Here is a 72,089-nt window from a genome sequence, read left to right as displayed (position 1 = left end):
TCGAGTTCCTTTGCGTCAGCTGGAAACGCTGTAGTTGTTAGAATTTTGTTCAAAAAATGTGAAATAGCGATAATTCGTAAAATGGGTAAGAAGAAGAAAGTGGATGTTGCTGTTCAAAAGTATTTTGAGCTGCAAAAACTCGGTTTTTAAATAATGTACGATACCAGGGATAGATTTATTTTTTTAAGACGGAATGAACAACGTTTGGCCTTTACTTCAGTCCGACTCATAGCCGAGTATATAGCCCCTTCCTTCAACACGTAACCAAAAAATTAAATTATCTTATTGGCTCACTAAAACGCTTTGGTCCCATTGAACCGAATTCCCATTCGACAGAAGGGGGTTTTTTTGGGGTCCCATTCGATCGAACGTAGCCAAAGGTGCGATTTTATTATAGTCCCATTGGACCGAAATTCTATTGAACTGGAAGAAGACATACTGTGTGGTTTTGCATTAAATATATTTTTAATTTCAAAACTTATTATTGTTAAAATAAATGTGAGTTGAAAATGTATTACTGCACTCCTCACCTCACCTACCCTAGCCTAACCTAACCTAACCTAACCTAACCAAACGTAACCTAACCTAACCTTACCTAACCCAACCCAACCTTGTTTGGAGGTAAAAAGATTATTTATATGAGTATTAAAACAATTTATTAGCAATAATAGAAATATTTTGGAAAAGATGTCAGATAATTAATTGGAGAATATTTTGGAAAAGGTGGCAGCTAATTAATAGGAGAATATTTTGGAAAAGGTGGCAGCTAATTAATAGGAAAATCTTTTGGAAAAGGTGGCAGCTAATTAATAGGAGAATATTTTAGAAAAGGTGGTAGCTAATTAAAAGGAGAATATTTTGGAAAATGTGGCAGCTAATTAGTAGGAGAATGTTTTGGAAAAGGTTGCAGCTAATTAATAGGAGAATGTTTTGGAAAAGGTGGTAGCTAATTAATTGGAGAATATTTTGAAAAAGGTGGGAGCTATTTAATAGGAAAATCTTTTGGAAAAGGTGGCAGCTAATTAATAAGAGAATGTTTTGGAAAAGGTGGTAGCTATTTAATGGGAGAATATTTTGCAAAACGTGGTAGCTAATTAAAAGGAGCATATTTTGGAAAAGGTGTCAACGTTTTATTGGAACCAAACCTAACCTAAGCTAACCTAACCTAAGCTAAGCTAACCTAACCTAACCTAACCTAACCTAACCTAACCTAACCTAAGCTAACCTAACCTAAGCTAACCAAACCTAAGCTAACCTAACCTAACCTAACCTTAACTAACCTAAGCTAAGCCAAGCTAACCTATCCTAACCTAACCTAAGCTAAGCTAAGCTAAGCTAACCTAACCTAACCTAACCTAACCCACCCGAAACCAAAATATTAAAATTTTAATTTAAAATTTAAAGACATTGATGGAACTACCATTAAGACTGCACTTCATTTTAAGCACAATTTGTTTATTAATTCTATATATCTCTTGCCTTGAAAGGAATAAAAGTGAGCGTTTTAATTAGTATCACGAAACATTTACTTTTAATATTATTAACATACCTTTCGGAGATTCGAACCAACAACCTATTGCTTCGCAGTCCAACTTCGTATCCACTACACCACCGAATCGCTGACGGCTACAGTGTTTCAAGTTATATTCATGTATTTTTTAGGGGCATATTCGGACGATTGGGATTTCGGTCCATCGGGAATATAGCCATTGGGCTGGAAATCTAAAATCATTGCGGGATATTCGGTCGAATGGGATTTCGGTCCATTGGGAATTGGGTTGAAAGGAACGATACCCACTAAAACTACGTATTGGTGACGTTGCTGACAAGGAGGGCCAAAAATACGTAATTCCTGTTTACCTCTGTCGCTATGACTACGACCCCTCTTGCGTTGTACCATAGCCCACTCGATCACGCGCGTCACGACCCAAGCAGCGCAGCGTCCGGGAGCGCGGATCGAGTGGGCTATGGTTGTACAGATAAGCGTCTTCACAGGGGTTCAAAATGGAGCCGTCTAAAAGCGAGATCCGGAAATTATTCGGGAATTGTTTTTAATAGCAATTAAGAAGGTAGTAAGTGAATTTGGTGCCGGTGTTTTGGATTTGGAGTACATCTGTAAGGGTGAAAAGTGTTCGCTAATTCTTTCTTAAGCCAATCATGTCTACTATCCTCATGATTTTGTAAACGAATTTGATGAGTTAACCAAGGCTTAGTGAATGACCAGGAGTTTTGTGAGCTTAGTGTTTGGTTAAAACCTGTTCGTGTTGTAATATCTATGAAGACTTTTACTCAATTCTAACTCACTTTTAATTTTCTTGGGTCTTCCCCGATTTTTTTTAGTTGCAAGCCCTATGTCTTGTGTAACTTCCATTTTTAAACAATGTTCTTTCAAAAATTACAATCCGAGCCCATTCCAACTTTATTTGACCCGGATATACATACAACGCCATAACGAAAATAAGACCCGCCTCTTCTTTCATATCCCTCCGTCACGGGTAAGGGGGTCGTGGACTTGGACGCGCACCCGAATAACCCTGTTACCCATTCCGTCTTAAAAAAATAAATCTATCCCTGACGATACTATGCTATAAAAAGTATAGCTATGTTCAAGAGGTATTTTTCATTATTTAGCTTATAAACGATCAATATAACTTACTTCTGATATTACGTAAATTACCATGAACGGTAATTTACGGCGAAATTTACCATTTTTCCAAAATTACCGTAATTATCGAACCCTATACAAAACCAACCTTTCAATAACAGTGTCAAGTAGATTTCATGGTTTTACATGAGTCTAGAGGCTCGTTTAAGTACACCTTTCATTGTTTTTCTTTTTCGAAATTTAAGTGTTTATGTTGAATAATTAAAACAGTATGATATTGATCGAAACTTTGAATGCGCTTTCGGCTCGGAGATTTGGTGCATTTCGTGTTCGTCAAACGTGTTATAAAGATGCGAGATTAACCAAACTGTTGCTAGCCTAAAAGTACTCTCAAAGAGTTAGGGCGTTGTCCAATAAAATTGCAGAGTTTTGTTTAGGGATTTCATAGTTAAACCTTTAGTTTTTAGGGGTTTTTTTTGGTTAGTTTATGGATAGCTTTGAAATTCGTTCTATAAAAAACTACGGGATTGGTTGAATTTTCACAGGCTGAGAGAGGTAAGGGTAAGTGGTTCGTTTTAACCCATGGCGGATAATCCAGTAGTAATATCAGCTACTTAAATCTTAAAAGGGCTACGTTTCAAATAGCATCATAGCTCCGAAACCAACTATGATTCAGAAAAATAGGAAATTTATACAGCCATGAGTAGTTCTAATATGTATGCTAATTTGCGCCTATTAATTGTTGAATAAAATTACACGCAATCTAGTTGAATCAAACCACGAGAAGCCAGAACATTCGTTGAAATTCTGATCACAAATTATTATCTGGAGATGAAGTATTACCTTGAAGAGTTTGAATATATTGTCGATTATATAAGAACTAGGTAATGAGCCTTTAAAGGTGAAAACTTTTTACATATTAATCTGTTTAAAAAAAAAACTATATTTGCAATTAGGAACTTCATTTGTTTATGCGGGTGCTACCTCAATGCTTCTGTCTATAAATTCGTTGTAAGTATTTTTACCTCTCTGAGTGACGATGACGTCACGGAGACGTATTACACTGGACTTTTCTGTGTGTGTATGCCACCGCGTTTGCAGTTGGCAAATTCTAGCAAACGTGTTCGCAATTTCCGGACCGCGTAGAATTTCGGAAAATTGTACTTCCTTACACTATCTAGATAAACCATGCACTTATCTTTCGCATATACCTCATACACGTCTATCTGTACTTATTGGCTTCAAAAACCACCATCTACCGGTCCTTCGTCTATACCATGTTCACACCAATCTGAACTTATTGGCTTCTAACAACACCCTCATACACTGGCCTTCTGTCTATACCGCACAGACACCAATCTGCAGCATTGGCTTCTACTCCATTACATAACTGTCCGCGCTCACCTCATTTCAGTGAGGTGAGCGCGAATTGAGCGGGGCTCTTCAAAATAATTGATAAGCTCACAAGCCCGAACCAAGCATGAAAGATTATTAGAAAGATTTCTGAGCTTGAGCCCGGGCTCACAATACGTCACAAAGAAAGTGAGCCTTGAGTTGAGCCTGGAATTAATTGAAAAAATTATTGAAAGCTTACGCTAAGCGCTTTTACAAATCTTTTGGCTTTCTTGAGCTCGAGCGAGGCCAATTCAGAAGTATGAGATCGCTCATTTTGAAAGGGCGCTCACTGTTTTGAAACTGCGCTTAGATTGGCTCAGCGCCCAATTTAGTGCCAACAGAAACTAGTGTAACTCATTCTTGGTAGAAGTTTTTTTTTACAAAAGTAGTACAAGTCATTTGGATAGTAAATATACTGTATATTGTAGTTTTGCATTTATCGCGTAAAAATAGCTTCAAAATGTTTTATTTCAACATCTACACTTTCGGCCTGAAAAGAATATCGCATTGTTACTACTTTGTCCGCATTCCCTATCCCCCTCCATAACCCCCAAAAACAAGAGTTTGGAGAAAATATCTTGATTTTAAACCCATTCAACAAGTCGGCTTCGATACAGCAGTCCATCAAATTAACCTAATCTTGATGGTTGCCGCAATCTAACCTGGTGAATTATTTGACGATGACGATGTTGTTTCTTTGGCAATACTTCCCAGAGCCGTTATAAACAAGGGCCCCGATAAACTTTCACCATGCTTTCGCAATTCTTTCCCATTACGAGCTCCGAGTTGCTAGTAGATTTTGCCTAATTCGGTTTCTATCCACTGTTTTTTTTCGCGTACCCGGGGCTACAAACACACACAGACACACACACACACGTCCAGTGTAATACCTCTCCGTGACGTCATCGTCACTCTGAGAGGTAAAAATGAAATTTCATCATAGATAGGGCTCAATTAGACAAATAATTAAGGCGAAAATTCAAAAAGCAATCACTGTCTTGCCACTTTATAATTATAAATATTTGAAGGTTAGGATGATTTTTATCACAAGTAAATTCACCATTTTCATTTTCAAGTGTAGGTAGCTATGTACAAACATGCTTGCAAAATACAAAGTTACACAAATATAATTGATACTGTCGTCAGATGATCTATTCGATTGACACCTATAATCATGATTGGGATCATTATCTATCCCTAACACAAACTTTATTAAGTAGGCTTTTTAGGCCATTGATTGCCAACTACGCACATGATGTTACTTAAATAGAAGTTGGGAAACCAAAATATTATCTCTCCGAGGCAAGTCGAGGTCTAACCGCAAACGTCTCTGCCTATACAGGAAGTTCCTGAAAAGTCTATCAGATATTAGGGGTGATGTTCTTCGATCCATTTATTTCTATGGCATTTTGCCATCCGAGCCACTGTTATCAAGTTAGAATTTGAATGCTTTATGGATGACTCCTTAATTAAATTAGCATTGTCTTTTAATTTCATAAATAAGTTTAAGGAGTCATCCGTAAATAACTCCAATCTTAACTTTGAAAACCGTGAATAACACAGTAAAAACTAATGGTCTTGCAACGGTTTCGCCCTCCGACCCCGTTGCAGACGACAGTGGACGAAAGCTTAAAATTTCAAACCTCTGGCTTATGCTCAGTCCACTGCCGTCAAGTAACTACCGCGACCCCACACATCTAGTTCTTTCCGGTTGCCACCCTTCCCCCCTTTGCAGAAAGGAGTTAGCATCCCACTGGGAAGGAATAAAATGAGAAAATTTTCTATTGTATAACGCATTCGCATTGACACCCGGGTACAATGTAGTCGTCACCATTTTTGCTGAACCTCATGGTTCAAGTCTCGTCTTTATGATTTACATTTAATTTATGTTTAATAAAAGTCAAAGAGTTTTTGATTCATCAATATGTCTTCTAATTTAAATTAAGTTAAAAGTTAGTCTCCAACCAAGGACGATCCGAAAGCGGCACAACCAAGAAAGAACCTGGGTAATATGTTTTTAACACTTAGCGTTGTGACTACGGTCCTCCTTTATAAGGATTGACTGAACGCCTTGTCAACGGAATGGGACGAAACTTTTTTCCGTTGCAATTGGTGCCGTGTACCCAGTGAAACGAACCCCGTGTTACAAATAATGCCGTGCCCCTCGTTTTTAACCCTCGGTTATTGTTTTTCCCGTCCCGTCGCTTTTCTTCGCCGGCGGGGTGGTCGGGCCCGATTCGCGAGCTAGTTACAGTTTAGTTCTAGTTTGAGTTAGATCGCCGCCATTTTTGGGTACCCGTCTTCTAGAACATTCGAGGGCGTGTTTCCACATTTTTGATTATAAATCGATTTGAATCATCGCAATTATTTATTATAGTATTTATTTAAGTTAGAACTATTTATTTTTCATATAAAATCTCGTGATAAATTAAATTATTTTTCGGATAGATAAAATTTTTGAATTTAATTATTTTTGAAATTTTAATGAGTCATCCCGAATCGTGCCCGAGTTTAAAATTATATCGCGAAAGCCAAAAGTCGGAAAATTCTTCGGTCTCATCCCGTGAGTCGGACATTTCGGAATACACGTAGCCGGTAGCTAAGCCTAACCTCGTGGTGCAAGGCGAGATACGCCGATATGGCCCTCAGAGATTGTTAGTCTCCGGATTGGAACATTCACATTCGACTTAAACTTAATAAATCTTATCGAACTTTTCACTCAACTCAATCAAGAGACTTTATAACATTTTACTCGGAATTAACGAACTTTACAAACATTCGCAACCAAACGATGTCGGACTAAGTGACAGTGCCTCACATAGCTTGTTAATACCCATAGTCTTGCGTAATTTACGGATCACTTCCCTACCCAGACTTAACGTATCATAACAAGACGGCCCCCAAACATTAACTTCCGGCGTAATAGTGCTACGCGTAATAAACTATATTTCCCCACCATACCAAATCGCACGCCTGCGGATGTATCAATCACCGGCAAAGAAGTGCAACAACTGACCAAGAAACCCCGATGGAAATCTCCGCCGCTGATCCGATAGATCCCGGAACGGAATTCCATACCAACAAGAGACCCCCAATTGGACATCTCCACCGCTGATCAGACAGATCCCGGAACGGAAATCCACACCAACTAGAGACCCCCGATGGACATCACCACCGCAGATCAGACGATCCCGGAAAGGAAATCCACCCGAACCCTCCTCACGATATATGACGAAACCCAAATCCGACACCGACGAACTCTCCGAACAACCGTACCGCCATCGGACAACCGCACCACCATCTCCCACGGAAGCATCCATCCTCAACACATGAAGACGCCCCAGGAAGACTAACTTACAAAACCTTAATTTAATTTGATTTTATAACAATGTATAAAATTTTTCTTTGGGGGGTAGAATGCAACGGTTTCGCCCTCCGACCCCGTTGCAGACGACAGTGGACGAAAGCTTAAAATTTCAAACCTCTGGCTTATGCTCAGTCCACTGCCGTCAAGTAACTACCGCGACCCCACACATCTAGTTCTTTCCGGTTGCCACCCTTCCCCCCTTTGCAGAAAGGAGTTAGCATCCCACTGGGAAGGAATAAAATGAGAAAATTTTCTATTGTATAACGCATTCGCATTGACACCCGGGTACAATGTAGTCGTCACCATTTTTGCTGAACCTCATGGTTCAAGTCTCGTCTTTATGATTTACATTTAATTTATGTTTAATAAAAGTCAAAGAGTTTTTGATTCATCAATATGTCTTCTAATTTAAATTAAGTTAAAAGTTAGTCTCCAACCAAGGACGATCCGAAAGCGGCACAACCAAGAAAGAACCTGGGTAATATGTTTTTAACACTTAGCGTTGTGACTACGGTCCTCCTTTATAAGGATTGACTGAACGCCTTGTCAACGGAATGGGACGAAACTTTTTTCCGTTGCAGTCTTAGATTAAACCCTTCAGGGTTTTTGCACTTTTGTCAGAAAACCAGTACCAAAGTGGTTTGTTTGGAAACCATAATGCGATTTTCCCTATCCAAATAACACTATTGTTCAAACCATTTTACATCTCTAATTGTTATTTATTTCTACCGTTTTTAAACCCTTGCAGGTGGTATATTCGACCTAATTTGGTACATTTCTTTTCCATTAGTGGTTAGCTTCTCAACCTTTCTCAAACCACTTACGGCGTTATTCTAAACCATTTTTTGATTTTAGAACAGCCATGTTTAAAACCGAAATGGTCGTATATTCTACCATTAAGTGTTGTTTAAAGAACCTTTTTTAAACCTAGAAAACTGTTGGAAAAAAAGGTTTCACTTGAAATCTTTTGAGGACACTTCAAAATTTCCCCGTTTGAAAACTCCGCTAAACCCCACGACTCCTTTTTCTAACCCCCGCGAGTTCTTATTCTAACCCCCCCCCCGTGTTCTTATTTTAACCCTCGCTAGTTCTTGTGCTAACCCCGCTTGTTTTTATTCTAACCCCCCGCTTGTTTCTATTCTAACCCCCCTCTCTTTCGTATTCTAACCCCCCGCTTGTTCGTATTCTAACCCCCCCCCGCTTGTTCGTATTCTAACCCCCCCCGCTTGTTCGTATTCTAACCCCCCGCGTGTTCTTATTCCAACCACCGCGTGACCTTATTCAGACCTCGCGGGTTTTTAATCAAACCACGCTCTAAATTGGACTCATATCCAGCCTTCAGTGTTAACATTCCGGCGTACTCCGAACAGATATATCACGCCATTGAGTAATACTTTCTTATTTACTTTGAACTGCAAAAATTAGCGTTTTGGATATATATAAATGTAGTATGGTTTAACTAAAATGTAAACACCCATTTCAAAGATTAATATCAAAAGATGTTCCTGGAATATCGTAATGAAAAGGAGCTTTAGTGCTACAAAACTAGTAAAGGCATCGCATTTTCGAAAAATATTTCCCAAATTTTCGTTTTATATTGTGAAAAAAGGTAATTATAATTTTGTTGTATTTCTTCACACACGAACACAAGGGAAACTGCTAAAGTTGTGCACTAATGTAACAACGGACGTTTACAGACACACAGATGGACGACTTTATTACTCTTTCTGTATTAAAATTGAGCTTAGAATTAATAATATCTTAAAATATCAAAATAAATTTAATTAATATTATCAGGGATAAATAACGAAAGGAGTTAGAGACGCTAGCTTCCATAGTGCAGAATACAGTGGGACTTTCAAACGTAGACACAGAAAACAGAAAACGACTCGGTCGCGCCGTCTATAATTCAAAATAAGTATGATATTTTCCAACCAATAGCGTGGCAGCAAAGTTTCGAAAGTCATGATGGTATATCGATTTTCTCCTGTCTGCTAGTGTTCGTCTGCTTACGACTGAGTGACAATTAGGCTTAGAGTAAAGTTTATTCATTAAGGTGCACTTGAATTAGAAACAAGCAACTTTAAAGTTGGTAAATGAAATGGAATTGAATGTCGTTTTAGTTGTTTTAATTTCTTTAGTCACAGATACAGTCGATGATCCTGATCCCACAGTTCCCACTGGCACTGACTCGGAAAAGTCACTAAGCCTTTGCTCACTGGGCCGACTCTGTAACCGCGCACTTACGGCAAAACAAGTTTGAACACATTTTGAGGATTTTCCGGCTTCAAATTGCAAATTGTTGTATTATCTTTCTTCTTTAAATCGCTGTTTACTCGCGATTGAATATTATAATTATATTGGGTTGATTTATGAGACGACTTCACAACATCGACACCCGCCATTTTACTTTACCTTGCGGCGCGGGATTTTAAGGCAAAACTTTAAGGTTCTGGTCTTATTTACAATTCAGTTCCAAAGATGGCACTACATTAGTTAAAAATCCTATGACGTTTCAAGGTCCCACTGTATTCTACACTACGGAAGCTAGCGTCTCTAACTCCTTTCGTTATATATAAAAATTTTAGTAGTTTCGTTATTTAACCCTGTCAGAACTTAATCGCAATGATTTCCACCTTGATAGACCATACGTTCCTGCGTCCCTTAAACGTGCTGTCTAATGGGGGCAATGAAAAGGACTTGAACAACTCGCGTTCTATTCGCTAGTGAAACGGGAATAGAGGGCGCCGCAATCACTACCCCTGAAGCTTGGGTTTCCTGCGTATAGTTATGATCAAACAAACCAAAACATATGGGCTATGGCAGCTTTATCGCTAGAGGCGGAAGAAATTGTCCTGTTCTATTTTGTAATAATACTGCGCTCAAAAATACTGAAACAAAAAATAATAATGAACAAAAGTCGGAGTTATCATTTCACACATTACGTAGTCGTTTTAGTTAGAGACCCTTTCTGGTTCACCCTGAACATTCTTTCCCCTTCTTCTTATGCTCCTGGCTTGTCTCCAATGTACTTTAGAATTTCAAACATGGTGAGATTCACAATTACGAAAAAAAAAATTGAAACACTATTTAGTAATTATTAATAGTACAAAGCAAGGGTGATTTTTTATCGATTCTTCTACTAATTATAAGATGAATCTGCATAGTGAAACATCCAAGATATAAAACAGAGTGATTTTAAAATTCAAATTTGGTTCAGATTTTATGGATAATTTAGTTAAGAACCTCCGACTAATATGAGCGGCTAAATGTGCGCATGTTTTTGTTATTATCAAGGTTTATCAACTGACTAAATTTCCCCCTTTTCCAAAATATTACTAATTTTGCATGTTTTTACCTCAAAATATTGGTACTTATCCAAATTATTGCCTTTTCCACAATATTTTTATTTCACGTTAAAAGGAAGGCAGTGAGTTATGGGATTGGTCAGACGTACTTATTTAAAATTATCCATGAAATCTTTTCATTAATTTGAAATTATAAACCATACTGAAGTATTTCACTTGGCAGATAGGTCTTATAATTAGTTGAATAACCGATGAAAAATGACTTGGTTTTCCTTTCTACCCTCCCTTTAATGACGGCAAAGCTATTTGAGATTCCATAGTTTTAGTCCATTTATAACGCGGAAAGCCGGCAATGGCGAATTAGAGGCAACTAGTTTATTCTGATCAACAGTATAGCGTCTACGTAGTTTTCGCTAGCAAATAATGATTTTTTTCAATCGTCAATTTTCTAATCAGTCGGATTAGAAAACAGTTTCAACCTTGCAAAACCCAATGCGGGTTCGTAACTACACAGGGAACGCATGTTAACTTCTCTTTGATAAACGGGGCCATGCAAAAGACCAAACTGAAATCCATGGACTACGCAATCTTATCTCTAGATGTCTTTTACAATATAAACCACGAGCATATTGAGGTTCCGCTGACTCTCCTGCCAGTGTTTTGGACCTTGTGCTTGGGCCTTCGACGTCACTTATCTGGCCCCCTGGGCTATAGCGACCACGATACGCTGCTCTTCCAAATCACTTTCCCACCTCGTCCGCCACGCAGCCGCAAAGACCGTTACGTGACTTCTCCAAAGGTGACTATGTGGCGTTCAACGCCTCTTTCGAAGACTTTGGGAAAATCTCTCTTTATGAGTGCTTGGATGCTTTCTTCCCCGTGATCAAAATGGGCAATGACTGTTTTGTTCCGTTTTGAGACATTCATCCTGTTCATCCGTCTGTAACCGATTCGCTGTAAAAGCTAGGTTCCAGAGTGAAAAAATGAGCTCGAGGAAATTAAAATATGTTTGAACTATTTATTAAGGTTCTTGGATTAGTAGGGTTACATATTATAATGAAAAAATAAATAAATGATAATGGCTATTTACAATGCATGTGATAGGATGGGAAGTGAGAGCGCCAGACTAGAGGTGTGCCTTTCGGAGGTACCTAAAATAAGCAACACTTACTAGGGTTGAAGTAGAGCCATTTGTGTCCCAAAGTAGGTCTACTGAAGTGATGGCACGAACTGAGAGAGTTAACGCGCGAAGACTAGTCATTGCGGACTTAATCACTGGATTGCCTCGTAGAAGGTCAATCTACCCTACATCTAAACAGGTCTTAGCTTAGAAGGTGAATACGGCCTAGGGGCCTACCGCACTAGCTAACTATCTCTCAACTAACACCAACAACTATCCATGATAAACTGCCACTCTATCAGGATACTATCATGATGACTAATGAGAGAGACTGCCGAACAGACAGCAAGAAGATGAGACTTTACACTGACTCTAATACACAGCTGACCTGACTTTATATAGCCCTAGCAATAGGTATAGCTCAATATAGGGGGAACTCACCAAAGCTGCAATATGAGACGCCACCTATCCCACTCATGTTCAACTAATCTATTATGAGGCTAAAAAAGTCTTAATATAAAAAACTTAAGATTGGAGAGCAAAGGGAGCCGGATGTAAGCTTAGCTATGTGTGACTATGAAGGCTCAGTAGCGCATCCGCTACACGTCTAAAAGTCTGTTTTATCTCAAAAGTCCTTTTATAGCATAGCCGCTACGTATAAACGGTACTTCCGCCTCAAACGTTGCCAAGCTAGTGACTTGTTTGTCCAACAAGCCCATTAGTCCAACCTGACTATATCGGAACGCCCGCTCTGCTCTCACCAAGGCACAACGAATATGTAAGCGAAAATGGAACGCCAGTGGGAGTATTTGATAGAGACCAATGAGAAAGCCCTCTTTTCCCATGTGAACCGCAAGAGAAAGACCAAATTTATTATCACGGAACTGGAGTGTGCCTTACTTCCCACCTAGCGCTAATCGCTAACATCTCAACAGTTATTTCACTAGTGTTGCCTGAAACTCGCTGCCTTCTGCCATGTCCGGTACTGCACTGGCACGGTTAGCCTTAACGGAACTGGAGGTGCCCCGAAAACTCGCCAAACTGCAACCTTCCAAATCAGCTGGCGCCGATGGCCTTCACCTCTACCTACTTCGCGCTCACGCCCCAACACTGTGCGGGCCACTACCAACTTTTTTCAACGCTAGATTCTCTCTAGTCAGAGTTCCGCAAGCCTAGCATCTAGCCCGCGTTACTCCAATTTTTAAGAAGGGTGGTCGCTCCAAGGCCACCAATTACCGTCAAATTAGCCTTACTATCGTGGCATGTAAGTTCTGTGAGCGTATTACCAAAAACATTATAAATGCCCACCTTTCCGCAAAGGACTTCGTGCACCCCTCCCAACACAGTTTTCGTGCCCGTCGCTCTTGCTTAAGGCCTCTCACTTGTGGATCACATGGCTAGACTATAGTGGGCTATTAGATGTCATCTACCTAGATTTGTCCAAAAAGGTTTGATACCATCTCCACTCTGAGCATTTCCGAGGGTCTCGTAAGTGCTGGTATCTCCAGTTTGGCACTCGCTTGGCCGTCGTTTGTGACTGGCCGCTTGCAAAGTCTTGTCTTTAAGGGTCATATATCCCCGCCTTCGCTTCTTCACATTGGGGTTCCCCAAGGCCTGTCTTGCGGCCGCTCCTCTTCGGAGTGTACCTTAACTTGCTTCCGGCTTTAGTCAAAGATTAGGGTTGGCATGTATGCCAAAAGGGGGTTTGAGGCGAAGTTCTTTGGACCTAAGCCTGCAGTTCCCATCCCCCCTTATGGCATCATTCATGAAAGGATTCACTGCCGGATGTCTGCACTCCAACTGCAGCTCTGGCTCGACATGGATGGCAGGGACAAACCAAGGAGTATGCCCCAGGTTCATCCAACACTTGGGCAAGAGAATTGCTTGCCCTCACCAAAAACCAAATCAAATGGGCTACCATTTCCTTCACTGGACACCGTCGGCTTTATAAAAACCTGCATTTAATGGGCATCGTTGATGACCCGTTCTGCAGGTTCTGCAGGGAGGCAGAGGAAACCTCCTCGCATATCCTCTGTACCTGTGACTACCTCGCAGCCTTGAGGTTTGAGCACTTTGATAGGCATTCCATGGAACCTGACAACTTCTCCTCTGTCTCGGCTAATTGGGAAACGATAAGACTGTGTGTAGGCTGCCGATGAACAAATACATCCTCTGGCGGTAGTGGCAAAACGATTTGGAGAGTGACGTATCGCTCTCTTGTTTTGCAGAAAAGCGCCTTAAGACCCTCAATAGTATTAGTTTTACCAATTTACTTTAAAAATTTGGTTTTGGGTTTAACCAAAGGGATTTTTAGAAATTATAAATTATGCTTCAGGCATAAAACTTATATATAAAAATATATTTTGTATAACCATTCCTTTAATGAGAGATTGCACGTTGAGAAAGTATAAGCTCAGCCTCATTTTACGAAGCATGATATTTCGACTATTACTTTTAAATTTATAATATTTGATTTTTAAATCACGACGTTTATATTGATTACAGAATTTTGTGATATGTTGAAAGAAGTCAACGCACAAGGAAGACAATCAAATCTAGATATCATACGAATAAGGTATTGATGAAGAGAAAGAACCAAGCAGTGTTTTCTACAATGCTTTTGGAAACACTTAAACCTATTTGGGTTTAACCAAAGGGATTTTTAGAAATTATAAATTATGCTTCAGGCATAAAACTTATATATAAAAATATATTTTGTATAACCATTCCTTTAATGAGAGATTGCACGTTGAGAAAGTATAAGCTCAGCCTCATTTTACGAAGCATGATATTTCGACTATTACTTTTAAATTTATAATATTTGATTTTTAAATCACGACGTTTATATTGATTACAGAATTTTGTGATATGTTGAAACAAGTCAACGCACAAGGAAGACAATCAAATCTAGATATCATACGAATAAGGTATTGATGAAGAGAAAGAACCAAGCAGTGTTTTCTACAATGCTTTTGGAAACACTTAAACCTATTTTCAAAATATACCTTTATGGCCATTTATTGGCAATTGGTGCACTGGTCATTGAACTTTCTTTCGGATTTTACTTTAGACTGTTCTAGTAAGTTTTAAAGTATAAACCTCCATTAACGCCATCGTGATTAGTTTGAGGGCTGGCTTTTATCATGTTCTCCTTATTTTTATGAACTTCGATTCCTTGGTAGAAAAATATAAAATGGTTATTGTCAAAAACGGATTAATGTCACAACAAGCATCTGTCCATACTTCATTGAGAAACTTCATCTTCTTATATTTTGGCTCCACCCACAAAATTTGTATATAGCGATTTCTAGTGGTCCAAAATTTTATTCTTATCCCTATTATCCAGGTTAAATACCTAGTTAGGAAATTGTGCCAGTTGTTAAAGATCAAAGCGGACAACAATGCGATATAACTACTGATTTAGTGGAATTAAGTGTAAAAGTTACGAATATATTTAATTGATGTTTCTTACGATTGACATTACAGTATCTTTAAATTATTATAAAAATGGCACTTAGCTGAATGGGTTGTTGGTATGTTAAAAGTAATTGAAGACAAATTATTTATTTTCGTTACTATTTTTCCGTAGTACTACTTATTTAGAAGGATTTTTAATAATGGTTCTTCTTTACCTTAAGTATGTGCTTTTTCTTGCTTTGTACTAAATTAAAAAATAAGTAATAATTGTACTAAAATTATTATTGCACGACCTAATAAATTACTTTTTCTCCTTCAGATGATTTTTTTAATATAACTCGTCTAACGATTAAAAGATTCAATGCCAAAAAAGAAATGGACCGCATATCTAATTTTCCGTGAAAAACAAAATCAAAATAGCAGTCATATCAAGAAGGAATTTGCTTTAAGAAGACCTATGTAGGGAGATTTTACGCTTCTAGTCTTACGTTGGTGTTAGTGGACAAGCCCCACCCCTTCCATGTCCGTCATTGCTCTGCGCTTTCCTATTGGATCCCGTGGGGATAGGTCATACAGACGCGGATGACGTATTCCGACTAGAGAAAAAAACTCGAGCAAAGAAAACAGAAAATGGAGGCTGAAAGAGGTGTTGAAACTGTTCGCGAATGGTTTTTAATTGCCATTAACAAGTTAGTTAAAGATTTTGAACCTAACTTGATGGATTTTGAATACGTGTCTCTACGTGAAAATCGTTCGTTCTATAATTGTTTCTAAATCGAATCAAGTGTACTACACATATGATTTTGTGATTTCCAAAAACCAAACCAAGGCTTAACGAAAAGGTAAAAGAGATAAATGGTGGAAAACATAGAGTAAGATAAAATATTAAGTCCCGCCTTGGTTTCCAGCCTCCCCCCACCCATGAGGGGGGATTTATCGTCTATCACGCGCGCACCGGACGCCTTTTTAGGTCTTCTTATAGTAAATTCCTTCTTGGTAATACAAGATATGACAGGGTATACATTATACTACTTCATATTACTTAAATACTAGAAATACTAGAAATACTATTTCGTACTACAATCTAAAGCGTACACCTAATACACGCAGTGGTTTCCCCCTCTCTTTTTGAGCGAGTTATCGCAAGTGATATTTATCATCTAAAGGGTTGTTAACTTGTTATTAACCTCGTGCGTTCTATGAGAGCGAGATGTCTAAATAGGTTATTAGTCTTAGGTGTCATCAAACCTTGAATGAAAATCGGCGAATGTCTCGCGAATTCCCCTCGTGCTAATAAAAAACAAGGTGGGAAAATTAAATTTTACCGTTTTTAATTTTAGCAAGAGCTATTACTTATCGAAAGGGTTAAGGTGTTTGATAAATTATTACAGGCTTTATAATTAAAGACGGTAAAATTTTAACCGTGCCAATGAAGGGATATCCACACTAAGCCTGTGACTTGGTTCCAATTGGTTCCCTTTAAAATGCATATAGGGGTGTGGCTAGCCCCTATGCCTCAGCGAACCGACAGCGCCCTAGACTAACTATTACCGTTAACCTCTGCAAGTTTTCATGGAAAGGAGAAACCGGGTTAGACCGCGGAGGAAAACTCCTTTTAGCAAGTGGGGAGAGAACTTTCAAACTCTACGCAGAAGGATTTGTTCCTAGATTTTCAACCGGTTCCCCAGCCCGGCATCAAACTCGGAATCCTCTTGCTGCGAGGCGAAAGCGCTAACCGCTACGCCTCCCCACTTACGTTTGTGCCCCTTAAATATGACTTTTATACTACACAGTGGCTAAGCTTGATATTGGCTAGTTTAGCCAAAGTCAGGAACCAATCAAACTTAACGCACTAGGTCTAATTGCTTCCTGCCTTTGGCAAATTAAAATTCGTGCGTAGAAAGTTAGCTAGAATGATGGGGGTAATAATGGATCCGCCTGTTGCATTAATACTGCTCAAATTACGCTAAGATGTAATAGCAAAAGTATATAAACTGCGTTTCTGATAGGTATGTAATACACTAAATGGTGCGCTCTTCTGGTCTGACTGAGTGAAAAGTGTCAATAAACACGGGTCTAAATCACTTAGTCTTAGAGGTACGGGGAACTAAATCAAGGAAATTGGCACACGTGTGGTGAAAGACATATTAATCTGCCTATCTTATTTAGTCCAATCTTAGAACGTTTAAGAGCCTTTATCTTACAAAAATGTACGTTTAAAGTGTGCTAAGGCTGGTTATGTGAAAATTATTCAAAGTGAATTACACGAAGGTAATTTACTGGTAATTTAGGCAGTATTGGTAAATTACCGGCAATTTACGAACCTTAAATTATAGACACATCTCTAGGTCAATCTATCGAAATAACAACTAGGAGTGTTTTAATTAACGATTTTTTGAACACATCAATGTCAAAACTATGGTTTTGTCTTAATTTTAAAACAATATTAATTATACGATATTAGAATTTATATAATTTAAGTAACCAACATCATATGTTTAAATTAATTGAATCCATATTAGAATAATTTTAAGAATATTTAACTTTACATAATTAAAAACTAAATGTACATAACTAATTATTTGTGATTTTATCTATTGCAAACTCCTATTTGAAGTTCGTCATCACTTTTACGAAAATAGTCTCGTGAAGTGTGTAATTAGCTATTTTTACGCGCAATAAACAACCTTGTCATTTCATCGTTACTATTGGAATAATTATGAACTTTGTAGGTCTAATATTGAGGTTTAAGGCCGTAATTCTATTACGCCAGAGGTGTAACCGTTCATTTAATTTAAATTATATTCTTAGTCTTTCGCAAAAATCAAAACGTGCGCAAATGGTTTTAAGTTAAATCTGTCTTAATGGAAGCAAATTTCGTGATGCGAATATACTTCGATATACAGGGAAATCACGCATATGACATGTCAAGTTCAAGATGGCGCGGCTATATAAAATAAATATTTTACCGGAATTAAAATTCCGTTCAAAGCTAAAAAAACCCCCGGCTCTTAATTGCCAATGACAGATAAATCTACATAAAGAGTCGCGATTCTCGCCTCCAGGATACCCAAACCATCTCCGTCGTAGTTTTCAACAGATGTTTCATCAAGCCAGTTCCGTCGTACTTTTAACATAAGTTTCATCAAGCCAGTTACCAATTGACAAACATCCATGGCGCTTATACATGTTGGAGCTTACGTTTTTCGATCAGTTTCTCAAATTCTTTAATACAACTCAAACGCTTTCGGATCGGCTTTCGACGTCTGTTTATTGCTTTTCGCACCTCAGTGACGAAACCTTTAGACTGACCGCATTCCGAACATCTCTGACTGTGGACGCTTTCCTTTGCGATGTCCTCGGGGATACTGCGGCAATACGCCTCAAGTTCAATTCCTCTGAGACTTTTCTCAACGCTCGTGTTCTTCGAAGAGCACCAGATTTCAGCGAACGAAATCAAAATGGCCATCATGGTCGAAGCCGCGAATACCAGAAACATGACGCTGACATCGTGGAAGGAAGTCTTTGAAAATTCCACCAGTCGTTTTTGATTCAGATATTTCGAACACGCTTTCTTGTTAAAGAGGTCATTTGCTAGGATTTTATGTCCAGTCTCCCAAAAATTCATAAGCCTAAGAAAAACCTTAATCTTGAACTTAAACCATTTTTTACAAACCGCGTCTTTATATTTTTAGGGGCCTGCCAACCTTTCTATAGTGATGCTGGGGGGAAATCGATGGCGATTTTCTCAGACCTGAACAACCAGTAAGTTGTGTAATGTAATTTACGCTCGTGTAAACATAGAGGATATATACAATAGAGGAGTAGACAGTTGTTGTATTCAGTTCTCGTAAAATATTTGGGAGCTACTTCCGGCACTAGGTGTCTTGGTTGACACTTGGTTACCTGTGTCTAAATATCACTTTTCACCTCCATAGAGGATATACAGTAAAGTTTATTTTTCAATAAAAAATAATGTTTTACACAGAAGGTAATCACACTGCAGAAAACCAGAAATTAATAGTAAAGATTTGGCGAGATATCCCTTATGTTTTGGTAAAGGATAAAGTGTCAACTCTTCTACTGTATATCCTCTGTGGTGTAAAAACCTTGCGCGGCCCTAACCTCTTTCCAAAACATAAAACTGAAGAAATTTGCCTATTTGATTTTTACCTTATCTGCCCCCTTGGTTGGCACACCCCGGGTTGCCACTTTACGTCAAGCAAACGAGATACTACAAAACCCCTCTTTTATAACGGTATTTTAAGTGCGAAATATCGGCTAAGCAGCGGAATACTTTACCTTATGTTTATAACGTTTTTGATGAAATTTGTGGAGTTGATTGAGAGCTGAAACGAATTAAAGGATGTGAAGAAATTGTTCTTCCCGTAATGCAAAGCGTTTTTCGAGGTGTAACCACGATTACAAAAATATTCCAAATGACTAAGGCTCCCTATGTATACCGCGTTTCCTTTATTGAAGACCTTATCCCCGTCTTCTCCCTCCTTTTTCTTAAGCTTCTTCAATCTTCTCGCGTATTCTTTAATGACATCTGGACGGGTGGCCTGTTCAACAAAACTTTAAATTGAATTAGAGAAATATTAATGACAAAATATAAGCTAGATTGAATCGGAGTATTTTTCATGGTTTCATCGGGGAGGAGTAAAATAGGAGTCGCATAGTGTAGTGAGCACCGCGAGTCTAGATTACCATAATGGGGTAAGGGTTCATTCTTGTTGCATTGGTTACTGTTTCTACTGTATGTTGAGCTGCTTTTTGGCACCCTCTCTCCAAGACAAAATTTTCTATTTTTAAAAAGTCTCGTATGATTTTGAACTACAGTAAATGAACGCTTTTTGGGTAACGAAGTCAAAGAATAAACAATAAACTAAACTTTAAAGCTAGATTTCACCTGAACAAAATCAAAGCAGTCTTTTTTGTTCTGGATAACAATGCTCATCTTGGGGTATTTGAAGATATCATCAAAGTAATTTATATTTCGATCAACATCCACTGTTAATTTAGTCGACAAGTGGGCTTTGAAGACTTCCGCCAAAATAAAACAACCGGCGAAATAGGTGGCCAAAATAACCTTCTTGCCAGTTTCGTATTTGTCCGTCAAGTTATTATTGTACGCTCCGAGGGAAAACCGCCGTAGTCTTATCAAGAATTGAAGGGTATTTCCCAAGATGCGACACCAAGGCTTCAAATTGAACAAGGCAAGAAAGAGGGCGATAATTATCCACACCTATAAATTAAGAAAATGTTCGGTTTAGCCCGTTCAGGAAAAATTCGATGAAGTATGATTGAGTGGAAATGGTGACGGGCAACCTGCGGCGATAAAAGCCTACAGTGTACCTCGCACACACCCCCAATCTCGTTTGTTGATTGTTATGTGCTGCCGCGTAGCCTCATCGTAATTGCATGAGAACTAGCTTCTATGTTTATGAAAGAGGGGTCGTTCTTTACGATTCCGTGCCGTACCTCATAACCTTAACACCGATTACCTGTGACGTTGCTTCGGTACCGTTGGTGGGGGTACAGAAGCAACGTCAAAGGTATGCAAGTAAAATATGGTTGAGAGGCATGCCTGAGGATGAAAGACTTGTAGGAAGGCGGTCAACGATACGTGGTACTCGGCTTCGCGGAAATAAGATAGCATGTTGTGTTCAAAGTTAAAAACTGGGTGGGTGTAAGCTCGATGATAGCGTCCCATGTTGACCAGAGTTGAAAAACGAACAGGCGAGTAAACAGTGTATAGATCGCCGGTCTGAAACGAAATACAAAGAGTTTTACATTTCTATTAGCGATTGATGAAGAAAAAGACATGCATACCCCTTGTTCAGCATCGGCAACAGGAACGTACGTTATATTTACTCTGAAAATTAACCAAAATAATTTAACCTTTTGTGATAAAATTATTTACGCTAGAAAATTTACCGGCCTGTCGGATAAATAAGAAATTCATAGTAAAGTTTATCTCCGGAATGGTACCACTTCAAATTAATTGTTTGAGTAACAATGTCGTATTGTTTCTAGAAGAAACAATATGACTGAGAAAATTAAATTTGTACACTATTGTAAAATTTAGCACATTGATGCACGGTTGTTAGGCGCAAATATACCTAGTTATCAACAAATTAAATAAAATTCATACAATGAAAACTTGTCAAGTACTTACGTTTAGTATTACGACTTTCATTAAAGTTTCAGAATCCATAATTGAACTCGGAATTTTAAAGAAGACGCGAGTAACAACGAGTAATACTGAAGAAAATCGTACTTTATTTGCAGGATTTTGTTTTAAAATTTTTACCAAGTTTAGCGGAGAGGTAATGAAAACTAAATCAGTATTTTAGTTCAGATTAAAGCCTTTAAAGCAACATTTCTCTCGCGTGTCTAATCTGAAATTAGAAAACACTTCGCATTAACGTTCGTTTTCCTAAATAGCAGCTCTTTATTTGAACTTTCAATAAATCCAACTATTATCTTTTTAGCGTATGTAACAACGGTACACTTTGTTTTCGTAATTCGTAAATCCGAACATGACGTTTTCAGAAGTTGGATTTGTTTGCTTCGAACCAATAAAGCGAAAATTTTAACCTCTTAACTAGACTTAAGTGAAGGAATTACGTATGTCGTTTAGTGAAGGAATTACGTCTGTCGTTTAGTGAAGGAATTACGTCTGTCGTTTAATAAAGGAATTAAGTGTATCGTTCAGTGTAGGAATTTCGTCTACCTTAAATGTAATTTACTCGACAGAGGTCGAAACTGAAACGGTGCTAATTGACCAACATGATTAATTATATCTATGCTTCTATGGTCAGTCTATCGAAATAACTTTTCAATAACGGCACGTCGGAACGTAAGGCGAGTCGAAGGTTTTGACGGCGATTGACCCTTGCTTTTTGTCGTAACAGACAGGAATAATTCTTAATAACGGAAATGTACAATTTCCAACAATTTGGTTTTCTACATTTTCGCTGCATAGAACAATTCGTTAGGAAGTGGAAATTTAGACCGGCTCGATATTTTCTAGAACCTTGAACATGCTTTTTATCCACAAACTCTAAAATATTATGGAGCGCGACTCATCAGGCAACGAAATATTCCCTTATCAACCCTTTCTTCCAGGGCTTGGCTAAAATAATTTCCATTTTTCGTGCGTGCTTTTCGTTCTCGTCTTATTTTAGAACATTACGCAAAAAATTAGTGTAAATTATTTCGAACAAGGCAACTTTCCATTCCGTTTAAACTAAGAGTACGTTCAGTAACGAAAATCTCAAGGAAATCGCTGTTTTCTTGATGTTTGGTTGATGGGCTAGAGACGTTACAGTGACGTAGAAGGTTGTTGAACGGTAAAGTGACATTTTGAAGTTAGCGTTGTTTTCGAAATTGGACTTGGGGAAACGTATTACCCGCAAAGCGCAAATGGCTCGTCTCAATTATTAACAGGCTCGCAAATAATGAATTTTTTTAAGAAAATTATGTCTATTTGAATGGTAGAAGCAGTTTTGTCAAGAAAACTAATACAATTACTGTAGGAATAGCATCATTGGAATTTAAATTTTAAATCCCGCGCCAAATTTTCGTCTGTCATCAAAAAAACCATATCGATTACATGGTTTTTTTGATGGATAAGCGCTGAGCATCATGACGTCAAAACCGGAAACGCGAAAAAGCGTACAGTAGGGAAAATCTGACATCGCTTAGTAAGCGCTGTCATCAAAGAGGGTTACTGAACGTACCCTAAGAGGAGTAGGTAATTTGGTAATATAAGATAAAATTTTTTAGACGGGAAATAATCCAAAGACGAGTCGCTAGGTAAAGTTAAATAAAATTCAGATAACGAAATAGTACAATTTCCCTCGACGTTTCCTCTTTTTAGTGATGTATTAAATCTTGAACGTGTGATGTACCGAACACTTAATGAGTTGGGGACCATAAAAGAACCCTTTTATATCTGGGAGCACGGCAGTGCTCCCAGCCAAGTCGAGCACTGACATCCTTTTCTCGAAGCAACTCTTGGCACTTTTAAGCCCACTGTAACTTCGTGATGGGTACAGGTAAAAGTCTGAAATTTTGCTTGCCGCGAGGACTGTCAATCCTAGCTATAGTTTCCAAATTTCAAGTTCCTACCCTATATACTTTTCGAAATATCGCAGGTGAAATTTACCTTATTTTGTCACTCACTCACTCACTCACCGATCATCAAAATTCTAAGGTACTTCTAGGGGAGATAGAAACTTAAAATTCAGGATTTGGTTTTCATTTATTTTATAAAGCACAGAAAAATTAAAACATCCCGAAATTTTTATAAAATTGTTCTTTAGTTCTTTATTTTAAAACTAGATGGCGCTGCCGTCTTTTCAACAGAAATAGTTTGTTCTTGATGAAAGGACGTAATGGTCCATAGTTAACCGAAAGCTAAATATATTTTAAAGCTAATAAGAGTAGTAGTTTAAAAGAAATGTGTGGTAACTGATGCTACATTCTTATATTACGATATCGCGTACAATCTTTACTTCCTTATTCTCTGTGGGTCGAAAGGGGTAATTCAGCTTAAATAAGGACAAACGTTAGCGATTATATTGGCAAACGAAGTACCACGAGAGGGTCTTGTTTTAATATAACTACCGAAGTATAACGAGAGGGTCTACAAAAAGAAGTGAGATCCTATGAAAAACATTAACATGTACAAAAATGGGCCAAGCCTCGCCTCGTGCCCTTTCCGCCGTAAAACGTTCTGAGATCCCATGTAGAGCCAAGTCTGCCTTTTGTTCTCATTCAATCGCCAATTGAACAATTATGTTATAAATTAAGTCCTTTTCCTAATTAATAACCAATATTCTTTGACTCTATCATAATTATACATCTTTGTTCGTATCAAAAATATCGTGACTTGGCAAGCGCAGGTCATCCCCTTCGATTATTTTAAAATCGGCAGCGATTTAGTGAATATCCCTTCGATTATTTTAAAATCAGCAACGATTTAGTGAATATCCCCTCGACTTCCTTTTAATATTACTTACCTGCGATTGCCAAGTCACGATATTTTTGATACGAACAAAGATGTATAATTATGATAGAGTCAAAGAATATTGGTTATTAATTAGGAAAAGGACTTAATTTATAACATAATTGTTCAATTGGCGATTGAATGAGAACAAAAGGCAGACTTGGCTCTACATGGGATCTCAGAACGTTTTACGGCGGAAAGGGCACGAGGCGAGGCTTGGCCCATTTTTGTACATGTTAATGTTTTTCATAGGATTCCTTTTTTCCATAATATAAAGTGAAAATGTGGAAGTATTTTTCGTAATTACGATGCATTTAGTACTTTTGTAGCTTTAAAGCTCTGTTTCATTTTGATATTCCAAAGATTTTTTTTAATATTGTTATTTGAAATGGCTGTTTATATATTACTTAAGCTATACTACATCTGTATATAGAATAATCCTTGGTTTAGTGACTTCCTGAAGAAAACTAAAACCTAGAGTCCGGCGGGTATAACAAGTCTTATCCGCAATAGGCTTAGTGAAACAAAGAGTAAATAATTGGGGCCCGAGGTGAAATAAATTTTTGGCTCTGATTTTCGTGTCTGAAATGAAGAGACATTAACGGTTCAGAGTGAACCGAAAGTTAAACACACTCTTAAATAATCAGGTTAAGATTTTATAATAGAAGAAAAGATCATGATGGCAATTAGATTAGTAAAAGGGCTAATGGTAAACGGGTAGTAGCTACAGACTTATTATTCTCTTTATGGTGCGCATTGACTATTAGTGCGTCTAGCTACAATTTAGCTTTGGTGTTATTTAACGTAAACATTCATGTTGGCAAACTAGGAGTATTGTTGAGGTGAGACGAGACGATAGTGTTTACACTGCAAACCAGTTGTGAATGTAGCTATCAGAATATACGGTAAACAGCTGAAGCGTAGACTTCATTTCCTGTTCTTTTCTGACTGATCTCCATGTGTCCAGGATTTATCCATATTGGATGTAAAATGTCGTCTGCTTTACTGTACATTCGCTATGTTTGGAATACTGCTTCAATATTTCATAAATTTTTACTTCAAAAAAGTGAAATAATTCCTTATCTAGGTAAATAAGTTTGTAGTAGTAGACCTCTTGACTCGGAGAGGTAATATTTTGGTTTTCCCAACTTGTTTTTTATTTTCTTGGTTGTAAGAATTCCATTTTGGGTATTTAAGTCATAAAAAGCATATGCGGGGGGAAGTTAAATTTAAACGGGTTAATGGGGGTCAGGGCAGGTGGGTAGGAAATAGGCTTCACAACAGTTTGACTCCCCCCGTTGGAGTCAAACAGAGTAAGGAAAATAAATTTCAGTCACTTTAGTCTTGTTTAGGGATCATTTTGGTATTGGGCGCCATTGCTGACTTTTGCTGTTCGTGATTTGGGGCGGCTTGTGTTCGCGCTCTTTTAATTACTAACGGAAATCGTAATTTAAGTCCGCGTCAGTTAATCACGGTCGGTTGTATAAATAGTAAAAGAGATTGTACATAGACACACGGTCATCGATTGCGTGCTTTTTACCGCGACACTTTGTTAATTCTAATTAACAAAGGTTAAAAACTTAAGACTGAACAAAGAAGAAATTTGGAAGAGCACAGTAGAATTTCAAGGTGAGATTCTGTTTCAAACCATTTTATTACATAATTTATTTTAATATTACAAAAGTTAAGCTTACACAATAATATTAGTGACCAGCGGTATAGTTTAAAATAGTATTAATTAACACTGGTAACAATACTATTGTGATGAAGCTCCCTCCGCAAAGGCTTAAGCAACATGAGGCCGAAAAACACGAGCGGCATTTTTGCTCTTAGCTATTCCTCCCTGGTACGGGCCGTATTTACTGGAACCCCGTGTCGTATACGGTACAGCACGGGGGCTCCAGCAAAGCATTGAGGCGTTAGGCCCAAAGCAACGTGTTCAAAGTTTTTTTAAACCAAAAGAGGGCGCCAGTAACAAGACGCTTAGTCCCAAACAACGGGATCGGCATTTTTTTGGGTTTTTTAATCAACAAAAGTGTTTTTACTTCATACATAGGGAAATTTACCTTTTGATTTTATTGTAACAAAACTTATGCAATCAACAATCCCTAAAGGGATAAAGTCATAATCAAGGGTTAATGTGACTTGCGACACTCATTAACAAGGAAATGGTAATTATTTTTAAAATATTTTTTTTACTTTCATTTTTGACATTTGATATTAAGAAATTGTCATAAACGGTTACAGTTCCTTCTACTCTAAAGTTTATTTTTTTAATGTTTTTTTAAGTAAGGTTGAATTTCGAAATATAATTTTGTAGCTTTAATTTTTTAAACGAGGGTGAAATGAAAATTTTAGAGTTAGCATAAACTTGATTTAGGCCTAATTAATGTGATTAGTTTTGTTTTGAGATAAATTTATTATTTTGAGGTTAAGCTAAGAATCAATAAAGGAATTTTCTCTGAACCCTTGACTTAAAATAATTTCCGGTTGATCACAGATTCTTTTCTAGTTGCGTTTAGTGACATGTATCAAAGCATCTAAAGGCTATACCAATTACACATAATTATATGGAGCCTCGTTTCTTTGATAAGTGTCTCTTAACGCAGCCAAGGTTTATCAGATGTTTATTTTGGCTTTTGTTCAGAACTAAGAATGTATCAGTGTTCAATATGCGGGACAAAAAGACCATCTTTCAACAAACTACTAGCGCATTATCGCAACCTACACATACATGATCCGAATTTGAAAATAAAATGCAATTTGGGAAACTGCGGTATATCTTACACAAATTACAACTCTTATAAAAGTCACGTTCAGCGTAATCACAAAAATTATTTGAGAGAGTATGAAAATTCTGAAGTTGGTAACGTAAAAGTACCTTTCAATCCTGGAGAAGAACAGGTCGAAGAGTTAGATAATGGTGCAAATCAAATGGAAGCGCCAAATTCTGATGATTATTTAGTAAACTTGAGGAAGAATTTGGCGTTGACACTTTCAAAAATTAGAGAAAAGTATTTACTCCCACGATCCATAGCCAGTAATATTGCAAATGATATTGGTGACATAGTTGAGAACGTTGAAGACCTTTGTAGAAATGCTAATGCAAATCAAATACCTGCCACCGAGGCTCTGACTGATATCACGAGAAGTGAACATAAATTAAATTTGTTTTGCGCGCAACAACTAGATTTGCTTCTACCCACAGAGTATACTTTGGGGGAACATGAACGAAATGGTAGAACATTTAATGACACGTTTCAGTATGTCAATATCTTGGAATTACCAGGAGCAGATGACAAAGGAGTCTCGGACGCTAGCTTCCATAATGTAGAGGGCAATGGGATCCGCGAACGTCACGGTTATTAACCAAAATCATTACGCCAGTGCCACCTCTCGTAGGAAATTTGAGCTTTATTTTCCAACCAATAGCGTGGCTGCAAAGTCTCGAAAGGAGGTCTGGGAAATCGCGTCTGGAGCCTCTCTTTAAAAATACGTATCGTCTGCTTATAATTAGCCAAGGCTTAACGAGTATTAGAGTTAAAAATTGGATTTCAACGGCTTTTTAATCTTTTTTTTAGGCTAAAATTGATAATGAAAAGCCCAGCTAGTACCGTATGTACACTATTAAAAAACTAAAATGTGTTTCAGTTAATTTTTTCTAAATTTCTTCTTGAATTAAATGATAGCTACAAGAGGTTGGGAAAAGAAATCACTCACGATCTTTTAAAGCTCAAAAAGTAAGAGACAGTGATTTCGTTTCCAACCTCTTGTAGCCAAAATACGGAATATTTTGGCCCTAAAACACATATATAACATTGTGTTTCGGCATCTTTTAAAACCTTGCTTTTATCTTTTGAAAACCCGACCCCAATCATTCCAGTGGGCACAAATTGTTAATTAAGCCTTGGCTTACCTGGGGTTCTCTGCTAGTTTGGACTTAATTTGACCCTATTTAGTAGGTTTAAAGTCACAAAATGTAGTCTTATCTTAATACCAACGGTTACAGCTGTTTGAATAAAGTAATTATATTTTGTATATTTATGTCGCGATCGGATGGGACGAACCTCAGTAGCCACCGTTAGTCCGTTATTACAAAAAAAAATTCCCAGCAGACTTTGCTGCCAGATATAATCCACCAAAAGCATCGTCTGCTATAATGTCTGATAGCGCCTCTATGGCAAACGATACCGCTACAGCTGTGACGTACGCGGGTCCCATTGCCCTCTATATTGTGGAAGCTAGCGTCCGAGACTCCTTTGTCATCTGCTCCTGATATCGTGAATACGTGTAACGAGCACCTCTACTTGAACAAAATATTCTCCTATTAATTAGCTGCCACCTTTTCAAAACATTATCCTACTAATTAGTTGCCACCTTTTCCTAAATACTCTCCTATTAATTAGGTGCCACCTTTTCCAAAACATTCTCCTACTAATTAGCTGCCACCTTTTCCAAAATATTCTCCTATTAAATAGCTGCCACCTTTTCCAAAACATTCTGCTACTAATTAGCTGCCACCTTTTCCAAAATATTCTCCTATTAATTAGCTGCCACCTTTTCCAAAATATTATTCTATTAATAAGCTGCCACCTTTTCCAAAATATTATCCTATTAATTAGCTGCCAACTTTTCCAAAACATTCTCCTATTAATTAGCTGCCACCTTTTCCAAAACATTCTCCTACTAATTAGCTGCCACCTTTTCCAAAATATTCTCCTATTAATTAGCTGCCACCTTTTCCAAAATATTCTATTAATTAGCTGCCACCTTTTCCAAAATATTCTCCTATTAATTTCTGAAACCTTTTCCAGATATTTCTATTATTCCTAATAAATTGTTCGTGGTAAGAGGCGGGCTTTTTATACTCGTATTAATAATCATCTTACCTCCAAACAAGGTTGAGTTGGATTAGGTCCCGAGACCCATTTGTCCCGAGACCCAATTATCTCGAGACCCATTTGTCCCGAGACCCATTTGTCCCGAGACCCATTTGTCCCGAGACCCATTTGTCCCGAGACCCATTTGTCCCGAGACCCAACTGTCCCGAGACCCAACTGTCCCGAGACCCAATTGTCCCGAGACCCAATTGTCCCGAGACCCAATTGTCCCGAGACCCAATTGTCCCGAGACCCATTTGTCACGAGACCCATTTGTCCCGAGACCAAATCGGCGAGACCAAATTGTCACGGACCGATTCCATGTCCATCCTTGTCTCCTTAGAGTAATAATTTCGACTATGTCCTTCCGTGATGCGAAATTTATTATTTCAATTCATTTATAGAAAATAAATCCATTACCAGTAAAATCAGGAGATTGAATTAAATTCTAAAGAGTAGTAAAATAAGGATTGTCTTTAAAATTATATAGAAAAATAAAATATCCGCGCTTCAATCAACTGGAAAAACTCTTATCGTTTTGTTTTTTAGGCTTGGGCAAACCAAGTCCTTTTTATATTATACAAAAACGTCTTTGTTTGGACCAAGACCGAAAAAATCAACGATACGAGTGAGGTTTATCAATTGACTGAAGTTCAGATATTGAAATTTTTCTTTAAGTGTTTTTAGTAGTTTAATCCTTAATCACTATTTAATTCAATCAACTGATTTTACTCTTAATCGATCTATTCCCTCTAAATTTATTCAAAAAATTGCATATCTCCGCTTTTTCAAGAACAATTCCATTTTCCGAAAACATTTTATCATGAAATTAATTATTTTGAAGGGAGTACGTTTAGAGGGATCAATAATTAATATTTGAAATATTCTACTGAATTTCTAAGAAGAGCACCCATACACTGCAAGCACGGATGATTGCAAAATTTTATATCATAACTCGTTTAGAGTGAAGTGATTTATGTATTAATTCCGCTGAAAAGAATATAAAATGACATTGAACAGTACTGAGAAATTTTTCTTTTTATGGAATCTTTACACTAACATTTGGTTGTTTCTTTTCTTACATAATATTTTTCCAGTCCATGAAAGGAGAGCTACCTACTAAAAGCAACCACATGGGACAAAAGTTGTTCCTTTTCCTTTGATAAACGACATTATTTTATTAGTCCGAGCAAAATAAATTACTCTTAATCATATTTTATCGAATATCAGTCTTCTCCACAAATTGCAACCATTGAAAAAACATTTTTTGGTGCAAACTTTAAAATTTCTCAAGCCACTAACATTTAAACCAATGTCCGTCAAGGTGCTTACAAGCTAAGGAACATCGATACGAAATCCCTTCAAAATAATTAATTTCATGATAAAATGTTTTCGTAAAATGGAATTGTTCTTGAAAAAGCGGAGATATGCAATTTTTTGAATAAATTTAGAGGGAATAGATCGATTAAGAGTAAAATCAGTTAATTGAATTAAATAGTGATTAAGGATTAAACTACTAAAAATACTTAAAGAAAAATTTCAATATCTGAACTTCAGTCAATTGATAAACCTCACTCATATCGTTGATTTTTTCGGTCTTGGTCCAAACAAAGACGTTTTTGTATAATATCTGTCACTTCAGTCTTATGGCAGTAGTCAACTCTTAACAGGCTGAAAATGTCATTTCCCGTCCCTATTATCTAAGGAACCAAAAATGCTATTAGTTAGCGGTTTTGAATAAAATATGAATCGAAATCATCTTTGGTTTGTCATACATTATTGATAATGATGGCACGAGATATTAGTGAGTACTAAATAAAATTAATAGCCTTTTCAAAATCGTAAAGTTAATTTCGTAGAACTGTTTACTTCTTAAATAAGTGCATTGATTATGGCTAAAAAAGCGCCTCTTTTTAGGGTAGAAAGAAGCTAAAATACCATTTTTTTTAGAAAATTTGTGGCAATAAACAAGATAATTAGCAATAATCAGGGGTAAAAACAAATCCAATTTAGTAAAATTTTGAAACAGGGGAAATATATTCAGTTGATAAAACTTGATAATTCCAAAAACAGGTGAACATTTAGCCGCTCATAACAACCTAGCCAAACATAAGCTTAACCCTGTATCTAAACCTAACATGATCTATTACATCATAAATCAAATGGGTCTTAGGTTGCCTATTTATACCCTTGATGATCTATAAATATTCTTGATTATAATAATAATTTGCCCTAAAATGTTAAACTTACAATTTTGGAGACTTGGGAGACCACAAAAATCCGAAATTGCGTTCTAACATATGAATGCTCTCTGAGAATAGCCAAAGTAAAATTAATATATAATTAAAAAATAATGAAAAGCCTGTATACCTCATATGGAAGTGTTGAATTAACTGCGCTTACGTAAACACCACCGTCTTAACTGCCAAGCGAAAACACTTTTTGTCATCTTTTCAGTAGTATTTTAAAGTGTAAAACGTAGGGTTAGGAACTTAGGATAGGTTTCTAGCATGAAACGAAGCAGACTATATCAAATTCCAAAACAAAGCTGGAAATCAGCTTTTTTTATAATCTTAAAGGACGAAAAAAGACGCTATAAAGAGTATATTACACAGACTTACCAAAATTCAACTTAAGCCTTGGCCAAAACGAACGTCGAAAAATTACTTCAAACGAGGTTAAAACCTCTATTAACTGTAATTATTTACCTGAATTACTTTTTTAGACGAAAATTGGACCTGATAAAAATAATTTTGGTTTTAAAGGGCGTTATACTTCATTATATATCCAAATAAAGGTGTTAAAGCTCGGATGAAATATCAAAAAAATAATTAGCGTTGCCTTACTGTCGTCTGCTATCATAGCCCACTCGATCACGCGCGTCACGACGCAAGCTGCTCGCGCTCGAGCAGCGCAGCGTCCGGGAGCGCGGATCGAGTGGGCTATGCTGCAATGAAATAAACGTTCTTACTGTCGTCTGCTATGAAATAGGGAATTCGAGGCATAAGTAATTAGTTAAATTACAAAAATTAGACTTCAATTATTTAAAAACTAAGCAGGTAAGTTTCTCATTTAGTAAGTGCTTGTTAATTTGAAAGTATTCCGAAAACTAACTTCGCTGTAGTTTTTCCGTATCGCCTATGACAATTTCCCCAAAAAACCGGGTAAAATGTAATGCTTTTTCTATGGGACGCTAACCCTAAAAAGGTGATTTTTTCGTTTAGCATTACAAACGGGTATCAAGTCATATCTACAAGGGCCTTCCGGCCCTGTAGAATACAACTAGTTAAATTATAGGCCTATGAGTTTAGCATGTTTCAGTGTCATACAGTCCCGTTGGTCTAGGGGTATGATACCCGCTTTGGGTGCGAGTGGTCCCGGGTTCAAATCCCGGACGGACCCGAGTTTCGCAGAAGTGATTTAATGACTATTTAAATGCAACTAGTAAAATTGTACCTTACGAGTTGAGCATGTTACAGTTACATACATGGCCCGATGGTCTAGGGGTATGATACTCGCTTCGGGTGTGAGTGGTCCCGGGTTCAAATCCCGGACAGCCCCGAGTTTTTGAAAAATAATTTAGAGACTATTTAAATGCAACTATTGACAGGGTAGTCCTATGAATCGAGCATGTTTCAGCTACATACATGATCGAGGGGTATGATTCTCGCTTTAAGTGCGAGTGGTCCCGGGTTCAAATCCCGGACGGACCCGATTTTTGCAGAAGGAATTTAGTGACTATTTAATTGCAACTATTGACAGGGTAGTCCTATGAGTTGAGCATGTTTCAGTTACATACATGGTCCGTTGCTCTAGGGGTATGATACTCGCTTCGGGTGTGAGTGGTCCCGGGTTCAAATCCCGGACGGACCCGATTTTTGCAGAAGGAATTTAGTGACTATTTAATTGCAACTATTGACAGGGTAGTCCTATGAGTTGAGCATGATTCAGTTACATGCATGGTCCGTTGGTCTAGGGGTATGATACTCGCTTCGGGTGTTAGTGGTCACGGGTTCAAATCCCGGACGGACCCGAGTTTTTGCAGAAGTAATTGACTATTTAAACACAAATAGTAAAATTGTACGCCTATGAGTTTAGCATGTTTCAGTGTCATACAGTCCCGTTGTTCTAGGGGTATGATACTCGCTTCGGGTGTGAGTAATCCCGGGTTCAAATCCCGGACAGCCCCGAGTTTTCGAAAAATAATTTAGAGACTATTTAAATGCAACTATTGACAGGGTAGTCCTATGAGTTGAGCATGATTCAGTTACACTCATGGTCCGTTGGTCTAGGGGTATGATACTCGCTTCGGGTGTGAGTGGTCACGGGTTCATATCCCGGACGGACCCGAGTTTTGCAGAAGTAATTTAGTGACTATTTAAATGCAACTAGTTAAATTGTACCCTACGAGTTGAGCATGTTATACTTTCATACTTGGTCCGTTGGTCTAGGGGTTTGATTCTCGCTTCGGGTGTGAGTGGTCCCGCGTTCAAATCCCGGACGGACCCTAGTCTTTGTAGAAGGAATTGAGTGACTATTTAATCGCAACTATTGACAGGGTAGTCCTACGAGTTGAGCATGTTTCAGGTTCATACATGGTCCGTTGGTCTAGGGGTATGATACTCGCTTTGGGTGCGAGTGGTCCCGGGTTCAAATCCCGGACGGACCCGATTTTTGCAGAAGAAATTTAGTGACTATTTAAATGCAACTATTGACATGGTAGTCTTTGAGTCGAGCATGTTTCAGTTTCATACAAGGCCCGATGGTCTAGGGGTATGATACTCGCTTTGGGTGCGAGTAGTCCTGGGTTCATATCCCGGACGGACCCGAGTTTTGCAGAAGTAATTTAGTGACTATTTAAATGCAACTAGTTAAATTGTACCCTACGAGTTGAGCATGTTTCAGTTACATACATGGCCCGTTGGTCTAGGGGTATGATACTCGCTTTGGGTGCGAGTGGTCCCGGGTTCAAATCCCAGACGGACCCGATTTTTGCAGAAGAAATTTAGTGACTATTTAAATGCAACTATTGACATGGTAGTCTTTGAGTCGAGCATGTTTCAGTTACATACATGGCCCGATGGTCTAGGGGTATGATACTCGCTTTGGGTGCTAGTGGTCCCGGGTTCAAATCCCGGACGGACCCGAGTTTTGCAGAAGTAATTTAGTGACTATTTAAATGCAACTAGTTAAATTGTACCCTACGAGTTGAGCATGTTTCAGTTACATACATGGCCCGATGGTCTAGGGGTATGATACTCGCTTTGGGTGCGAGTGGTCCCGGGTTCAAATCCCGGACGGACCCGAGTTTCGCAGAAGTGATTTAATGACTATTTAAATGCAACTAGTAAAATTGTACCTTACGAGTTGAGCATGTTACAGTTACATACATGGCCCGATGGTCTAGGGGTATGATACTCGCTTCGGGTGTGAGTGGTCCCGGGTTCAAATCCCGGACAGCCCCGAGTTTTTGAAAAATAATTTAGAGACTATTTAAATGCAACTATTGACAGGGTAGTCCTATGAATCGAGCATGTTTCAGCTACATACATGATCGAGGGGTATGATTCTCGCTTTAAGTGCGAGTGGTCCCGGGTTCAAATCCCGGACGGACCCGATTTTTGCAGAAGGAATTTAGTGACTATTTAATTGCAACTATTGACAGGGTAGTCCTATGAGTTGAGCATGTTTCAGTTACATACATGGTCCGTTGCTCTAGGGGCATGATACTCGCTTCGGGTGTGAGTGGTCCCGGGTTCAAATCCCGGACGGACCCGATTTTTGCAGAAGGAATTTAGTGACTATTTAATTGCAACTATTGACATGGTAGTCTTTGAGTCGAGCATGTTTCAGTTACATACATGGCCCGATGGTCTAGGGGTATGATACTCGCTTTGGGTGCTAGTGGTCCCGGGTTCAAATCCCGGACGGACCCGAGTTTTGCAGAAGTAATTTAGTGACTATTTAAATGCAACTAGTTAAATTGTACCCTACGAGTTGAGCATGTTTCAGTTACATACATGGCCCGATGGTCTAGGGGTATGATACTCGCTTTGGGTGCGAGTGGTCCCGGGTTCAAATCCCGGACGGACCCGAGTTTCGCAGAAGTGATTTAATGACTATTTAAATGCAACTAGTAAAATTATACCTTACGAGTTGAGCATGTTACAGTTACATACATGGCCCGATGGTCTAGGGGTATGATACTCGCTTCGGGTGTGAGTGGTCCCGGGTTCAAATCCCGGACAGCCCCGAGTTTTTGAAAAATAATTTAGAGACTATTTAAATGCAACTATTGACAGGGTAGTCCTATGAATCGAGCATGTTTCAGCTACATACATGATCGAGGGGTATGATTCTCGCTTTAAGTGCGAGTGGTCCCGGGTTCAAATCCCGGACGGACCCGATTTTTGCAGAAGGAATTTAGTGACTATTTAATTGCAACTATTGACAGGGTAGTCCTATGAGTTGAGCATGTTTCAGTTACATACATGGTCCGTTGCTCTAGGGGCATGATACTCGCTTCGGGTGTGAGTGGTCCCGGGTTCAAATCCCGGACGGACCCGATTTTTGCAGAAGGAATTTAGTGACTATTTAATTGCAACTATTGACAGGGTAGTCCTATGAGTTGAGCATGATTCAGTTACATGCATGGTCCGTTGGTCTAGGGGTATGATACTCGCTTTGGGTGCTAGTGGTCCCGGGTTCAAATCCCGGACGGACCCGAGTTTTGCAGAAGTAATTTAGTGACTATTTAAATGCAACTAGTTAAATTGTACCCTACGAGTTGAGCATGTTTCAGTTACATACATGGCCCGATGGTCTAGGGGTATGATACTCGCTTTGGGTGCGAGTGGTCCCGGGTTCAAATCCCGGACGGACCCGAGTTTCGCAGAAGTGATTTAATGACTATTTAAATGCAACTAGTAAAATTGTACCTTACGAGTTGAGCATGTTACAGTTACATACATGGCCCGATGGTCTAGGGGTATGATACTCGCTTCGGGTGTGAGTGGTCCCGGGTTCAAATCCCGGACAGCCCCGAGTTTTTGAAAAATAATTTAGAGACTATTTAAATGCAACTATTGACAGGGTAGTCCTATGAATCGAGCATGTTTCAGCTACATACATGATCGAGGGGTATGATTCTCGCTTTAAGTGCGAGTGGTCCCGGGTTCAAATCCCGGACGGACCCGATTTTTGCAGAAGGAATTTAGTGACTATTTAATTGCAACTATTGACAGGGTAGTCCTATGAGTTGAGCATGTTTCAGTTACATACATGGTCCGTTGCTCTAGGGGCATGATACTCGCTTCGGGTGTGAGTGGTCCCGGGTTCAAATCCCGGACGGACCCGATTTTTGCAGAAGGAATTTAGTGACTATTTAATTGCAACTATTGACAGGGTAGTCCTATGAGTTGAGCATGATTCAGTTACATGCATGGTCCGTTGGTCTAGGGGTATGATACTCGCTTCGGGTGTGAGTGGTCACGGGTTCAAATCCCGGACGGAACCGAGTTTTTGCAGAAGTAATTGACTATTTAAACACAAATAGTAAAATTGTACGCCTATGAGTTTAGCATGTTTCAGTGTCATACAGTCCCGTTGTTCTAGGGGTATGATACTCGCTTCGGGTGTGAGTAATCCCGGGTTCAAATCCCGGACAGCCCCGAGTTTTCGAAAAATAATTTAGAGACTATTTAAATGCAACTATTGACAGGGTAGTCCTATGAGTTGAGCATGATTAAGTTACACTCATGGTCCGTTGGTCTAGGGGTATGATACTCGCTTCGGGTGTGAGTGGTCACGGGTTCATATCCCGGACGGACCCGAGTTTTGCAGAAGTAATTTAGTGACTATTTAAATGCAACTAGTTAAATTGTACCCTACGAGTTGAGCATGTTATACTTTCATACTTGGTCCGTTGGTCTAGGGGTTTGATTCTCGCTTCGGGTGTGAGTGGTCCCGCGTTCAAATCCCGGACGGACCCTAGTCTTTGTAGAAGGAATTGAGTGACTATTTAATCGCAACTATTGACAGGGTAGTCCTACGAGTTGAGCATGTTTCAGGTTCATACATGGTCCGTTGGTCTAGGGGTATGATACTCGCTTTGGGTGCGAGTGGTCCCGGGTTCAAATCCCGGACGGACCCGATTTTTGCAGAAGAAATTTAGTGACTATTTAAATGCAACTATTGACATGGTAGTCTTTGAGTCGAGCATGTTTCAGTTTCATACATGGCCCGATGGTCTAGGGGTATGATACTCGCTTTGGGTGCGAGTAGTCCTGGGTTCATATCCCGGACGGACCCGAGTTTTGCAGAAGTAATTTAGTGACTATTTAAATGCAACTAGTTAAATTGTACCCTACGAGTTGAGCATGTTTCAGTTACATACATGGCCCGTTGGTCTAGGGGTATGATACTCGCTTTGGGTGCGAGTGGTCCCGGGTTCAAATCCCAGACGGACCCGATTTTTGCAGAAGAAATTTAGTGACTATTTAAATGCAACTATTGACATGGTAGTCTTTGAGTCGAGCATGTTTCAGTTACATACATGGCCCGATGGTCTAGGGGTATGATACTCGCTTTGGGTGCTAGTGGTCCCGGGTTCAAATCCCGGACGGACCCGAGTTTTGCAGAAGTAATTTAGTGACTATTTAAATGCAACTAGTTAAATTGTACCCTACGAGTTGAGCATGTTTCAGTTACATACATGGCCCGATGGTCTAGGGGTATGATACTCGCTTCGGGTGTGAGTGGTCCCGGGTTCAAATCCCGGACAGCCCCGAGTTTTTGAAAAATAATTTAGAGACTATTTAAATGCAAATATTGACAGGGTAGTCCTATGAATCGAGCATGTTTCGGCTACATGCATGATCGAGGGGTATGATACTCGCGTTCAGTGCTAGTGGTCCCGGGTTCAAATCCCGGACGGACCCGATTTTTGCAGAAGGAATTTAGTGACTATTTAATTGCAACTATTGACAGGGTAGTCCTATGAGTTGAGCATGATTCAGTTACATACATGGTCCGTTGGTCTGGGGGTATGATACTCGCTTCGGGTGTGAGTGGTCACGGGTTCAAATCCCGGACGGACCCGAGTTTTTGCAGAAGTAATTGACTATTTAAACACAAATAGTAAAATTGTAGGCCTATGAGTTTAGCATGTTTCAGTGTCATACAGTCCCGTTGGTCTAGGGGTATGATACTCGCTTTGCGTGCGAGTGGTCCTGGGTTCATATCCCGGACGGACCCGAGTTTTGCAGAAGTAATTTAGTGACTATTTAAATGCAACTAGTTAAATTGTACCCTACGAGTTGAGCATGTTATACTTTCATACTTGGTCCGTTGGTCTAGGGGTATGATACTCGCTTTGGGTGCGAGTGGTCCCGGGTTCAAATCACGGACGGACCCGATTTTTGCAGAAGAAATTTAGTGACTATTTAAATGCAACTATTGACATGGTAGTCTTTGAGGCGAGCATGTTTCAGTTACATACATGGCCCGATGGTCTAGGGGTATGATACTCGCTTCGGGTGTGAGTGGTCCCGGGTTCAAATCCCGGACGGACCCGATTTTTCCAGAAGGAATTTAGTGACTATTTAATTGCAACTATTGACAGGGTAGTCCTATGAGTTGAGCATGATTCAGTTACATACATGGTCCGTTGGTCTAGGGGTATGATACTCGCTTCGGGTGTGAGTGGTCACGGGTTCAAATCCCGGACGGACCCGAGTTTTTGCAGAAGTAATTGACTATTTAAACACAAATAGTAAAATTTTAGGCCTATGAGTTTAGTATGTTTCAGTGTCATACAGTCCCGTTGGTCTAGGGGTATGATACTCGCTTTGGGTGCGAGTGGTCCTGGGTTCATATCCCGGACGGACCCGAGTTTTGCAGAAGTAATTTAGTGACTATTTAAATGCAACTAGTTAAATTGTACCCTACGAGTTGAGCATGTTATACTTTCATACTTGGTCCGTTGGTCTAGGGGTTTGATTCTCGCTTCGGGTGTGAGTGGTCCCGCGTTCAAATCCCGGACGGACCCTAGTCTTTGTAGAAGGAATTGAGTGACTATTTAATCGCAACTATTGACAGGGTAGTCCTACGAGTTGAGCATGTTTCAGGTTCATACATGGTCCGTTGGTCTAGGGGTATGATACTCGCTTTGGGTGCGAGTGGTCCCGGGTTCAAATCCCGGACGGACCCGATTTTTGCAGAAGAAATTTAGTGACTATTTAAATGCAACTATTGACATGGTAGTCTTTGAGTCGAGCATGTTTCAGTTTCATACATGGCCCGATGGTCTAGGGGTATGATACTCGCTTTGGGTGCGAGTGGTCCCGGGTTCAAATCCCGGACGGACCCGAGTTTTGCAGAAGTGATTTAATGATTATTTAAATGCAACTAGTAAAATTTTACCCTACGAGTTGAGCATGTTTCAGTTAAATACATGGCCCGATGGTCTAGGGGTATGATACTCGCTTTGGGTGCGAGTGGTCCCGGGTTCAAATCACGGACGGACCCGATTTTTGCAGAAGAAATTTAGTGACTATTTAAATGCAACTATTGACATGGTAGTCTTTGAGGCGAGCATGTTTCAGTTACATACATGGCCCGATGGTCTAGGGGTATGATACTCGCTTCGGGTGTGAGTGGTCCCGGGTTCAAATCCCGGACGGACCCGATTTTTCCAGAAGGAATTTAGTGACTATTTAATTGCAACTATTGACAGGGTAGTCCTATGAGTTGAGCATGATTCAGTTACATACATGGTCCGTTGGTCTAGGGGTATGATACTCGCTTCGGGTGTGAGTGGTCACGGGTTCAAATCCCGGACGGACCCGAGTTTTTGCAGAAGTAATTGACTATTTAAACACAAATAGTAAAATTTTAGGCCTATGAGTTTAGTATGTTTCAGTGTCATACAGTCCCGTTGGTCTAGGGGTATGATACTCGCTTTGGGTGCGAGTGGTCCTGGGTTCATATCCCGGACGGACCCGAGTTTTGCAGAAGTAATTTAGTGACTATTTAAATGCAACTAGTTAAATTGTACCCTACGAGTTGAGCATGTTATACTTTCATACTTGGTCCGTTGGTCTAGGGGTTTGATTCTCGCTTCGGGTGTGAGTGGTCCCGCGTTCAAATCCCGGACGGACCCTAGTCTTTGTAGAAGGAATTGAGTGACTATTTAATCGCAACTATTGACAGGGTAGTCCTACGAGTTGAGCATGTTTCAGGTTCATACATGGTCCGTTGGTCTAGGGGTATGATACTCGCTTTGGGTGCGAGTGGTCCCGGGTTCAAATCCCGGACGGACCCGATTTTTGCAGAAGAAATTTAGTGACTATTTAAATGCAACTATTGACATGGTAGTCTTTGAGTCGAGCATGTTTCAGTTTCATACATGGCCCGATGGTCTAGGGGTATGATACTCGCTTTGGGTGCGAGTGGTCCCGGGTTCAAATCCCGGACGGACCCGAGTTTTGCAGAAGTGATTTAATGATTATTTTAATGCAACTAGTAAAATTTTACCCTACGAGTTGAGCATGTTTCAGTTAAATACATGGCCCGATGGTCTAGGGGTATGATACTCGCTTCGGGTGTGAGTGGTCCCGGGTTCAAATCCCGGACAGCCCCGAGTTTTTGAAAAATAATTTAGAGACTATTTAAATGCAACTATTGACAGGGTAGTCCTATGAGTTGAGCATGTTTCAGTTACATACATGGTCCGTTGGTCTAGGGGTATGATACTCGATTTGGGTGCGAGTGGTCCCGGGTTCAAATCCCGGACGGACCCGAGTTTTGCAGAAGTAGTTTAGCGACTATTTAAATACAACTAGTTAAATTATAGGCCTATGAGTTAAGCATGTTTCAGTGTCATACAGTCCCGTTGGTCTAGGGGTACGATACTCGCTTTGGGTGCGAGTGGTCCCGGGTTCAAATCCCGGACGGACGCGAGTTTTGCAGAAGTAATTTAGCGACTATTTAAATTATACAAAAACGTCTTTGTTTGGACCAAGACCGAAAAAACCAACTATATGAGTGAGGTTTATCAATTGACTGAAGTTCAGATATTGAAATTTTTCTTTAAGTGTTTTTAGTAGTTTAATCCTTAATCACTATTTAATTCAATCAACTGATTTTACTCTTAATCAATCTATTCCCTCTAAATTTATTCAAAAAATTGCATATCTCCGCTTTTTCAAGAACAATTCCATTTTCCGAAAACATTTTATCATGAAATTAATTATTAATTCCGCTGAAAAGAATATAAAATGACATTGAACAGTACTGAGAAATTTTTCTTTTTATGGAATCTTTACACTAACATTTGGTTATTTCTTTTCTTACATAATATTTTTCCAGTCCATGAAAGGAGAGCTACCTACTAAAAGCAACCACATGGGACAAAAGTTGTTCCTTTTCCTTTGATAAACGACATTATTTTATTAGTCCGAGCAAAATAAATTACTCTTAATCATATTTTATCGAATATCAGTCTTCTCAACAAATTGCAACCATTGAAAAAACATTTTTTGGTGCAAACTTTAAAATTTCTCAAGCCACTAACATTTAAACCAATGTCCGTCAAGGTGCTTACAAGCTAAGGAACATCGATACGAAATCCCTTCAAAATAATTAATTTCATGATAAAATGTTTTCGTAAAATGGAATTGTTCTTGAAAAAGCGGAGATATGCAATTTTTTGAATAAATTTAGAGGGAATAGATCGATTAAGAGTAAAATCAGTTAATTGAATTAAATAGTGATTAAGGATTAAACTACTAAAAATACTTAAAGAAAAATTTCAATATCTGAACTTCAGTCAATTGATAAACCTCACTCATATCGTTGATTTTTTCGGTCTTGGTCCAAACAAAGACGTTTTTGTATAATATCTGTCACTTCAGTCTTATGGCAGTAGTCAACTCTTAACAGGCTGAAAATGTCATTTCCCGTCCCTATTATCTAAGGAACCAAAAATGCTATTAGTTAGCGGTTTTGAATAAAATATGAATCGAAATCATCTTTGGTTTGTCATACATTATTGATAATGATGGCACGAGATATTAGTGAGTACTAAATAAAATTAATAGCCTTTTCAAAATCGTAAAGTTAATTTCGTAGAACTGTTTACTTCTTAAATAAGTGCATTGATTATGGCTAAAAAAGCGCCTCTTTTTAGGGTAGAAAGAAGCTAAAATACCATTTTTTTTAGAAAATTTGTGGCAATAAACAAGATAATTAGCAATAATCAGGGGTAAAAACAAATCCAATTTAGTAAAATTTTGAAACAGGGGAAATATATTCAGTTGATAAAACTAGATAATTCCAAAAACAGGTGAACATTTAGCCGCTCATAACAACCTAGTCAAACATAAGCTTAACCCTGTATCTAAACCTAACATGATCTATTACATCATAAATCAAATGGGTCTTAGGTTGCCTATTTATACCCTTGATGATCTATAAATATTCTTGATTATAATAATAATTTGCCCTAAAATGTTAAACTTACAATTTTGGAGACTTGGGAGACCACAAAAATCCGAAATTGCGTTCTAACATATGAATGCTCTCTGAGAATAGCCAAAGTAAAATTAATATATAATTAAAAAATAATGAAAAGCCTGTATACCTCATATGGAAGTGTTGAATTAACTGCGCTTACGTAAACACCACCGTCTTAACTGCCAAGCGAAAACACTTTTTGTCATCTTTCCAGTAGTATTTTAAAGTGTAAAACGTAGGGTTAGGAACTTAGGATAGGTTTCTAGCATGAAACGAAGCAGACTATATCAAATTCCAAAACAAAGCTGGAAATCAGCTTTTTTTATTATCTTAAAGGACGAAAAAAGACGCTATAAAGAGTATATTACACAGACTTACCAAAATTCAACTTAAGCCTTGGCCAAAACGAACGTCGAAAAATTACTTCAAACGAGGTTAAAACCTCTATTAACTGTAATTATTTACCTGAATTACTTTTTTAGACGAAAATTGGACCTGATAAAAATAATTTTGGTTTTAAAGGGCGTTATACTTCATTATATATCCAAATAAAGGTGTTAAAGCTCGGATGAAATATCAAAAAAATAATTAGCGTTGCCTTACTGTCGTCTGCTATCATAGCCCACTCGATCACGCGCGTCACGACGCAAGCTGCTCGCGCTCGAGCAGCGCAGCGTCCGGGAGCGCGGATCGAGTGGGCTATGCTGCAATGAAATAAACGTTCTTACTGTCGTCTGCTATGAAATAGGGAATTCGAGGCATAATTAATTAGTTAAATTACAAAAATTAGACTTCAATTATTTAAAAACTAAGCAGGTAAGTTTCTCATTTAGTAAGTGCTTGTTAATTTGAAAGTATTCCGAAAACTAACTTCGCTGTAGTTTTTCCGTATCGCCTATGACAATTTCCCCAAAAAACCGGGTAAAATGTAATGCTTTTTCTATGGGACGCTAACCCTAAAAAGGTGATTTTTTCGTTTAGCATTACAAACGGGTATCAAGTCATATCTACAAGGGCCTACCGGCCCTGTAGAATATCTGTTCCTTCAGTCTGCATTTGTATTAATCTATTATAAAACAATTTTTTGCCTGAAATGCGAAATTTTTCACTTCTAGGACGAGGTTAAAAATGGTTATACACTTCTACTAATTCTTATATGATACGGCTCACAATTCGTTTTAGAACCCGAGCTTTATAGTCAACTTCAAAACCAACATCGTGCCACGATTTTTAAACTATCAAAGCCGTATCTTTTACAGCCCACTTTACGATTGCAATTATCCATGACATTGCGTTCACTGCCCTTGTACGTTTACAGTGAGTGGCACCGTGGCCAGTTATTTTAATTAAAATACCTAGGCCACAGGTCCAGTTTTAAAAAAATCCTTATTTCCAACACTGATCCAAGTTTTTACAATCACCCATTTCATAGACTCACTTAATAGTCTGCCTAAGCATGGATTTATAATAAAAGCTTACGCTTCCTGGATATTTCACTCACCTTAAAACGCGCACAACATTTATTCCTCGTCTGAAATAGTACCAGCCTGGCACGCGCGTTTGTGACGTAGAATTTGAGGCAAATTCAGAGGGAGGGGGTTGAAGTTTTTCACGTGATCGAGTTCTAATTTTGAATAGTGCGCGCGCACGCACGCCTAAAGAAAAACGTTTGCCTCAATTTCTACGTCATCAGCCCCCCAGTCCCCACGCGCGCGAATTTTTGTGACATAAATGTGTTTAAAATCAAAATGCCTTACTGAAGGCTACAGGGAAATATCCATGAAGCGTAAGCTTCTATTATAAATCCATGGCCTAAGTAAGGCAACTTAAGCCTTGGTCGAAACTAACATCTAAAATAAAAATTAAAAAGGTACCTTAAGTATAGAATTTCAACCGAGACACATAATTAAACGAAAATTAGACCCGCCAGAGAAGTTTTTAATAAATATAGTGTTATATTTATTGAAAAATATCAAGTTAAAGTTTCAAGGCGGTGAAATGTTAAATTAGCGTCGTCTACTGTAGAGTAACGAACAATTAGCGTCGTCTGCTGTAGAATAATCTTTTGAGGTACTTACGTTTTTAATTAAATTAACATACTTAGACTTAATTAAATTTGATGAAACTTGAAAAAGGCACACCTTGAATAGTTACTTGTTAATTTAAAAGTATTCCGAAAGCTAGCTTCCATGTAGTTTTTAAATGATTCGATGTACAGGAGCACCAAAAACCCCATGTTATTCCAATGGGAAAATCGGCGAAAGTCTGTGAATTTTCATTTAACATTACGGGAGGGTGTGGGATCTTATCTAGAAGGGCCTACCGGCCCTCTAGAATATTCAATATAATATTCAATATTATTCATAAATTTTCACACACTTTTATAGGGGTCAAAATAAAAATTAAAGAAAAATCAAAAGGGAGGTTTGCAATTTATAACCTCTATGGAATGTCTCCTTTAAGTTTCAAATTTAAATTTTAGGGGTGTTTGGGTTAAAATCGTGCAGTTATGCAATAAAAACAATAATATTCAAAAATAGAAAATTAAGACTTTAAAGAAAATGAATCAATCCGTTAACCATAATCTAAGTTCTTTAGCCATAGTTTCAAGTCAGTTTATCAAAATAGTTTCAAGTTTTTTAATTTCTTACGACAAGTTGCTCCTTTTCCATATTCTTCTTTCTCGTGTTATGAGATAATTATGATTTTTTTTCTTTTCTCGCGATTTAAGGGTTAATTATAATTTTTTTCTTTTAATATCTCGCGCATTCGCGCTCCTTCTCTTCTTCAACTTAGGGGTTAAAAAAATATCTCCGAGTTTATTTTCCGAAACATTAGGGATTCAAATTGATGAAAAATAAAGGTATCAAAATGATTAAAATAAAACTTTCGATATAAAATAATACTCCGGACTTCTAAGGGTTTCTTAAGGGTGAGCCGACAGGGTTTCGTTAAGCAGTTCAGGAATCGACTGAGGGTGGGACAGGAGGGACTTCGTATATATAACTTCTAGTTTCTCGCAAGGATTTCTCGGACAATGACGTTGATTGACTTCGGTTTAGCGAATAGTGGACCATATTTATGACGTAGCCGGGCGGATTCATGTTAACAGCGAATAGGCAAAACTTTTTGTTTTGGGACCAAATACGGATTGGTCAGTTTAAGGGTTAAAAAAAATGTTCTAGAAGTTTCTCGGGCCAGGTACCAGGATAGTAACTCAAGGTCTTGTTGCTTGGGGTCTAAATCAGCGTGACATTTCTCTGGGTTCTTGGAAAGAGTTTTCGTTGCTAGGTATTTCATTTTGCACTATGGATATAGGGGTATAGGGTAGTTCTAGAACGTTCTGTGTCAACATTGAGGGGCTAGTTCCTCATCTATATTGTACGAAAGAATTTCTTTTCAGTTTATTTTAAAGGGATAGGTTTAAGTTTAAAGGGCTACTATTATCTTTATAGCGTAAATTTAAGGTATTTCGTTGTTAATTTAATGATTAATTGTAAATTTAATTTGATTTTCGAGTTAAGATGGTTACAGAATCCAGGATATGGTGCTTTGTGAATCAGACCAAAAAAATGGTTTCTTGGAAGGTTAAAAATTTTGTTTACTTTTTTCATTAATCTCGCTGCTAATAAGGCTCCCATTAATTCTAATCTTGGTAAAGATAACTTCTTTAATGGGGCCACTCTTGACTTCGGCATTAATAGGTGAGTGGATATTTTACCATTTTCTGGGATTATTCTTACATAAATCGCGGCTCCATATGCAGCTTCCCTGGCATCACAAAACCCGTGCGACTGTTCTTGTTGTATTTGGTTTTTCGGCCATCCTGCTCGACAGTGTCGTGGTAATTTAACCTGTTTTATTTTTGGCAACTCGGTGGTCCAGTTATTCCAGTCTTTTTTTACATCTTCAGGTAGTTCTTCGTCCCATTCAATTCCTGCCACACACAGCTTTTGAAACAAAATCTTTACCCTTATAATGAATGGGGATAATATTTCCAAGGGATCAAAAAGTCTTGCTGAAAATTGAAGCACTGCTCTCTTAGTGTTTTTCACCTCTGGAATTAACTTCGTTATGTTTTCAACATTAAAGGTGAAATTGTCCTGCTCTGGTATCCAAGTCAATCCAAGAACTTTCAGTGTTTTAGAAGCGCTTTTCAATATGTTAATTCTTCCATTTTTTCGTCTTCTTCTTTTGCAGTATCGTTCCTTTTTCATCTTTGATGATTGTACTTAGCAATTTGGAATTAGTTTGCCATTTTCTTAATTTCATCATGGCATCTTCCATTATTTTTCGAGCCTCACTTGCCTTTTGATATAATAAGGTTTCGTCATCCTCTACGGTAGTTAAATCGTCCACATATAACTCATTTTTCAACATTTCGCATGATAAGGGGTATTTGTTCTTATAATTATCCAAATGAAGTTAAATCGTAGCTGATTATTGGTAAGGACTTGCGCTCACCCCAAACATAACTCTGGTCATGCGGTACTCGATTATTTCTCTATTATTTTGACTGGTTGCAAATGGATCCTCTACCCATAGAAACCTGATACAATTGCGATCTTGGGGGCAATAGAAATTTGAAGGTATGCCTTCTCAATGTCCGCGACTAGCGCGATTCTTTTTATTCTGAATTTTAACAGTATGTCGTAAAGATCTGGATTAAGATTGGGCAGTTCTTCTAAACAGTGATTTAAAGATACTTGTTCTCCTTCATGAGATGATGCGTCAAAAACTATTCTTACTTTTGTGGTGTTTCTCTCTTCGTTTACCACTCCTTGGTGTGGAATATAATAAATAGTTCCTTCTTCTTCCTTTCTCTGGGTGCAACTCTTTCTATTATTCCGCTCTGTTCGTAGTCTTCGAAGATTTTTGCGTAACGAGCTAAAAGACACGGTTCTTTCTGCAGCCTTTTTAAAAGACCAAAAAGTCTTTTTCTTGACATGAAATAGTTGCTTTCGATTTCGGGGTGTTGTTTTTTAAAGGGAAATTGATCTTGGTATCTTCCATTTTCTCTGTTTGTAGTTTCTCTGAAGGTTTTCATAGCTTCTTCTTTTGTGCTGCTATTTTGGTCTTCTACTGTTTGAACTCCCGAAGCTTCTAGTTTCCAAAAGTCTTGTATGATTTCGTTAGTTTTCTCTGATTCCTGAGTGCAAGCTATGTTAATTTAACAAATTCCTTTTGTATCCCTTTTTTCTTGAGGTATTATCTCTTCAGTTGTTATCTCTGTTGTTGGACCGTGAATAACCCATCTAAACATGCTCTCCATTGCCATTAGTGATGGCGTTAAACGCTCTAGTTTGCCTGTCATAATTGCCCAATAATAATCTGCCCCTATAAGCACCGTCAATTCTTCGATGAGTGGATCTTCAGATGTGAAGTCTTCGGATAGCTTTATATTTTTGCTTTTCAGTTTTCTCTTAATCTTTTCATTGGGGACTTGCTTAACGGTTGGGAAAATACGAGGCACTTCCAGTGCTTCTATCGAGATGGACTTGTTTCCGCTAAGGCTTTTTAATTTCAATTCCACTTTATTGACTCTAGTGCTTACGGGATCATGAAGAAATGCACCAACGTTTAAATGTTCTTGGCTAATTAATTTTAGGCCCAACGTTTTGGACATGTCTACTCTTATATATGTATTATGACTTCCACCGTCAAGAATGCAGCGTATCACTCTTTCTTTTCTTTTTCCTTCGCCGATCGCTTTAGCGATTTGAAAAAAGTTTGTTTCTCATCTAAGTTGTTTGTGGCTGTGGCTGTTACTGTATCTTGGGGTGTATATTTGCTATCTTCATTCTCTATCTCTTTTGTGCGGGTGTTGGTGCTACCTGTCTCTTTATTTACATTTTCGCACGCAGGGCCGGCGAGAGACTTTGCGGGCCCCGGGAATGGTTATCTGTCGGGCCCCTAGAAAAATATATGGGTGCACAACTGTGGGTCCGCCAAAATAAGCACTCCGTGCATTCGCCAAAAGCACTTCAGAGTGTAGCAGGTCCAAAGTGAAGCTTGTTATAATTTTACAAGTTATTGTTTTTGTACGGAAATTTAGTTTATTAGTTCACATAGGATACTCTTGGCTTCTTTAATTTTAACTCGCAAAATATCAAGTTACAAATAAGCACCCATTTATGAGCGACTTATTTATGACGCTGTCTGTACTACTTGTTGCGTTGTTAAAGTATTAAACGACATTGCCTATACCCTTAACCATCAGCTTTGAAGTTATGAAACTGTTGCTATATGACTTATTAGCTTATTATCCATTTAATAATATTAATGTTTGTCTGATCGTCCACAGCAAAGAACCAACTGTATGAATGTGGAAGTTTTTCCATGGTTAACATTTTACTTTCAGTCATTCATGCTTAATGAGTAAAGAGACTGAGAGCATTTATAGAGAATTATCAAGTTATAAAACTACACTCTTCATTACCTTTTTTGTCCTTTACCGTTTAAAGGGTATTAAAAAGGTCAGCCGACCGTTGAATTTGGGGGTCTCGAACTCTCGGAAGTGGGGCCTGGGTAAACGCCGGAGCGGGGTGGCTCACAACCAATCACAAGAGAGATTGACCTGAAGTGAGGAACCGCTTAACAATCACGAAATAATTCCTTTTTGACGCGTTTTACATCAGCTGCTGACGTCAATGATTGTGGGGGGAGGGGGTCGGGTGACTTTTTCAAAACAAATTCAACGGTCCGCCGACCACTTTTCAGTCCCTTAACACTCAGTTGAAGAAAACATTCTTTTAAGTTCAATATTTACATTTTCACAACCATTATCCACTAGAATTAACAAGGGTCGAGACCGGGCCGGGCCCCCGAGAGGTACGGGCCCCGGGAAAATGGTCCGAATTGCCCCCCTCTCTTGACGGCCCTGTTCGCACATAGCTGTGTGAAGAAACTCTGTTTCCTCTTTCTCTATACTTTAGTAATTTTACTTTAATTTAAACTTCCCTATTTTAACTCTAACTTAATTACTAGGGCTCTGGTATGGACCTGTAAGATAAATCCGACTCTTTCTTTAACAAGTAACAACATTTATTTCAAAAACTAACTGTTCATTTTACAATTTCAATCATTCTTTTCCTTAAAGAGCTCTCTGATTTTTCTCTGCTTCCTTGCTCTTTCTGATTTGGCTCTGGCCCTATTAATACATTCATTTTCTTTTTATACTCTTTTTTTAACATCTCTTGACATCAAACAGACACTTTTAAAAATAGATACAGTTACGCTAAATAATTTATAACCTTTAGTAATTATGAATCTCCCTTTAAGATTGAGTTGTTCTTATCTTCGTTTTTCTTACGGTGCTGTGTGATCACATTTTCAATCCTGACAAAGTATATAAATACTACTAAGGAGCCAAAAAAACCCAGATGCTAATTGAAAATCAGTTTTTTTAGAAGAATTTCTACGCATGACCATTGGCATGACACCTTAACGCTGCGTGTTACTAATTTTAACCATATGTTCATAAGATACGTTACAAACGAGTTTGTCACGGAGTGACGCGGGTCATAGATTCTCGTAAAGTGACGCCTGGTGAGTGAGGCGCTGCTATCAAAGGCTTAGTAATGCTGACTAAAGCTAGATTCCCACTCGACGGAAAACCCGGCAGAAAGGGGTTCGACTAAAAAGTCTTTAAGCCGAGCCCGACGGAATTGCCGTTTGGCCGGGTGTAAGTTGCGATCTATTTTTTTCGGTCTTGTTCGGCGTTACGCAGGTCTCTCAGCGAATAAAATTATCCCACTGACTACGCCATAAATTTCAAGAGCGCACGCGTACGCGAGATAGATTTATAGCCACCATTTTCTTTTTTTCGGTTGACTAAGGCTTATCGGAAACATGCCACCTAGAAAGAGAAATGAAACTAATGGAAATAAAAAGAGAATAGATGTTAATAACGAAGATTTTATTAAGGAGGTTAGAAAATATGGCTTCTGGTACGTTCTAAACGACTAGGGGACAAAGAAACCAATTCAGAGTGCAATATAGAAACCACTCAAATCTGTCACGTGACCCAAAACTATCTACGGCCAAATTCAGTCGTAGTGTGAACGGTCTACCGCCGGAAGTTAAAATTTATACTGTCGGCTGCATGATTTCCGCCTACTTTTTTCGGTCGAGTGGAAATATTGCTTAAATTGGAAGATGGACTGAAAAACTGCGTGAAGTCTGCAATTCTCGAACTAGCTCTCAGTAAAGCATGGTTTTCACTTGGCGTAAAATCACGACTTTTCGCCCGACGTCAAGCGACAACCGAAAAAAGAAAACATATAGTTACGTTTGACAGAAATTACGTTGAGTGTGGCTATATTAGCTTTCTATTTTGGGATCGACTAATCTGCTGAATGTCTGAACTGCTGAAAATAGTAGAAATCCTACTATAAATTCTCCCATCCTACCAAACCATAAACTGTCTGAACCTTTTTGACTATTTTGCTGAAATGCCGAATTCTGAACAGTGAACAGTGAAATAAAGTAAGAGATCGTCTGAACCTTTTTGACTATTTTGCTGAAATGCAGAATTCTGAACCGTGAATTTTGAAAATGAAGTAGAATGGAGACTGTCTGAACTTTTTTGACTATTTTGCTGAAATGCTGAATTCTGAACCGTGAATTTTGAAAATGAAGTGGAATGGAGACCGTCTGAACTTTTTTGACTATTTTGCTGAAATGCCGAATTCTGAACCGAAATTAATGTAAGATAGAGACCGTCTGAACTTTTTTGACTATTTTGCTGAAATGCTGAATTCTGAACCCTGAATTTTGAAATTAATGTAAGATAGAGACCGTCTGAACTTTTTTGACTATTTTGCTGAAATGCCGAATTCTGAACCGTGAACTTTGAAATTAATGTAAGATAGAGACCGTCTGAACTTTTTTGACTATTTAGCTGAAATTACGAATTCTGAACCGTGAACTTTGAAATTTATGTAAGATAGAGACCGTCTGAACTTTTTTGACTATTTTGCTGAAATGCCGAATTCTGAACCGTGAATTTTGAAAATGAAGTGAAATGGAGACCGTCTGAACTTTTTTGACTATTTTGCTGAAATGCCGAATTCTGAACCGTGAATTTTGAAAATGAAGTAGAATGGAGACCGTCTGAACTTTTTTGACTATTTTGCTGAAATGCTGAATTCTGAACCGTGAATTTTGAAAATGAAGTGGAATGGAGACCGTCTGAACTTTTTGACTATTTTGCTGAAATGCCGAATTCTGAACCGTGAATTTTGAAATTAATGTAAGATAGAGACCGTCTGAACTTTTTTGACTATTTTGCTGAAATGCAGAATTCTGAACCGTGAATTTTGAAAATGAAGTAGAATGGAGACTGTCTGAACTTTTTTTGACTATTTTGCTGAAATGCCAAATTCTGAACCGTGAATTTTGAAAATTAAGTAGAATGGAGGAGAAAGGTTATTTTATTTCGGAAGTAGATAATTCTAAACAGTAATTTTTTTTAAAAGGCATATAATAATTTGAGAAAGGTTATTTTATTTCGGAAGTAGATAATTCTAAACAGAATTTTTTTGGAAAAGGCATATTATAATTCGAGAAAGGTTATTTTACTTCGGAAGTAGATAATTCTAAACAGAAATTTTTTGTAAAAGGCATATTATAATTCAAGAAAGGTTATTTTATTTCGGAAGTAGATAATTCTAAACAGAAATTTTTTGGAAAAGGCATATTGTAATTTGAGAAAGGTTATTTTATTTCGGAAGTAGATAATTGTAAACAGTAATGTTTTGGAAAAGGCATAATACAATTCGAGAAAGGTCATTTTATTTTGGAAGTAGATAATTGTAAACAGTAATTGTGTGCAAAAACAATATTATTATTTGGGAAGTCAATGAAGATAAACAAAAATATTTTAGAAAAGGCGTAACATTGTTACACTATTTTCATTTTCATTTTCAAAATTCACGGTTCAGAATTCAGCATTTCAGCAAAATAGTCAAAAAGGTTCAGACGGTCTCTATCTTACATTAATTTCAAAATTCAGGGTTCAGAATTCAGCATTTCAGAAAAATAGTAAAAAAAGTTCTGACGGTCTCTATCTTACATTAATTTCAAAGTTCACGGTTCAGAATTCGGCATTTCAGCAAAATAGTCAAAAAAGTTCAGACGGTCTCCATTCTACTTCATTTTCAAAATTCACGGTTCAGAATTCAGCATTTCAGCAAAATAGTCAAAAAGGTTCAGACGGTCTCTATCTTACATTAATTTCAAAGTTCACGGTTCAGAATTCGGCATTTCAGCAAAATAGTCAAAAAAGTTCAGACGGTCTCCATTCTACTTCATTTTCAAAATTCACGGTTCAGAATTCAGCATTTCAACAAAATAGTCAAAAAGGTTCAGACGGTCTCTATCTTACATTAATTTCGGTTCAGAATTCGGAATTTCAGCAAAATAGTCAAAAAAGTTCAGACGGTCTCTATCTTACATTAATTTCAAAATTCAGGGTTCAGAATTCAGCATTTCAGCAAAATAGTCAAAAAAGTTCAGACGGTCTCTATCTTACGTTAATTTTGGTTCAGAATTCGGCATTTCAGCAAAATAGTCAAAAATGTTCAGACGGTCTCCATTCTACTTCATTTTCAAAATTCACGGTTCAGAATTCGGCATTTCAGCAAAATAGTCAAAAAAGTTCAGACGGTCTCTATCTTACATTAATTTCAGAGTTCACTGTTCAGAATTCAGCATTTCAGCAAAATAGTCAAGAAGGTTCAGACGATCTCTTACTTTAATTTCAATGTTCACTGTTCAGAATTCGGCATTTCAGCAAAATAGTCAAAAAGGTTCAGACAGTTTACGGTTTGGTAGGATGGGAGAATTTTATAGTAGGAATTTTACTATTTTCAGCAGTTCAGACGTTCAGACATTCAGCAGATTAGTCTATCCCTTCTATTTTTTCGGCCACAAATTAGCAATAAGCTCGAGTCGTGACGTCATTTTCAACCACGCGTGTCCGCCATGTTTTTATTTATATAGTTCCTAATCGAGTCAGTTACTATCCCTGAGAATGCCGAAGTTCAATGCTAAACGTTTTACTGAGGAGGAGGTTCGGAACCATCCATATCTTTATGATACGCGACACAAATATTACAAAGACCAAAAATGAAAGGCAATAGATGGGCCCGCATTTATTGCAATGTTCAGTTTATCTGGTAAGCCTTGGTTCTCTTATACGCGGGAACTACGCTAACTGAAAACGCTATAACGCTGCCGCTGGGCAACAACGTAAAAAACTTACCCCTGAAGAAATTTTGCCAATATCCATGGAAGCATTTTAAATACGTGTTTGCCAGAGCCCACTTCATGTTCACACGTCTCCTGGGCCCGTATTTTTAACATTACACGAATCAATCATAGTTTGATATACTAAACGAAATCCCTGACCTATCCCTGACTTTTTGGGGGAAAAAATTCCCTGACTTAACCAAGTTCTGTACGAACCCTGAGACTAAATTAAAATCTTTCTATAATCTACATTTATTTTTTCATTCGCCAGGCAAGAATGAAGCCAATACGCGACGCTAATCGTGATACAAAATGAGCCAAACAGCTAAACCTTAAATTACGCGGCGACAATTCACCACTTACCACTACAACTTAGAATCCTTCCCATATATAAAACCTGAGGAATTCCGTATTTTATAAACTAATTAAGTTTACCTAAATCATGGTTTAAACCATTCTAATTAAATTCAAAAATAGCCCAATTTCGATAGTACGTACCCTTCCAATACTAAATACAAATGAAACCTTAGGAATTCCGTATTTTATCAACTAATAATGGACTAATTAAGTTTAACTAAATCATGGTTTAAACCATTCGGCAAATTAAATGCAAAAATGACCCTAATTACTGTTGGAGAAATCGACTCCTATCTACTCGGAACATATTAACTCTGTAATTTAAGAAAGGCGATGTTGTTTTTTAACCGGTTAATATCGTAATACTGTTTTTTGGGAACTGCTATAAATAGTTATGTTATCATTTAATATCACTTCACTTCACTCTCTCACTCGTTTAATAAACAGTTCGTTATTTTATTTGGTCTCTCTCTTCCTTATGGATTATCTCTTTAATATAAGTTAGCTATAAAGCTATGAAAATCTATCAATTACGATTATAAAATATTGTTGCAAAGGACCCTTCCGCTTACCACTTCTTCGGACGTTAGAAACAGAATATAATCTGAATTTCTATAACATTGCGTTTCTTACGAGTTGTAGGAAACGGCCACCAGGGGGCAAAAAAGCGCGCAAAGGAAAAATAGACCTAATAGCGTCACTAGGCCAAAAAAGGCGTGAGAGTGATATTGTTTGGGAGGAGAAGGAATGGCGGGGGAACGCGCGTCGTGTTTTCCCCAATTGAAAACCTTGGAGGAAAGAGGTGATATGGAGTTGAAACGAAATCGTCCCAGCTATTCGGTACGGTCAACGTGCGGTACAAACACGCACCCTGTGCCATTAAAAAAGAAGCTACTTTTCATACAAATACAATACAGTCGCCTACCGAAGTTTAGCGGCGGCGTGCGTTAGGAACACTGGGAGACATTAATTGCACTCAATGCACTGTGGATAAGTTTATAAAAGCCATACTAAAAATTAAATAAACCAAAAAAAATAGAACGCTACAAAGTTTAAGTTAATAATTCAATTCAAAGACTTTTTATTAAAGGTCAATTGTCTGTCGCTTCATTGGCGATATCGTCGGGCAACGAAAATTGTTCTTCATTCTGCTGTTTTTGATAGGATCCTTTCGCTAGCAACTCGTCAACATGAAGCGCAACGTTCTCAGACTAAGCGTACCAATTTCCGGTAGGGTTTTGTTTGTTTCTAAAGCCCCGTTTTAAATCAAGCTTTTTTGATCAAAAACGCAAGCTCTTGCTTGAAAAATCACAGCAAAACGCAAAAGCAAAATATTTAGCCGTTTTCAATCGCGCTTGGGCTGAAGCTTAAAGGTACGTTCACAAAGGCGCTTTTTCCCGAAGCTGATCGCGGATGGCTGAAAGTAGTCTTCTCGCACGAAGCTGCCGAGTTGAGCGTCTGCTCTCAGCCTTCAGCGTGAGCTTCCTCTCTATCGTTCACAAAAGTGTTTCTTCGTCGTAGTTCGTTTGGGGACAGCGGGTAGATAAGCAGTCGACAGCATCTCTATCTCTGTGCTTCTTCGCAAATTTATTCCAAATCACGTCTCTTTGTTTCACGATTTCAATTAGGTTTTCCTTTTTTTGGATATCTTTAAGCCGTAGATCGGCTTTCAAGGCTGTGTCAATTTCTTTTTTCTCTTTCAAATTCGTTATGTTTATTGCAAAAGTGCCACACGAAATTTATCAGAATGCCTAAAATAGTCTGCTAGAGGTTAAAATTCGTCTGCACGATGGGGAGGGGCAAGAGCTTTTTCTCGAATATATCTATCCTCAACAGATCGAAGCGGACTCCATCAATCAGCCTCAGCAACCAGCGTACGCCACTCCCAATACCGCTTAAGCGGCTTTGTGAACGGTCACGCGAGAAGCAGACACTAGATTCAGCCTACGCTCTCGGCAATCGGCTTCAGCTAAACGCGCCTTTGTGAACGTACCTTTAAGCTTTCAAAGGCGCGCTTTTGCTTGAATGTTAGTTCAAGCAGATATCTATCCTCCGTAGATATTTGCGTTAACTTTTTGCTTTCAAGCGCGATGGAGGATGACGTCACAGTTTAGTGTCCAATAGAAATTCTCCATGTTTCATGCCTCTGAGTGTGTGTTGACCGTTCGATTCGGAGATTATTAGTGTTATATTTTACATTGAATAACTTGTAACAATTATACTATTATTGAAAATGGCAGAAAAAAATAAATAATAAAAGAAATGCACCGGATAGAAAGATAGGCAGCTAAAAAAGGTGGCGCTGTTAAAAATTGGTAAGACATAAAGCAAACTTACGGAACCGAGGCTTAGCATACTCCGTCTTTTCGAGGTGACCGCCATATTTGTTTATAGTTTTAGGGCCGAAAATGCTTTGGTACCCGCCCACTATCACGTGATATCGGTAAACGCACGCTTTAAAAGCTTTGCGCGACCAGTTTGAAAACGGTTAGTAGTTTTGCAGTTTGCTTTTTTCTCACGCGGTAGCGCGCTGATTGAAAATACGCTTTTTTGCCACCTCAATCGTAAGCAAAAAGCGTAAACTTTTTGCTTGATTGAAAACGAGCCTTTATTCACTCAATCAGCCCTTTATACGTCAGAAGTAGAATTATTGTCTAACCTTCGTATGACGAATTTAGACGCTTTGAGCCCATCATTTGTACGTATTGCGCAACACCTCATTCGAGCGTCTCCACCGATACGCATCATACGCCATAAGTCCCAGGAACGTTTCCAGAAGCGCGGGATACATAAGTACTCCTTCAATGTCACACAGTCCCAACTTAAAGTCCATCAACTACTTACCATTGTGTCCGTCAAAAGGCTGAGATCGGTAAAATAACTCTATCATAAGCTTATTAAGAGTAGGTCATCGTAAGTGAGAAACCACGTATTAACAACATGGATATGTAAAATTTCAGACGCGCTTACGGGGTTTATTACTTAATTGGCTTTTGAATCTTACGCGGCATTCCAGCATTTAGTTGTTCCCCTGTTAATAAAGTGCACTAATGCCCTTTAATTCCTCAGCTTCATCACTAGTAGGTCTGAGAACAATTTTGAGTTGAGTTCGCGCAACCTGACTGGCGAATCAGCAGCGTTCAAAATCGCTATGAAAAATCAGAAATGCGACAAAAAAAGTAATTAAAAACATTGTAAATAATGAAAAAAAAATAAATAAAGAAACATTGACGGTGAACACAATTAGTAGAGATTTCTTTCATTCAGTTTTATTTGCGTGAAGAACTTTAATTTCGTTTTTAATCAATTAATTTTATACATTTAACCAACGATGCACACAATTTATTTTAATTTTGTTTTTAATCAATTAATTTGATACATTTAACCAACGATCTTCTCATCGCGATCGGTGGACGAGTGCTGGACCAAATTCGTGTCGCTTCTCGACCGCGTTGTCTCTCTCTTTGTGCCGTTTCGTTCGGATCGACGATACACGCCTTTCGCCGTAGCTCGCTTGAACCAATCATTTGTGAGTAAACGAGTCACGTGCCGTCCCTTTGTTAGACTTCAACGCCACCCTACCAGCTTGGCCCTCCTGAAACTGGCCCACGTGGCCTTTCAACGAGCTCGCAAAGCAATCGCTTGCCAGCTGCGGTCCTGAAGGAGCTACGTACGTGCGTTGGATGCCTCTAAATCCGCTGGTCCCGACAACTTACACCCATTCCTGCTTCGTGCCCTGGCCTTACCGCTCTCCGTACCCCTGACGACTTTGTTGAACCTCACGTTCGAGGTCGATTCGGTCCCCCGCGCATGGACCACGGCCAACGTGACCCTCATTTTTAAAAAGGGTGACCGTATCACCGCCGTATTAGCCTGACCAGCATTGTCTGCAAACTCTTTGAATGTATCGTGAAGGCGCAGATTGACGCCCATCTATCCGCGATCGACTTCCTCCACCCGCGATCGACTTCCTCCACCCGACCCAGCATGGCTTCCGCGCGAATCACTCCTGCTCTTCCAACCTCCTCAAAGCCACTCACTCGTTGGTGGACTGGTTGGACAAAGGCCTGTCGGTCGACGTCATTTATTTGGACCTTGCTAAGGTTTTCGACACCATCCCCACGCAAGGCATTATAGAGGACCTACATAGGGCACGGGTAACAAGCACTGCTCTCCGGTGGCTAACCACCTTCGTCACTGGTCGAACTCAGCGTGTGCTGCACCAGAGAAAGTCATCCCTGCCTCTCGGTCTGAGCAATGGGGTCCCGTAAGGTTCGGTCCTTGGACCCCTGCGGTTCGGCATCTTTATCAACTCCTTGCCAACCGTGGTCCGTCACTCCCTGATTCTCCTCTTCGCCAACGATTCCAAATTGTCGAGGGTCATACGGGACGTCTCCGTTTGTGGGGTTCTTCAAGGGGATCTTGATGCCGTCATCAGCTGGGCTTCTTGATATGGCCTAGTCTTTAACGCGTCGAAATGCTCCATCTTGGTTCACGCAACCCTCAACACCCCTACTACGTCAATGGCGTGCCCATCTTCATCACCTCCTGTGCTCGTGATTTGGGAACACTCGTGGACTCGCGATTCACCTTTTCTCAGCACTCTGCCAAAACTGCTAACCGTATAAACTCCATTACATGGCTTACGTAACTTTTATTTTCGTTCTCCGCGCCTTATGCGCTCTATTTACAACTCTCTCGTGCTCCCGTCTCTCTATTTCACGTCAGTTAACTTGGCGTCCGGCTCAAGAGGGCGCCAGGGTTCGTCTAAATAAAGCCCACAACAGGTTCACGAAGGTCAATCAAGGTTGTGGGGCTCTTACCCCCACCACGCGCGACGCGAAACTGGGTTTGGTGACTCCTGCGGTGCGTCATCGCGCTAACCATCTAGTTTGTCTTCACGATCTTCACTACGGTCGCGTTTCATCCCTGCTCACGGACTATTTCAGTCCCGCCCCTTTCGTCCGTCAAACTAAGGAAGCCGAAGGCGCGAACGAGTGCCAAACAGAACCATTTCACTACACTGGTTATCAACGACTTCCGTCATGAACTGGCTAACAACACCAGCAACCCGGCTTTGACTGCTCCTACCTTAGTGACTGTTTGTGCCCCCATGTTGTTTAGGTTCCCTGAGCTTTCGCTTTGTTATTGTTCTTATTATTACTTTATGATTTTTTCCCTGTTTGATTTTATTTATTATTACTATTATTTATTTTTGCTTTTTATTTCTCTGCTGTGTCTCGCTGTTTTATTATTGTAATTTTCATTATTTTTTAGAGGGTGGACACTCAGGGGCCTTGCTGGCTCAGTGACAAAGCACCCCCTCGGCGATTACTAAATAAATCTAAGAATACATTTTGCAGCGGAGTTTTCCTTATGCTAGGTTATTATCAATGTCTAAAACTAAAATCTTACAGTCTTTGCATTGTGACTGAGTTCATGATACAATTCTACATATTAGAAGAGGTACTGTTAATTAATATTGCATTTTACTTTCTTTATCTGCAAGGATAACTTCACTATAAGTAAATTATCGATTTAAAAAGCCCTTGAAAGCTTTGATCAAAATAATGTTATACAAGAACAAAATGTCGCCATTTCTGTATTTTTAATGTGCTACTTATTTGCCGTTTAAGCCAGATTTACATCTAACCCTGACCGTCTTCAGCAAGTAAAAGACCACGCACCATGGATTCGGCTCCATGGCGTGTTTGGATGTTCCCATACATGCAGCGGAGTCTTCACGTCTGACTTTCGACCCTCCTGACACGCTTGACATCGGCGGGTTAAATCTTCATTGTCACGATCCATTTGTGGCCACCAGCAATAGGATCTCGCAAGACTTTTGGTTTTGACAACTCCCATATGGCCATCATGGAGCTTAGCCAAAATCTGCTCACGAAGCTTGCTCGGAACTATGACACGAGATCCCCACATCAAACATCCGAATTCTGCCAAGATCTCGTTGCGCCTGATGAAGAACGGCCGAATGTCATCGTTGGGTGACGTCTTCTCCGGCCAACCGTCCTTAACCGAACGTAAAACTTGCGAGAGCAGGACATCTCTTCTTGTTTCCGTTGCAATCTTCTTAGAGTCGACGGGCAAGACGTCCAATTGCTGACGAAAGATACTTCTGATTTCGTCACTCTCGCCCGGTTCTTTGTCCATCTTGGGTAGCGGCAAACGGAACAAAAAATCGGCAATGACGTTGTCGGTTGTGCGGACGTATTTAATTGTGAAATCGTAACCCATCAAGATGATGGCCCATCGCTGCATACGAGGATTAACGGTGTCTGGAATTCCCTTCGTCGGATCAAACAACGTTACAAGTGGTTGATGATCAGTCCACAGGGTGAAATGTTTTCCATACAGGTATTGGTGAAAACGTTGAACAGCGTATACCACTGCAAATGCTTCTTTATGAATTTGCGAGTAGTTCTTCTGGGCTTGATTCAAAGACTTCGAGGCATGAGCTATGGGCTTTCTACTTCCGTCGGGACATCTAAGCATCAATACAGCTCCTACGCCGTATCCTGACGCGTCGTAGAATAGCTCAACTGGTAACGTAGCGTCGAAGTGAGTCAGAATCGTTGATCGTGCAAGGCGATCCTTAACATCTTCAAATGCTCGCTGGCACGAGCCATTCCAGGTCCACTGTGACTCTCCTCTAAGCAACTTGTGAAGCGGTTCCAAACAGGTCGCCGAATGGGGTATGAACTTTCCATAATAATTCAGCATTCCCAGAAACGATCTTAATTGCGTGATGTCCCTGGGTGCGTTTACTGCCAGAATCTCTTGAACCTTTTCGGGTACAGGATGAATTCCATTCCTGTCAATGACGTGGCCCAGATATTGAACTGATTCTTGCATGAACTTGCACTTGTCTTTCGAGATGCGCAAACCGGACTCTGCCAACCGACCAAGTACCGCGTCCAAATTCTGAATATGCTCATGGTCATCCGCTCCGGTAATGATAATGTCGTACTGGAAGGCTCCGGTTTTCGTCAGTCCTTTGATCACGCCATCAATCGCTCTTTGAAACATTGATGACGCGGGCGTTATTCCAAATGGTACGCGCGTTACTTCATATAATCCGTTAATGGTGTTGATAGTGGTGTATCGGATGTAATCTTCTTCCAATTCGATTTGCAAGTAAGCCGCAGTCAGATCTGTCTTCGTGAACTTGTCACCTCCCGCCAGCCTTGTAAACAAGTCGTCGTTCGTGGGAAGCGGGTACTTGTCCTTACTCAATTGCGGATTGATTGTGACTTTGTAGTCGCCACAAACTCGTATGGATCCGTTGCCTTTCACCACAGGAACTGTCGGTGTTTCCCATTGAGAGTGCGAAACGGGCCTTATAATGCCCGCTGTCTCCAACCGTCGTAACTCTGTCTTCACTGCCTCTTGAATTCCAAACGGGACAGGTCGCGGTCGAAAAAACCTTGGTTCCACCGTCTCGTCAATGTACAGTTTGGCCTTAGACCCTTTTAGTTTTCCATATCCTGGCTCAAAGAAGGCTTGATGTTTCAGCAACAATTCCGGTACCGTAGTTCCCGTGGCAGCAGATACAGAGTTAATCTTGATTTCTCGCCAATTTACTCGGAAAACAGTCATCCAGTCCCGTCCGACCAGCGCTGGACCATCGCCTGGAACAACGTACACTTCGAAATCGTGCGTTTGATCTTCGTACCGCATTGAAGCTCGGAATACCCCCAACAGTAGTGATAGCCACCCAGATTCGCAGAGATCCAAGATGGCCGCCACCCCAAGATGGCGGCCATCCAACCAACTCCAGCCATGTATGTTATTGTATAAAAACAGCTTACCTTGCCTTCCACCATGCTAGGCCCGCAAACGAGTCTAAACCAACCCAGACTTGTGTTATTTTGCCAGATTTCTGTTTGAATTTCCCGCCATAAAACCTTTAAATATGTCTGAGAAACAAAGTCGAATATACAAATAAAGATTTTTTAATAACAAATAACATATCCAATAAAATAGAGCATAACAAGTATATAAACAAAGATATTGCCATTGTTTGTCATTGAGACTTTTTTTCTCTGAGTTATGGCTTATGCCCGCATAAAAAACATGTTACATGCTGAATCTTAAATTAAAACTAAAGTTATTTACCGGCGCTTCTACCGGACAACAACAAGGTTTTTTTAGATCTAAAACAGGTTGGTTTTGGCACTTCTTGATTTTGAACTGTAGGCTTTACTCGCGGTGTGCCCCAAAAACAATCGAATTTGGTCTCTTCTCACACAGCAAAAGCTGTGTGAGTCCACGATCGGCGGGTAAAGACATCTTCGTACTGGTACTGAGTAGTTTTATGGATAAGCGTCTAGTTAAACAACTGATAACTCTCTCTTTAAAACACGGTTCTTATATACTGAAAGATCGAGGTCAAATTTAATATTAGAAGAGTTCTCTAGGCAATGCTTTCGATAAATTTATTTGTTACCGACCCCCAATCTTTAATCTATTTTATTGGATGCGGTTTAATTAACTATTCACGACTTTCACGTAGATGCTGCAATGATGACGACTTAAAACCTTCCTTGTTTTGAGGAAAATATTCTATTGGATGCGGTTTAATTAATTATTGACGTAGATAGTTCAAGGATGACGACTTAAAACCTTCCTTGTTTTGAGGAAAATATTTTATTGGATGCGGTTTAATTAAGTATTCACGACTTTCACGTAGATGGTTTAAGGATGATGACTTAAAACCTTCCTTGTTTTGAGGATAATATTTTATTGGATGCGGTTTAATTAACTATTCACGTAGATGTTTCAAGGATAGCGACTTTAAAGGCTTAACAATTTTGTTGTTTTGATGAAAATAAACTGAGTGTTTTTCAAGATTGCCAATGGCTCAATGGTTTAAGGCAGGGTGTACTATTGTGATACCCAAAAAGGTGGCGAGTTCAAATCCCGGCCAGTCCACCGAGCCATTGGCAATCTTTTTTATGTATAAAATAACGTTAGCCTAAGAGATCAGTGTTAGTTGGTGAACAAGCGTCAGTCATGAATGACGCCTTTTTTTTAACTCTAGCGTCTAATACGTGTCTAGATATATATCCAAACAATACTCAGTCAAGTTTTAAAAATTATTTGCATCAGCCCCTTAACTTGACTAGTGATTATGAAGTTGGGTTGGCGGAAATCATATTTCCAAATCATTGGGTGAATATAAGCGAAGAGTTTAACAAGTTTGAAATTCAGGTCGTAAATGATCCAAATAGTGACAAATATGCAGCTGTTAGAGAGCCTGTTGAATATCAAAAAATAGAGATACCTGTCAATCGTTATACCAAGACCAAAGAGTACGAACTGCCCCAAAATTTTGTCGAGCTGTTAAATGATGATGTAAACAGTCATCCGTATTTAAAAGGCAAATTATCTTTTAAATTAGTGAATAAATATAAAGACGGGGCCCTGGGAAAACAGTTAGATACAAACTTTCCCGTTTACCTGCAAGTTTTAGGAGAGGAGAACATACGGTTCAAAATACCAGCTGATTCCCCCTTGACCACGCTATTTGAATTTAAAGAGAATAATTACGAAGATGTTCCATATATATCCAAATATCCTGTATCAAAGCATGCTAAAAATATAAGTTTAAATTACACTAATAATTACGTGGAAATCGAAATTGATAATGTTGGAGATAGTTTTAAAAAAAAATTTGACTACAAGTACATTCCTAAAGCCGCCATTAAACGTAAAACAAGCCACGAGGTTCCGCCGATAAGAAAAAAGCCCCAGCCAGAATATAGACCTGTACCGCCATCTATACCTATTTTACCGCGAACTACGCCTTTTCTTCCGATACCTATTGCTACGACTGAACCCGTAGTATTTGTACAACCACAGCCATCCAAAATAACCCCTCCCCCGCCACCACCACCCAAAATAACGCTTCCGAAACAAACCTCTCCAAAGCCTTATTATCCAACATATTCAGGGCCTAACCCCTCCAAAACGCTAGCTTCAGGTAAACAGTTACCTCCAAATTCGACTAAACCGATACCTCCAAGTTCAAATAAACCGATACCTCCAAGTTCGGATAAACTAATACCTCCGAGCTCAACTAATTCAGCCGCTACTACAACGATTAATTCAACATCTACCACAACAACTAAACCAACATCTACTACAACAACAACAACTAGGCCAACCCCGTCTACTTCAGATCCCTTAAAGATTCTGACTACAGAGCCACCAAAGGCTGAATTACCGAAGCCAAAGCCGGAGCCAACGAAGTCCGAACTACCAAAACCAAAGGCTGAATTACCGAAGCCAAAGCCGGAGCCAACGAAGTCCGAACTACCAAAACCAAAGGCTGAATTACCGAAGCCAAAGCCGGAGCCAACGAAGTCCGAACTACCAAAACCAAAGGCTGAATTACCGAAGCCAAAGCCGGAGCCAACGAAGTCCGAACTACCAAAACCAAAGGCTGAATTACCGAAGCCAAAGCCGGAGCCAGATCCTCTGAAACTTCCGGATCCCCCCAAAATTCCAGCTCCGGACCCATATAAGCCTGATCTATCAAAACAAGAGGCCCCGAAACCCTCTACCTTCGAGCCACTGACGCCGACCCCCTCGCCAACGGAGGTTGAAGAAAAATATATATTTCCAGACCCCCCAAAACCTGACTTACCGAAGCCCGCCTCACCGAAACCCGACTTACCGAACCCCGACTTACCGAACCCCGACCTATCGAAACCCGACCTATCCAAGCCTGATCTCTCAAAATCTCCAGACTCTACAACATCCTCTACTTTTGAGCTACCCGTATTACCGACCCCCTCCCCACCAGCGATTGATGAAAAACCCTTGTTTCCGCAGCCGGTTGATCCGCCAAAGAAAAAACCAGAGCCAACTATCTCTGAAAAGCCTAAGCAAATTAACCCCGAAGATTATGATAACTATAAGATATTGTTCTTACCGCAAACTTTTAGAGCCAGTAAAACGCCAGAGAAAAACGCCGAAGGGCTTTATCGAGCCGTAACGCGTACTTTAGAAAAATTAGTATTTAAAAAAATTGAAGTAACATATCACACTATAGATAATCGGGGTGATGCTATCATGTATAATTTTAAAACACCGGAATGGGTGGAAATTAAATTTTCTCCCCAATTAGCTAAATTGCTTGATCTTGACCCCAATAAATACTACACAGGGCGCAATCAATCTGGTCCTTTGAGGATGACGGTACAAGAATATACCATAAACGAAAACAATGCATATCTAGAATATCGAGTTAATAGAACCATAAAGCGCTATACCCCCTGGGAAGAACCGTGGCTTTATTTCTTTTTTAAAATGTCAGGCGAGTTTAGATCGACAGATGATTATAAGATTTACGAAGATATTGCCGAAAACCTCCAAATAACGGCGCGCAATTTTGACCCTTTAAGATTGCAAAAGGCCGAATTTAGCGTTATTAAACAAGGAGCGGAGCATTATTTTAGAGTCCATTGTCCGGCAAAAATTGAAATGCTCTTCCCAAAAGAATTGCGTGATATATTAAATTTAGAAGCTGAATACGTTGGTGGGACGTTTCTATCCACTAAACCTTTAGAGCGTAATTTTACACATTTCAAAACAACTAATGACACATTTGTCAATTATCGCGTTCATGACTCGCTAATGTATCTATTTACTAGGACTAATTTTACAAAAATTAAAATACCCGCGGGCGAATATACCTGCGATTTGACGGCGACCGGGGCCGTAATTCCCTTCTCTTTACATTTAAAAATTATAAATCAGTTATTGGGTGTTCAAAAATATATGCCTCGCCAGTATTTTAAAATGTACATTCTCAAAACGGAAACGGAAAATAGATACTATGTTCGTCTCGAAATAGAACCAGGTGTTCGCGTATCAGTAGCTGGTCCAATGGCCAAGTTATTTAACATTCCCGAAGAGGGAGAAGTTTTGCAACACAGTCACTCGGGAGTAGCTTTGGTAAATCCCCGATTAAGATCAATGACATTGACGGATAATAATAATTTTTGGACTAGCGAATACGATGTGGATAGATTTCCAGAAGATCCCGACTATGCTGACCAACCGTATTTACCCGGGTCTCAAGCCAGACGAGTTGATAATTTCGCGTGCGAGATACCTCCCGGGGTATATTATCATATTAGCGATGTTTTAAGTGCTATGAGCGAAGCCATGTCCCCGACGCATAGGAAAAGTCTAAAATTTACGCAGAATGTAGACGGAACCGTGACGGTTTCAAAACTGAACGATACGGTCTCAATTTTGTTTCCCAAAACAACACCCGGGAGGGGGCTGGGGAGACTGCTAGGCTTTAGTGCCAATCAATTAGATCGGTATCTTAATAACGAGACTTCGGAGTATCCCGCGGATATCATGAGAGGCGTCGATGCCATGTTTGTCTATACCAATATTATTCGGCAACAGGTAGTAGGTGGTGGTCAAGCCCCTCTGCTGCGTTTCATAAAAATGCCGGCTTTTTCGCTGCTAGACGAAGAGAACCAGGAAATATTTAATAATATCGACTTTTATCCAATTTCAACTAGCGATATACAGGAAATTGAAATTGAATTGAAATCCGATTACGGGGAAAATATCCCGTTTAATTTAGGCAAAGTATATATTAAACTGTTTTTTAGGCGTCGACGTCAATAGAACAGGAGCAATGGTGCCTAATAGATATACTCTGTATTTCCAAAGAGGATCCTCTCTGCCATCTTTACACGCGAACGTTTTCCAATCCGGAGGTCGCTTCAGTGTGGACGGTATCTTTAATTCTTTATTGCGCAAAATTACACCCTTTATTAGGCCAGCCCTTAGTACGCTAGCGTCCGAAGCTGTGGGTTTGACAGGCCGAGTTATTAGCGATGCTCAAAACCCCACCATATCACCACGTGAATCTATTAAAAGAAATGTCAAACAATCTATAAATTCCCTACTACATAAAGGCGTGGACCGGTTCGTCAACACTCAGAGCGGGACGGGCCGAAAACGAAAGAGGACTGCTAAAACAAGCCGGAGCAAACGTGTTAAGCGACGCACTAAACGCGATTTTCTAGACTAAACATGTCGACCTACGAAAGTGTTCTATCCGATTTTGAAGTATTTGAAAAGCCAGTGGTGAATAATAATATTGTGGGGACTAAAACGACTGCTCATTATCCAATTGCCCCACTAACTAATGCTAAATATGTAGAATTTATCATTCCTCCCTCAAACAATTATCATGATTTGACTAAAACTCTTTTGAGAATAAAATTTCGCGTTTTACACGAGGACGGCACGGCCGTTCCAGATGCGGAAAAGAAAGTCTCGGTAACAAATTTAATAATTGCCTCGCTATTTTGTCAAGTAGAATTATTTCTTAATGGCGTTGCCATCCAGCAACCTAATAATATGTACCCATATATGGCCTATTTTAAAATACTTTTAAATTATGGACAAACGGCGGCCAATTCCTGGTTAACTTCTATGTTATATTATTTGGATACCATTATCGATCCGGCGACGGCTTTAGAAGACGCCAATATTAACAAAGAAGATAATGGTATTGGTCGTCGCGCTAAACGCGTGGCAAAATCAAAGACGTGCGATGTAATTGGCGAATTATTTCTGGATATGTTCAAAACGCCCAAATTCTTACTAGATAATATCGAGGTGCGAATTAGACTTCATCGGAGCTCCACGGATTTCGCTATTATTCACAATGAGCAGGGCAAAAAGTATAAGATTGATTTAACGGAATGCACCTTGTTTACGCGCGAAATTGAGGTTAATCCCGAACTGCAACTAGCTCACGCTCAGATGTTAAACTCGGGAATAAACGCTCGCTACGAAGTAAACTCTATTGTTATGAAAAATTTCTTAATAACCACCGGAACGCAAGATTTTATTAGGGACAGCTTGTTTACGGGGCAATTACCCTCGCGAACTGTCGTGGCTTTCGTTACTAATAAAAAATTTGTAGGGGAAGCAACTTCCAACCCCCTGGATCTCCAACATTTCAAACTCGATTTCATGCAATTCTCTTTAAATTCTCAAAATTATCCCGATATCCCCTTTACGCCTAATTTTGACGACGATCAATACGTTAGATGTTACAATTCTTTATTCGAGGGTCTCGAGATATTAGGTCTTGACCGGGGAAATATAATTTCTTACGATTTATATAAGAAGGGCTTTTTTGTCGTTGTTTTTGATTTGAGTAGAGAACATCTCGCTTCGTTAGGTTTAAATTCCATGCCCCAGACTGGTAACTTGCGGTTATCGTTAAGATTTAGCTCTCCGCTAACCGAAAACGTCACGTGTATTGTCATGGCCGAATTTCCAAACAACCAATTAATAATATCTAAAAATAGAGAAATAATTTATAATCACCCCAACGTATAAAAGACTAAAACTTTATAAATACAATATCAGTCGCGAGCCAATATGCACCCAGTACACACCGTCACGCCAAAGCTCGACATTTGCGTCATTGAGTCAATTGAACCTAAAATATTAATTCAAAGATCGGATACGCGTACAAAAACTATATTAAAACCTAACGCCTGGTACGCTTTGTTTCGGTTTCAAAATGAACTCACCTCCTTTTTTGACGGAAAAATACCTCGCTATCATATTTGGTTGCCCGTCAAAGAGCGCCTCAAGCTGGAATGCTTCGTCAACTCGAAAGATGAACGTATAATCGATCTTCGATACTATGAACGAGGCAGCGGCAGTCGTTATTTCCTGAACTTTAGCACCAGCGAAGGATTCAGCCTGAACAAAACAGGATGGCAGACATTGATTGATTTAAAGCCGCTGATTGACGAGGATCTCAAAGCTAAAGGGATAGCTGTCTGTCGCATGCGCGAATTAATTTTAAACGAGCTCACTACCACTTTGTTTGACGTCACTTCCACTTGCGCCAACGTCGAGTGTCGAAAACAAATATGCCACTCTCAAAGCTGCTCGGAATTTGACACAAATTTCAGCGATCGAGTCGAACGTAATTTGCACGAAGCGCTGCCTCAATTGGATCGTGAGAAAATTTTGCATCAATTTGAGACTGAACACGGATGGATCGAGGATCAAGAGGATATTTACGCTTATTTTGTCAACAGTTTTGCCGATTTAAAGAATGCCTTGATTTATGGCTATTAAAATAAATGTACTGATATAGCGTATTTGTTTAACTGATATTGTTTTTATAAAATACCTTTGTGTGTATTAAATAAAGTTGATTATTGGGAAACCATTTAGTCGTTATTTATACTTGTTGAGACATGGACGCTAAAATTAGAAAAATTTATTACGACGTGGCTAATCCGGCCGCCTATGGGTCGCTAGCGAGGTTACAAAAGGCTTTACCGCACGTGCCAAAAGCAAAATTAGTCGCCTTTCTCGAGAAACAACCGGCCTACACGAAACACCGATTTCGACGTTTCCGATTCAAAACCAACCAGGTGTACGCTTCGAGCATGGACGATGTTTTTCAAGCTGATTTGTTGGATCTACCGAAATTGAAACGTTTTAATAAAAATGTTCGCTATGTTTTGTGCGTCATTGACGTCTTAAGCCGCTACGGATGGACAATACCTCTTAGAAACAAAACATCTGGCGAGGTTATCGAAGCTTTTAAAAAAATATTTCGAGAGAGGATCCCTTTAAAAATATACACTGACTTTGGTGGCGAGTTTAGTTCACGCAACTTTGCTTCCTTCTTGAAACGGCACAATGTGCAAATACATTTTGCCCGGAGTCAGCATAAGGCCAGTCTAGCGGAACGCTTTATTAGAACAATTAAGGAACAAATTGCCCGGGTTATTACGGCCACGGGGAATAAAAATTACGTTAAATATTTACCTTTAATTACTCAAGCCTATAATGAACGGGTTCATTCAACTACTGGAATTGCACCGGCTCATGTTAATATAGATAACGAGTCAATCATTTGGAATAAACTGTACGGGAAATCAAACGGCATTAATCGATACGCACCGAGGCTTAAAGTTGGCGATCACGTGCGTCTCTCTATAGCTAGTCGGGTATTTAGAAAAATTAGCTCGGGTGGCACATTTACTGACGAAATATTTCGCGTTGTTGACGTCATACCCAGGTCACCACCCGTCTATCGCGTAGCGGATTTAAAGGGGGAGCAAATTTTGGGTGTTTTCTACGGCGCCGAACTACAAAAAGTCTCGTTACCTGAGACGGGCCTTGTCAAGAATAAATTATGAACACTTCGCAAATAAACGCTCTTTTAACTTGCGACAAAAGAACGCGACCCTACTATTTAGGATGCTTCCCCGTAAATAAACTCCCAGCACATCCTAAAAGGCCCAAATTTTGCTTTATATTCAATAACGAAGCAGCTGGAGAGGCTGGAGAACATTGGATAGCATGCTTTTCTAACAATGACACGGTAGAAATGTTTTGCACTTACGGAAAGTCGCCGCGATACTATAAAGTTAATTTAAAACGATACGGGAAACGAGTTGTTTACAATAAACAACAAATTCAACATCCATTTTTTCAACTGTGCGGTCTGCATTGTAGTCTGTACCTAGCGCTCCGTTGCGAGGGCGTGGCTAGACAGACGATATTAGACGCAATTTACGCTGATAACCTTAAACTTAACGACTATGTCGCCTTATTATATTTATCTTTACATTTAAAAAAACATGTACACAGATATTGTTCACAATAAAACAATTTTTTATTTGTCTTAATATTACATTTAATCAATATCACGCCATTTATGGTGTTTAGCTCTTCGTTCGTTAGATGGCACTACTGGACCGAGATTTTGAAGTTCGTCTTTCTTTTTCCGAGGTTTTTTCTGTTTTTTCTTGTTCTTCTGTTTAGCGGAGGCCGTCTCAAACAGGTTTTCCAAGTCCGTTAAATTGTCCCCGTTTGCCTCCGCTAAATTCTCTTGTTCATCGACAATTTCTTCTTGAAAAGCGTCCGGATTTGCATAACCGACAGCTCCTTCTTCTAGCTCTCTTTTTGGCGTGAAAAATGTGTTTTGCAAACGATTTGCAAGAACTTCGGCCTGCCGTTTCACCATATCTCCAACATAGGTCGGCCCATATTGCTGGTAAAAATCTTCTCGTGTTGGTGTCCCCGCAGCCGTTTCGCTTTTAAAAACCTTTTGCCGAGGCTCGGTTCGTTTAGGCGTAGTAAAAGAACTGCCCGACGCGCTTGTTGTCGGTGATGACGTGGCATAGTTCGGCCATGACAATTGTTTTTTTCGCGGGGGCATTTTAGGGGTGACCGGTAATGGCGGCGTGGGGACATTGGACGTTGCTTGTGTTACGACCTCAAATTTAGGTAAAGGAATTTGTTTCTCGATACTTAAATATTTCTTAAAAGCGTCTAAATATTTATATAATTTATCGTAAGCATTCAATGGCGATTTTAAAATATCATCAATCTCTCGGTCCAAGGCCGAGTGTTCTTGGGCAGCTGTTGAAGTTACTGCGCTAGCGGGGACAAGAACCATTTGTTTCATAGTTTAGCAGCTATGGCTTGGACAATTGAGGGCAGGATAGCTGCAAGCAACGTCGTAAGAAAGCCACCTGATTGCTGCAACAACAGCTTTTTTTTGCTTTTCTGCGACAAGGTACTCGAGCCTAATTGTCTAATAATTTTCTTGTACTTTGCTAGCTTTTTCTTACGGTCTTTACTCAAATAAATGCCCCCGCCCTTTAAATTCTTACAAATTGTCTGAATGCTTTTTAATTGGGGCGTGCTACTATTGTTTAAGAGGGTTCGCCGTTGTTTACAGCTAGTTTGACGCAAACTTTGTAAATAAGGGACAAATTTGGCAAACTTTGTCGAGGGACGGGCTAC

At 39.1% G+C, this 72,089-nt stretch overlaps 3 protein-coding genes and 7 non-coding genes across 10 annotated transcripts; 8 read left to right on the top strand and 2 right to left on the bottom strand.

The window, feature by feature from the left end:
* Nucleotides 1-26,302: 26,302 nt before the first annotated feature.
* LOC149666205 (uncharacterized) lies at nucleotides 26,303-27,530 on the top strand. Its single transcript, XM_089841579.1, has 3 exons — nucleotides 26,303-26,402; nucleotides 26,879-27,440; nucleotides 27,521-27,530. The coding sequence occupies exons 2-3, from the start codon at nucleotides 26,887-26,889 to the stop codon at nucleotides 27,528-27,530; spliced, it is 564 nt and encodes a 187-aa protein (XP_089697705.1). The 5' UTR covers nucleotides 26,303-26,402; nucleotides 26,879-26,886.
* A 5,382-nt stretch (nucleotides 27,531-32,912) lies between these two features.
* TRNAP-CGG (transfer RNA proline (anticodon CGG)) lies at nucleotides 32,913-32,984 on the top strand. Its single transcript has one exon. It is a non-coding gene; the product is annotated as a tRNA-Pro (tRNA).
* A 724-nt stretch (nucleotides 32,985-33,708) lies between these two features.
* TRNAP-UGG (transfer RNA proline (anticodon UGG)) lies at nucleotides 33,709-33,780 on the top strand. The gene has a single exon. It is a non-coding gene; the product is annotated as a tRNA-Pro (tRNA).
* Nucleotides 33,781-37,190: 3,410 nt separating this feature from the next.
* On the top strand, nucleotides 37,191-37,262 carry TRNAP-UGG (transfer RNA proline (anticodon UGG)). The gene has a single exon. It is a non-coding gene; the product is annotated as a tRNA-Pro (tRNA).
* A 1,510-nt stretch (nucleotides 37,263-38,772) lies between these two features.
* Nucleotides 38,773-38,844, top strand: TRNAP-CGG (transfer RNA proline (anticodon CGG)). Its single transcript has one exon. It is a non-coding gene; the product is annotated as a tRNA-Pro (tRNA).
* Nucleotides 38,845-39,248: 404 nt separating this feature from the next.
* Nucleotides 39,249-39,320, top strand: TRNAP-UGG (transfer RNA proline (anticodon UGG)). The gene has a single exon. It is a non-coding gene; the product is annotated as a tRNA-Pro (tRNA).
* A 565-nt stretch (nucleotides 39,321-39,885) lies between these two features.
* Nucleotides 39,886-39,957, top strand: TRNAP-CGG (transfer RNA proline (anticodon CGG)). Its single transcript has one exon. It is a non-coding gene; the product is annotated as a tRNA-Pro (tRNA).
* A 404-nt stretch (nucleotides 39,958-40,361) lies between these two features.
* TRNAP-UGG (transfer RNA proline (anticodon UGG)) lies at nucleotides 40,362-40,433 on the top strand. The gene has a single exon. It is a non-coding gene; the product is annotated as a tRNA-Pro (tRNA).
* A 5,555-nt stretch (nucleotides 40,434-45,988) lies between these two features.
* LOC149666197 (uncharacterized) lies at nucleotides 45,989-48,252 on the bottom strand. Its single transcript, XM_089841578.1, has 7 exons — nucleotides 47,868-48,252; nucleotides 47,402-47,786; nucleotides 47,091-47,175; nucleotides 46,935-47,030; nucleotides 46,682-46,843; nucleotides 46,232-46,576; nucleotides 45,989-46,000 (listed from the first exon to the last, which is right to left on the bottom strand). The coding sequence occupies exons 1-7, from the start codon at nucleotides 48,250-48,252 to the stop codon at nucleotides 45,989-45,991; spliced, it is 1,470 nt and encodes a 489-aa protein (XP_089697704.1).
* A 16,001-nt stretch (nucleotides 48,253-64,253) lies between these two features.
* Nucleotides 64,254-64,943, bottom strand: LOC149666196 (uncharacterized). The gene is made up of 2 exons (XM_089841505.1): nucleotides 64,924-64,943; nucleotides 64,254-64,893 (listed from the first exon to the last, which is right to left on the bottom strand). Exon 2 carries the CDS (start codon nucleotides 64,774-64,776, stop codon nucleotides 64,453-64,455), a length of 324 nt encoding a protein of 107 aa, XP_089697631.1. The 5' UTR covers nucleotides 64,777-64,893; nucleotides 64,924-64,943; the 3' UTR covers nucleotides 64,254-64,452.
* Nucleotides 64,944-72,089: the final 7,146 nt, after the last annotated feature.

This window comes from Phalangium opilio, unplaced genomic scaffold (genome assembly GCF_054372755.1).
Source record: "Phalangium opilio isolate 3A_F unplaced genomic scaffold, DU_Popi_V2 ptg000060l_1, whole genome shotgun sequence".
NCBI classification, from domain to species: Eukaryota; Metazoa; Arthropoda; class Arachnida; order Opiliones; family Phalangiidae; genus Phalangium; species Phalangium opilio.
The sequence above is the reverse complement of the archived record's forward strand: the minus strand, read 5'-3'. Positions and strand labels throughout refer to the sequence as shown.

Bases quoted from the DNA above. Each gene is read 5' to 3' on its own strand.
- LOC149666205 (XM_089841579.1), top strand. From the start codon at position 26,887: ATGTATCAGTGTTCAATATGCGGGACAAAAAGACCATCTTTCAACAAA.
- LOC149666197 (XM_089841578.1), bottom strand. From the start codon at position 48,252: ATGTCCAAAACGTTGGGCCTAAAATTAATTAGCCAAGAACATTTAAAC. The intron at 47,787-47,867 runs GTCCAACAACAG...AAATTAACATAG, and splicing joins GTTTAGATGGGTTATTCACG to CTTGCACTCAGGAATCAGAG. The intron at 47,031-47,090 runs GTGAGCGCAAGT...GATAATTATAAG, and splicing joins TGACCAGAGTTATGTTTGGG to AACAAATACCCCTTATCATG.
- LOC149666196 (XM_089841505.1), bottom strand. From the start codon at position 64,776: ATGGGTCCGGAGCTGGAATTTTGGGGGGATCCGGAAGTTTCAGAGGAT.